At 31.1% G+C, this 72,089-nt stretch overlaps 5 protein-coding genes and 1 pseudogene across 7 annotated transcripts in view; 4 read left to right on the top strand and 2 right to left on the bottom strand.

Moving 5' to 3' along the window:
• LOC117929392 (EEF1A lysine methyltransferase 4) overlaps positions 1 to 419 on the top strand; it is a 6,787-nt gene extending 6,368 nt beyond the window's left edge. Inside the window, exon 9 of one of the 2 annotated variants that reach the window (XM_034849703.1) lies at positions 198 to 419. In XM_034849703.1, coding sequence (XP_034705594.1) covers positions 198 to 310 — 113 coding nt within the window. In that variant the 3' untranslated portion in view covers positions 311 to 419. The other variant, XM_034849702.1, reaches the window with a different exon arrangement.
• A 23,397-nt stretch (positions 420 to 23,816) lies between these two features.
• On the bottom strand, positions 23,817 to 25,015 carry LOC117927905 (annotated as a pseudogene).
• A 10,437-nt stretch (positions 25,016 to 35,452) lies between these two features.
• On the top strand, positions 35,453 to 44,638 carry LOC117929290 (agamous-like MADS-box protein AGL15). Of its 2 annotated transcripts, XM_034849565.1 has the most exons (9): positions 35,453 to 35,978; positions 38,423 to 38,495; positions 39,899 to 39,957; positions 40,060 to 40,159; positions 40,245 to 40,286; positions 42,524 to 42,565; positions 42,670 to 42,685; positions 42,803 to 42,839; positions 44,198 to 44,638. In XM_034849565.1, exons 1-9 carry the CDS (start codon positions 35,797 to 35,799, stop codon positions 44,271 to 44,273), a joined length of 627 nt encoding a protein of 208 aa, XP_034705456.1. In that variant the 5' UTR covers positions 35,453 to 35,796; the 3' UTR covers positions 44,274 to 44,638. The 2 variants fall into 2 exon arrangements, with proteins under 2 accessions (XP_034705456.1, XP_034705454.1); XM_034849563.1 differs by having other exon boundaries at positions 35,457 to 35,978; positions 42,670 to 42,839.
• A 327-nt stretch (positions 44,639 to 44,965) lies between these two features.
• LOC117927904 (protein BPS1, chloroplastic-like) lies at positions 44,966 to 45,901 on the bottom strand. Its single transcript, XM_034847629.1, has one exon. It carries the CDS (start codon positions 45,899 to 45,901, stop codon positions 44,966 to 44,968), a length of 936 nt encoding a protein of 311 aa, XP_034703520.1.
• Positions 45,902 to 58,342: 12,441 nt separating this feature from the next.
• Positions 58,343 to 62,514, top strand: LOC117929273 (serine carboxypeptidase-like 40). The gene is made up of 7 exons (XM_034849544.1): positions 58,343 to 58,808; positions 60,070 to 60,177; positions 60,272 to 60,546; positions 61,034 to 61,294; positions 61,397 to 61,605; positions 61,710 to 61,815; positions 62,202 to 62,514. Exons 1-7 carry the CDS (start codon positions 58,412 to 58,414, stop codon positions 62,358 to 62,360), a joined length of 1,515 nt encoding a protein of 504 aa, XP_034705435.1. The 5' UTR covers positions 58,343 to 58,411; the 3' UTR covers positions 62,361 to 62,514.
• A 1,392-nt stretch (positions 62,515 to 63,906) lies between these two features.
• Positions 63,907 to 70,213, top strand: LOC117929274 (serine carboxypeptidase-like 40). The gene is made up of 7 exons (XM_034849545.1): positions 63,907 to 64,400; positions 67,353 to 67,460; positions 67,559 to 67,833; positions 68,465 to 68,725; positions 68,829 to 69,037; positions 69,131 to 69,236; positions 69,804 to 70,213. The coding sequence occupies exons 1-7, from the start codon at positions 64,010 to 64,012 to the stop codon at positions 69,960 to 69,962; spliced, it is 1,509 nt and encodes a 502-aa protein (XP_034705436.1). The 5' UTR covers positions 63,907 to 64,009; the 3' UTR covers positions 69,963 to 70,213.
• Positions 70,214 to 72,089: the final 1,876 nt, after the last annotated feature.

Here is a 72,089-nt window from a genome sequence, read left to right as displayed (position 1 = left end):
AGGATCCAGATTCTCACTATATATACATCTGTGAAAAGATGGATGAAACAGCAGAGCTAGGCAACATACCCGCCTATCCATTGACTTCTGATGTTTTGTAGGAATTAATTCTATGGAAGAGCCAAGGGAGTTGGTTCCTGCTCTGTTTCCATGCCTTGGCATTCACTGACCCTTTATATGTTTGTTGTTGTATGTAGAACCCCCGTCTAGTCGACAGACATTCTCGGAGTTATCAGTGTCTATTGACCATGATTCCATTGTTATGCTCTGCAGGCCAAATTATCATTTGACTGTGAAAACAGATGGATGAATAAACGAAGCCCATCAGGCCAAAATATTCACCAGCTTCCATCTCTGTCAGTTGTGCAATAACTGTTCTCCAAAGCTTAGTTTTAAATAAAGACATTGTTTTTCTTGCATTGCTTTTGTTTTTATCATTTGCTATGTTTTACTCTAGACATCAAACCTATTATTTCCTGATCTATTGCTACCATTTGCTGATTTGAGTGAGCATATATCCTCTCTCAATTATCAATAATTTTGGAATAGGAGATTAATAATACAAATCCCAATACAACGTATAATAAACAAAAATTAATGCTACCAAGTTAACATCAGTTTTTAGCTAATTAGATTTTATGTATATATTGAAAGATAAATGATGAAAATCTATCAAAACTCGTAAAAAATTTGGAAAACCTTAAAAAAAATAAGATAAAAAAGGAAGCAATATTCCTCGTATTGAAGTTATTTTATTACATATTGTGGACCCCGTATTTCGGCTCATGCGTTTTCCACTCGATGGTGAAACTCGTTTTTTGTTTGAAAATGATTTTACTTATTAAAAAAATGACTTGGAGTTGTCACTCATTTTTGTTTTATTTTTAAAAAGGGTAAACAAAATAATAAAGAAAATCCTAAGTGTGACTCCTTATTTTGGAAAAGGTGGTCTGTGAAAAAATCGGATCGGGCTTGGGGGTCAGGTTACTTATTGGGAAGGTACGGTAAAGACTGTAGCACCCCTCTAAGTCCCTAAAGTCGGGTCTCTACTAATAAAATGAAGTTGATGTGACGATCAATAGGAAAATCAACGGATACTCAAATTGACTATGCACATATGAGAAACGAAACATGCATAAAGGATGACCAGAATGGGAGTAGATGCATACCTAGGCCGCGAATGAGCAATGCACTATCATAAAAATGAGGTCAGTGTATAATAAAGAATACAAAACATATCACATGCATCACCAAACAGAAATTAAAACTGTTCGAGGGAAAACTGGATTCTTGAAATTTATTTGAAAATTTGAGTCTTAGAGATTATTTGAAAATTGGGTTTTTAGAAATTAAATGTAAGAATGAGAATTTTAGAAATTAAATTTGAAAGAAATTGGAATTTTGAAAATTATTTGAGAGTTGAAAATTATTTGAGAAGTATAAACTATGAAAATTGAATTATAAAAATTGGAAATCTTGGAAATCATTCGAAGGCAGAATTTTTAGAAATAAATGAATAAAATGATAATAATAATAATAATAATAATAATAAATAAGTAACGAAATAAATGCGAGAATTGGAATATTGGAAACCGAAAATTAAGTTCGAAAATTGGAAAATTTGAATTTCAGATAACTAAATTTGAAAATCGAAATTTTGAAGAATTATTTAAACACGAAATTTTAAATAAATGAATGAAATAATAGTGATGACGAAATAATAATGACTGGATAAATAATTGTGGAAGTTAGGATTTCAGAAATTGGAAATTTTACTTAGGGATTGGAAATTTAAAGAAACATTTAGGGATAGAATTTTAAATAAATGAACAAGTGAATAAATAAATGAATAGAATAATGAAAATAATAATGATTGGATAAATAATTACGAAGATGAGAATTTTGGAAATTGGAAATTGAATTTAGAGATTGGAAGTTTGAAGAATTATTTAGAGATTGAATTTTAAATAAATGAATAAGTGAATAAATAAATGAATGGAATAATAATAATGACAAAATAACAAAGATTAAGTAAATAATTGCAAAAAATAAAATTTTAGAGATTGGAGATTGAATTTAGAGATTGAAAATTTGAGAAATTATTTAGAGATGAGATTTTTAATATATGAATAAGTGAATAAATAAATGAATAAGGTAATAATAATAACGAAAATAATCATTAAACAATTGAATGTGAATAGTGGAATTTTTTAGATTGAAAATTAAATTTAGAAGTCAGATTTTTGAAGAATTGAACTTTAATGATTGGAATTTTTTAAAATAAATAAATATGAAATAATAATAATAATAATAAAAAAAATGATATTTAAACGAATAAAAGTGAATGGTGGAATTTTTGAGATTGAAAATTAAATTTAAAGTCGGATTTTTGAAGAATTGAACTTTAATGATTGAAATTTATAAATAAATAAATAAATATGGAATAATAATACTAATTAAAAATAATATTTAAACGAATGAAAGTGAATAGTGAAATTTTTGAGATTGAAAATTAAATTTGGACGTTAGATTTTTGAAGAATTGGACTTTAATGATTGAAAATTTTAAAATAAATAAATAAATAAATAAATATGGAATAATAATAATAATTAACAAAAACAATATTTAAACGAATAAAAGTGAATAGTGGAATTTTTGAGATTGAAATTAAATTTGGACGTCGGATTTTTGAAGAATTGAACTTTAATGATTGAAAATTTTTAAAAGAAATAAATAAATAAGTATGGAATAATAATAATAATGAACAAAAACAATATTTAAACGATTAAAATTGAATAGTGGAATTTTTGAGATTGAAAATTAAATTTTGGACATCGGATTTTTGAAGAATTAGACTTTAATGATTGAAATTTTTTAAAAGAAATAAATAAATAAGTATGGAATAATAATAATAATTAACAAAAATAATATTTAAACGAATGAAAGTGAATAGTGGAATTTTTGAGATTGAAAATTAAATTTGGAACTTGGAAAACTAGACCTAAAATTGGAACCTTAGAAAATTATTTCACGAATGGAAACTTGGAATATCGAATTTAAAAAAAATGAACTTTAGGTAAATTGAATTTTCGAGAATCCAAATTTTATAAACCGAATTTAAAATTAAATTTTAGAAAATTATTTCAAAAATGGTATTTGGTATAATTAAATTTAAAGTCTTCATAAAAATCATATTTGTATCATTAAAAAAAGGATTTAAGAGGGCCAAATACTTGGCCCATTAGGCCTACACTAATCTGGCCTAAACTTAAAGGATGGGGCTTAAGGCCCACATGAACCAACCTAGGCCCACAACTTAATGCTTTGGAAGCCCACCAACAAAGCCCATTGCTCAAAATATCTCCCATGAAGATCAAGAAATGCCGTCACCCCATTTTTAAAATGTTAGGTTGGAGGTCAATGGGTGGTAGGCTAGCAATGGTGAACAAAACAAAAGACTGCACACATTAATGGGGATGGGGCATGATGGGTGATTGGGGTGGCCATGTATGCATGGTACGATAAATGAGTATTAAAATGTAGAGGCATGGCGGTGAGAATGTGTACATAGGGTAATGGGCATGCTGGAACGTGGTGCGAAGGTTAGAGAAGGTGGTGGGGTGAAGGTGCTGCAACAGGTATGATCATTGAAGGAAACGGGCATGATGAGTGGAATGGGCAACCAGTAGTGGGTATCGTGAGCATGAAAGAGGGTAAGATAAGTATGAAGGTTGAAAATGGAGTTGGGTGGAGGTGGCCTTGTGCATGGGGCTTCATGCATGCAGGTATGAAATGGATGTGGTGGTTAGAGAGAGAAAATGTTGAAGGTGGTGGCCAAATGGGGAAGGAAAGACATGAAGGATAGAGCGCAAGTGGGAAAAGACAGTAGCATGGAGATGGATATTATGGATGACAGTGGGTATGAAGGGTGTTGGTCTTGTTTGTGGGTACGGAGGAGTGATTTTGTCAAAATGTAGGCTCAGATGATGCTTTAATATGCCCTCCTAATGGAAGATGTTGAAGAGTATATAGATTGGATCTTGATAGATCCCACTTAACCAATACTAACCATCCCGTGGGTTGAGCCTTGTACCCTCACTGAGTTGATACTCACAATTCATCATTTTCTGGCAGGCGAGAAGAGAAGCCTAAAAGATAGGCGCAATCAGTGTTGCACTTCGATAACTTGTCCTCCATTTTCATGGGTCAATAGTGCATGGGAAGAGAGAATTCTGGAGAGAGGGATCAAGAGGGTCCATAAGTGGCACATGCTTGCCTTCCATGTTTCCATGTGAAAATAAACTGTAAGGAGAAGAACCAATGTCAGAGCACTCTGATCGATCCTTGCAGATGCAATGAAAACAGCGGGCTTATGCACTCCGTTGACTTGGTCTAAAACGTGCAATTAGATTTGTCATTTGCATTCACTAAAGTAGCTTTCAGGTAAGGCATTTCTGCATCACAATGCTTCCGAAAATGCTCCCATGATGAATCGACAACTGATGTTGAAACTGACAAATCCTCCTCTGCATTGTGCCGTACATGATCATCTTTGATATGCAGCAACACCTTCATCAATGTAAAAAATAACCTCGGTGTAAACTATGGCAGTTTCCTCATCATTTCTAGGCGGATGTGAGAAATCCAGTGCACATCATGGATGAATACCCATAACAGGGGAAAACAACAAAAACAGAGCATAATGGGAAGAGACAAAATGAACCCATGCTAGCCACGTTTCATGTTTAAACCAATGGGCTTAAGTGAAAGTGAGTGAAATCCAACGAGTATTAAATGAAAATCGGGACATCATTACATATATCTCAAGAAGAAACTAATCAGGACTAAATCAAAATAAAACTCAAGATCCAACATAAAAGAGAAAAGAAGCATATTAGTTGAAACTCATGTGAAATCTGTAATAAATCATACCTGAAGATGTTCCTTTCCTACAAAGTCGGCAAGAAATCAACAAACCATCTCTCCTCTTCAGCACACCTCTGGTTTTTCTCTCAAAAAGTCCCCAAAAAAAAAAAAAAAAAAAAACGTCTGCTCTCTTCCTCCATAGCCAAAGGAATTTTTTTTTCTAAATATCTCTCCCCTATTCTTGTCTTCTCCCGCAAGCCATTACCCACTCCCACTGTGCATCACTCAGCAAGTGTGTCATCTTCACTCACCATCATGAGCGAGCCATGCTCTTTGACACATGCCCATGCAGCTGGTTCTCGGCATAAGGAAGGGGTCCTCCACTCGTCTAAGGTGCTGCCAGCTCCTCCAGGTGGTGAGAAAGCATCCTTCTAATGCTATAAAATCCCTTAAAAAAACTAATAGCCTTTGGTTTTTAAAAGGGGGTCTACACATATATATTTATATTAGTATTCATTTATTTTAAATATTAAAAACTATTTTTATTATAATATGTTTTATTACATTTTGTATATAAAAATGAAATTATTTTGAAATTTCATTTTGGAAGTCAATAAAAAATTAAATATTGCGTTCAATAATTTTTAAATAAGATTTTGCATAAAATATTTTATTTGAAAGTGGATTTTTATGGTTTCATTATAAAAAAAAAATCTCTCCGTTAGTTTGTCACCATCTTATTTCTCTCTACTCTTTCCAAATGCTTTTATTTGACATTTTTCCCATTTCTTTAATTGTGGTTGTTTGGAGAGATATAGGAGGGGTTTTAATTTTCTCGAATATTTTTCCTATTTTTCCTGTTTCCAAACTAGGGTCATTTTGTGTCCTACCAACAGGAGGAGTTTTAATTTCCTCGAATATCTTAGTAATATTAATGATTAAGTTTTAGTACTAGAATTACAATGTACCAGTACAAGAAAGAAATGAAAACATAAAGATATGTAACATTATAGTATCATAAGCACCTCTAACTTGTAATTCAAGGATCCATAATTTGTAGTTGATGTTCACAATAATAGCATTAATTTATGGTTGAAGTTCACAATAATAGCACCATGGTAGGTTGGATAGGAATTGTTAGTTGATATAATACAACAAATAGTGTGTATAATTGTTTGAATAAGCTTATTGTAAATTGGAAAATCCTACGGTGCATAACCCTTGTAAATTTAAAAAGTTTTTCATAGTTAAATTTGGTCAAAGAACTTAATATTTGAATATATATATATACATATATATATTTACTAAACTTTTGGAGTTTTGGGTCAAAATGACCCATTTTTAAAAAAAATTGTAACATCCAACCACGTTTTGAAACTTATATTCAAATTGGCCTCTTTGGTGCCACGTAGGCGCCATGTCATTAAAAAATATTTTTTTTCGTCATTTTAGTTAAAGCCGCACTTGACAACTGTGGCTTCATATTTGAATTAAAGCCGCAGTTGGCAACTACGACTTTTTTTTTTTTTTATAACTAAAGTCTTAATTGGCAACTGTGACTTTTTTTTTGAACTAAAGCCGTAGTTGCCAATTGAGGCTTTAGTTAATTTTTTTTTTTAAATTTAAAATTTAATTAAAAATTATTAAATTACAATTTATGATTAAAATTTAAAAATATACTTAAATAATAAATTATTTATATTTAAATTTTAAAATCTAGTATTACTTCAACAAACATAAATTGATAAATGAAGATATTATAAATAAATATTTTATTTATTAATAAATTAATAATCTTAAAATAATAAACTTATATAGCATATAAATAATATATAAAATTTTATAATTTATTAATTTAAGATATTTAATTTGTTGTTTTTTAAGATATTAATTTATTTGTATTATGATAAATTTATCTTTATCGAAATAATAGTATACTTTTAAGCCCCAGTTGATAACTGAGATTTCAATTATAATTTTTTTTTTACTTTCAAATTTAATTAAAAACTATTAAATTAATGATTACTACTCAAAAACCACACATTTTAGATACTAATTTTCATGAGTTTCATACCTTTTGAGTAGTAATTATGCCTAATATGCCCAAGTAATGCATTGCTACCCTTGCAAGAGATACTAATGGTTCTTTGTTGAGTTTTGGAGATATTTTAAGGTGATTTTTGAAACATGGAGTAACAAATGGAAAATGGAATGGAAGAGGATACATAATGTGGATGAAGAGGAAGAGGAAATGCACTTGGACCAAGCTTTGGAGCTTAGTTGAAGGTGGTGGAAATGGATTAAAAATGAAGAAATGAGATAAATTGCAAAGAGGAGTCGGAAAAGCATGTTTTTCGATTTCGCATAACCATGCGAAATGAAACAGAATCTGTGTTGATTGCATCACATAAGGGAAATGTGAAAAGTGATTTCGCATGACCATGCGAAATTTTCGCACAGTCATGCAAAATGCTCCAGCAAGACAAAAATGCAGCTGATGGATTTTCCACTTTGCACCATCATGCGAGATTGCTAGGGGCTCGTGCGAAAATGCATTTTCTCCAGATTCCTTGATGAAGAAGCATCCGGAAGACCTTTAAAATGTTGCCAAGTGTCCTTTTAACCTTGGCCTATAAATAGAAACGTGATTGACTCATTTAAGAACTTTTTGATACATTTTCTAATTGTAGAACTTTTCATACTTTTTCTCTTTATATAATTCTCTACTTTCCTTCAGTTTCTCTTATTTTCTCGGTAGCTAAACATGTCTTGTGAGATCAAATCTCCAAGCATGAGTGGCTAAATCTCGTTTCTCTCGGAGGAGGGAGGATCTAGAGGCAAGATCTATGGTGAATTAGAGAATTGAGCTTGAATTGCAAAGGTAATTTTATCCAATTGATTGATTAATTGAAATTTGGGGATTTTTCTCTTCAAATTGTCTTGGATGATTACTACAATGCAATCTAGGTAGATTCATCAAATTCTTAATGCTAGATTTGATGAGATTGAATAGTTGCATTGTGTGAACCATTGGAAGATAATTTAAGATGAATTGAATATGTGATTTGAATTGATTTCTTGGATTAGATTATCTAATTTGAAGAAAAATTAGATCTAGACCTAAAGCTAAATAAAAAATCGGTTTAGATGAAAATTTAGGTTTTCAATCTAACTTGATGAAAATTAGATCTCAACAAACTATTCACCATGGAAATTGCTCTCTAGAAAATCCTAACTCCGAGAATCTCACATCTTATTAATTTTCTTCTCTTTTACACTTTATTTTCAATTCAATTTGAATACATTGCTATCTTGAGATTTTATCATGCAATTTCAAGTAAATTTCACTTGATCACCATCATTTCTTATCATCTTGTTCAAGCCTTAATTATCGAGAATAATCCATCCTTGTGGACGATACCTAAATACCACTATACTACAGTAGTTTGTACTAAAACCACTTTTTGATCGGGTACAAATTGCTATAGAATAGTGAATTAAGTTATAAATTTTGTTTTGATCCATTAAACGACAAAATCCGAGCGATCAAAAATGGCGCCGTTGCCGAGGATGGTGCCAAGGTGATTGAGGCATTTTCTTTGGTGAGGATTAACCTTTGTGATCCACATCACATGATTGGTGACGTTCTCTTTACGGATTCTCCACTTTCATCTTATTTTTCTTCCAGATTTCATTTTTCTTTTTCTTTTTTTCTTTTGTTTTTTTGTTGTGTTTTGGTTTTCCTTTGTTTGCTATGTAGGTGAACCCTTGTATGCTCCATTGGGAACGAAATTCTAAGGGAATGTTGGAAAGAACTAATTCATCTACTCAAGTGCTGAATATTGGAACTGCTACAAATACAATGGAACCTCAAGGTGAAGATCAACTAAGTCAACATGGTCCAAATGAAGAAAATTTCCATTTGTATCTATCTATGAGGGACCATATGCATCCACCGAGAATGAGTGCACCATCATGCATTGTTCCTCCTAGTGAGCAAATGATCATCCGTCCTTATTTAGTGCCACTTATTCCTCAATTCCATGGAATGGAGAATGAGAATCCTTATACTCACATAAAGGATTTTGAAGAAGTATGTCATACTTTTCAAGAAGGGGCCGCATCAATTGATCTTATGAGACTTAAATTGTTACCTTTCACTCTCAAGGACAAGGCAAAAGTGTGGTTGAATTTTTTGAGACCACGAAGTATTCGCTCATGGCCTGAACTACAAGCTGAATTTTTGAAGAAGTTTTTTCCAACTCATCGTACTAGTGGATTGAAGAGACAAATTTCCAATTTTGTGGCCATGGAGAATGAAAAATTTTATGCTTGTTGGGAGAGATATATGGAGGCTGTCAATGCTTGTCCTCATCATGGTTTTGACACTTGGATGTTGGTAAGCTACTTTTATGAAGGTATGTCACTAGCTATGAAACAATTGCTAGAAACCATGTGTGGAGGAGACTTTATGAGCAAAAGTCTTGATGAAGCTTTGGATTTTCTAAACTATGTGGCTGAAATATCTAAATCATGGGATGAACCTCATGGAAAAGACTCCAGCAAAGTCAAGCCCCAAAACAATTCTAAAGAAGGAATGTACACTTTGAATGAGGATGTAGATGTGCAAGTAAAAATGACAATTCTATCAAGGAGATTGGAAGAACTTGAAGCAAGATGAGCTAATGAAATCAAAGTGGTTAATGATGTTCCAATGCAAATTGCTCAATGCTCCATATGTCAGTCCGGTGAACATCTAGTGAGCGAATGCCCCACCATACTAGTTGTTAGAGAAATGTTTATGGAGCAAGCTAATGTTGTTGGATTTGTTAAACACTCCAACAGTTCTCCATTTTCAAACACGTTCAATCCGGGGTGGAGGAATCATCCAAATCTATCTTGGAAGAGTGGACAAGGACAATTTTCTTCTAACATGCAAACTTCTCAACCTCAAGTTTCACCGGTAGAACAAGCTATAATGAATTTGAGTAAAGTGATGGGTGACTTCATTGGAGATCAAAAGAGTATCAATACTCAATTAAATCAAAGGATGGATCATGTGGAGACATCTTTCAATCAGAAATTTGATAGCTTGCAAACCAATCTCACACAAAAATTTTATAATATGCAGTTTGCTATTTCCAAACTCATAAGTATGCATACGGTGCAAGAAAAAGGAAAATTCTCTTCACAATCCCAACAAAATCCAAGGGGAGTGCATGAAATCGGAGAAAATAATGAAAATTCGGCTAAGGTAGATGAAGTGAAGGCAATCATTACCTTAAGAGGTGGTAAACAAGTTGATTAACCTATGCCAAAACCAAAAGAGAATAAAGGAGGGGAACAAGAAGAAAATGTGAAAGAACAAGAAAAAGAGAAAGAGGTGAATGAAGATGATAGACCAAAGCAAGATGAGATTGTCAATGAAGAGGTTAAGAAGAAAGATAAGCTCTTATCTCCACCTTTTCCAAAAGCTCTTCAATCAAGGAAGGTGCTAAATAATGCAACTGAGATTTTTGAAGTTCTCAAGCAAGTCAAAGTTAACATACCACTCTTAGACATGATCAAGCAAGTTCCTCCCTATGCCAAGTTCCTTAAAGATTTATGTACAATGAAGAGGAGGCTGAACATCAACAAAAAAGCTTTCTTAACTGAACAAGTTAGTGCAATCATCCAATGTAAGACTCCAATCAAATATAAAGATCCAGGGTGTCCTACCATTTCGGTGAATATTGGAGATACATATGTAGAGAAAGCTCTTCTTGACTTGGGTGCAAGTGTAAATCTTCTTCCCTATTCTGTGTACAAGCAATTGGGGTTAGGGGAGCTCAAGCCTACTTCTATCACATTATCTTTGGCTGATAGGTCAATTAAAATTCCAAGAGGAATGATTGAAGATGTATTGGTTCAAGTGGATAAGTTTTACTACCCGGTTGATTTTATTGTCCTTGATACGGAGCCAATAGCAAGAGAACCTAATCATGTTCCAATCATTCTTGGAAGACCTTTCTTAGCCACAGCAAATGCTTTAATAAATTGTCGGAATGGGGTGATACAACTCGCTTTTGGGAATATGACTCTTGAGCTAAATATTTTTCATCTATGCAAGAAACATCCAAATCAAGATGAGGATGAACAAGAAGAGGCTTGCTTGATTGATACTCTTATAGAAGAACATGTGACAGGAATAATGGAGGAAGAGATGGAGAAGGCTTATGAAGAATTTGAGGAATTGAACAAAAAGAAAAAGTTGAAGACAATTTTTCAAAATTTGGTGAAGCAATTTCCAATGAACGGATTGAAGTTTGGAGCATCAATGAAGAAATTCAACCTTTGAAGTTAATGAAATGGTCTTTCGGCTTGAAGAAAGTGAAAACCATGAAGCATGGTATGCACAATAATTCAAAGACCATGAAAAAGAAGCTCAAGGAATGGCATGACCAACTTATTCAAAAAAACAAGCTCAAAAAAAGCTATTTCAAGCCACATCTTTTTTCGGGAAAGCTTAAGTACCAAGGAGTTGGTCCATTCATTGTTTGCAAGCGATATCCAAATTGAGTATTGATGCAAAGAATAATGGGCTTAGTCATGTCAATGGCTAGCTAGCCCAATGGTTTCTCATTTCTCTACTTTTCTTTGAATTTTGATTTTTTTCTTTTAGTTTCCATTAAATAAATCCATCTCAATTCTTTGATTTGTGTTTTGAAGGATTTTCTGGATGGATGGAATGCATAAAGCAAAGGAAAAAGGAGTTTTAATGGCCCATCACCAATTTGAGTATTCATGCCAAAACAAGGGAGTCTTCATGCTAAAACAGGGGAGTTTTCATAGCTTTGGAAATGTGCAAAACGAGTCTCTATCCCAGTTCGCATGATAATGTGAAATTCTTGCATGACTGTGAGAAACTGGTAAGGGTAGTGCAAAAATTTTTAACCCTCTGGACCATTTCGCATGACTATGTAAAATCTAGCTTAAGCACTGCAGCAAAATGAACCCTCTAGACCACTTCGTACACTTATGCGAAAATTTCGCATGTCTGTGCCAAAATTTTCATAAAAAAAAAGAAGATAAAATTGTCCCCAATATAAGCCTTGTTTTATTTCGCAACGTTAACTGAAAGTGAGCCTCATGCGAAAACTCTTCGTCTTCGTTAGTCATGCAAAACTGAGGAGGAACACCTTCGGTCTTTTTTCCATTTCACCCACACTCTCTCTCACATTTCTTCCTTACCCTAAACCACGATCAAACATTGGAAATCTAATTACTTTGAGTTCTTGATTTTCGGAGATTTACTTGAGCATTCCCGATATTTCAAGCATTTTAGGTATTTGAATCTCACTCAATCTCTCTCTAAAATTGCAAGACGAATCTGAGTTGAATAATTTGAATTATCTTGGGAGATTGCCGCAATTTTTTGCGAAACTCGGACAAATTGATATCCATTATTCCATTTCCCAGTTAATTCATCAAATTATTCGTTGTAATTTTTTGTTCTTCTTTGTTACAGATGGGAAATAAAAAACGAAAATCATCAGACATTGAAAAAGAACTCGTGGCGATGAATGACGGAAATGGCGAAGACACTGATCCTGAATCACTTCCAGGATTCTCCCTCTTTGAATCTCCCATTTCTAGACATCCAAGCCAGAGGAATGTTGCAAGATCTTCAATGGATAAAGGAAAATCAAAGATGGTTGCTCCTGGAAAATTATCGGTGAAGAGAACACGAAGCGTTAGAGCTCGAATTCCTTCAATTTTTCCGGCATCCCCTGCTACTCCTTCATAGCAACATGCTGTAGTTCAATCCACTGTTGCTAAAGCCTCTGCTCCTACTCCGGTAACAAAATCTGCACCTCCACCGAGCCGACCACTTCAATTCCAATTCACGAAAGCGTTGAAGAAAAAATTAGCCACCGGTGCAAGGGAGGACTGCTCAGGTAGAAAATTTCATGAAGAATGTTACTATGATTTCAAGGCTTTTACTGCATCCCCTCTTACTAAATTCTCCACGGAGCTTTGTTGTCGATATTTTTTGGAGCCATTCATGGTGCCTAGACCATTCTTCTATCCTCGCATAATTCTAGAATTTTACCGCACCATGACCAGCAGAGGAGTCTACCCACCTTCAGTGATTTATTTCGAAATTGATGGGAGACAAGGTATGCTAAATTCTAAAATGGTAGCAAGAGCTTTGGATATTCCTTTCATACCTCCAAATCCAACTGAGTTTCAACCTATTACTCGAATTGAGGCTGCTGAGATGGTTCGGATTGTCTCTCAAAATCAATCCATCAATATACATGCAGTGCTGAGGAGAGAAATAGACTCCAAATTTTGGTTCTTGGATCATGTCCTACGCTCCAATGTCTATCTTTGCCAACATGCAATGCAAAGGCGAGAACAAATCCTAGAGGCATTATTCAGAATTATTAGTGGACAATGGTGGACACTTGCTGATTATTCATGACTGCCATGTTCTACTTTGAAGATAAGGTACATCTAAAGCAATTGCAAAGAGCCAAGAAATATCCATTATTCTTCCCGCGCATATTGGGCACCATATTGGAGTATTATGGCTTCCCTACTGAACATGATAAAGAAAAGAAGCATCATTGTAGGGAAGTTTATACTGTTTCCAGATGGCAAGGTAGTGTGACCAAAACTGAGTCCACTCTCACAAGTACCTCATTGACTACTGATAATGAACATCATTATGTGCTTTCTCCGAATTTGATCATTGAAGATTTTGGTGATGGAGAAGATACAACCCCAAGACCACCAGTTGCCACCACACCAGGAGCTACTTCTACTTCCCCAAATCCGGATACAGCTACACATATTTTGGCTAGTCTTTTCTTTACCCCAAACATAGGCCCATCAGCTTCTGATGGCTATGTCCATATATCAGCTGAAGCATTCAATCAACTCTTAGCTCGCTTGGATAAGATTCAAGAAAATCAAGCAAACATCCAGCTCACTCAGTGGCAACTTGTCCAAAGAGTTGATGAACTTACCATGGCTGTCCAGCAATGGAATTATTCTTCTGAGAAGCCAGCTAATGTTCATGATGCTCCTCCTTTGTCCATCCCACCTACACAAGAGACAAATTCTATAACAAGGGAGTCCACAATGCCCACCACCATTTTGACACCTTCAGAGATCATCCCCTCCCATCCATGTCGTGCTTGAGGATAGGGAGTGCCCTCACTTTTCTCCTTAACTTCATTTGTTTTTTTTATATAGTGTTCATTTTTTGTTTTTCCTCATTTCCTAGCACACTTATACTTCTATATTGTTTTGTCACAGTTATAGAAGCCGGAAAACAATGCTTTGCAGGTACTTTTCCCTTCCTTGCTTTACATTTTTTTGGTTAACATTGAGGACAATGTTTAGTTTGGTTGAGGGGAGGATAGGAAAGGAAGGACTTTTGGTTTCTTGTTGATTTAGAATTGGTTGTTAGATTTTTTTTTTCTTTTCTTTTGCTTGTGTATTAGCTAGATTTTTTTTAATTGGTAATTTTGTTTTTGAAAAGGATAAAGCACTTATGATTGATAAATAAGCATACCTAGCTTGAAAGAAGTTGATTTGGAATATCAACTCATTTGCTTGATCTTAGAAAACTTGTTATGTTGATTGAGTTTGATTTGACTTTGAAGTTTTCATCTTCCCAAGTTTTTTTTTTTCTAATTGAGTCTTGACACACACTGTGCACTCTAGACCCCTGATATAAGATAAAAGACTAATCTAACCCTAAGACTTGGACCCAATTGCTTAGCAAGTTGAATCACTTTTAAATTGAGTTGAGACACCTTAAGAAGAGGCCAATGTGCCCAATTCAAAAAAAAAAAAGAAAAAAAAAGGTTAATTGAATAAAAAGGTTGAGTTATGCTTTCCTTGAAACCTGAGCAAGGTCCGAGGGGTATATAGCCCAAAGGTCTTTAAAGCCTGGTACCCTAAGCCATTATGGTTGGGAGCCACTGACCTCAATGCTCGCTACATGGGTGAATAGGTAAAGTATGAGCTCGATTGTAGGTGCTAAGGTATTGGATCCTAAATTGTGGAGTGCGGGGTGAAGTTTGAGGAGTTAGTGTCTGAATTGGTCCTATAAACTTGGTGCCCTATGCCTTATGGTTGGGAGTCATCGATGAATCCCTGTTACATGGACCGTATACTTGGAGATACCTTTAGCATTGCATTCCTACAATTAGACCTTTGAAAAAAAAATGTATATATATATAAAATAAAATAAAATAAAGATAGGTGCGTTCTTGACCTATGAGAGAGTGGTTTTTTTGTTGCTTAAGATAAATTAGGCATGGTTAGGGGAGGAATAGTTTTGAATAATATATTAGGGGGCTAGTGTAATTTCACTCAAGACTTGTTTGGAAATGTCATTTTGGGGAGTTGAAAATGGATATATCTTTAACACTTTGATTTGCATGATGTCTTTTCTATTACAGATAGTAAATGAGCTTGACATTTTAATGACACCTATAGATGGTGAGGTGTGTTTCATTTTTGACCATTTGTGCTATGGGATTTTCAAACACATTTTCCAAATGAATTTAAGATTTTCTTTTTGAGTAATTTTCTCTTTCTTTTTGTTATACCATTGCTAAGGGACTAGCAATGTGTTGGTTGGGGGGAATGATTACTACTAAAAAACCACACATTTTAGATACTAATTTTCATGAGTTTCACACCTTTTGAGTAGTAATTATGCCTAATATGCCCAAATAATACATTGCTACCCTTGCAAGAGATACTAATGGTTCTTTGTTGAGTTTTAGAGATATTTTAAGGTGATTTTTGAAGCATGGAGTAACAAATGGAAAATGGAATGGAGGAGGGTACATAATGTGGATGAAGAGGAAGAGGAAATGCACTTGGACCAATCTTTGGAGCTTAATTGAAGGTTGTGGAGATGGATTAAAAATGAAGAAATGAGATAAATTGCAAAGAAGAGTCGGAAAAGCATGTTTTTCGATTTCGCATAACCATGCGAAATGAAACAGAATCGGTGTTGGCTGCAGCACATAAGGGAAATGTGAAAAATGCTTTCGTATAACCATGCGAAATTTTCGTACAGTCATGCGAAACGCTCTAGCAAGAGAAAAATGCAGCTGATGGATTTTCCACTTCGCACCATCATGCGAGATTGCTAGGGGCTCGTGCGAAAATGCATTTTCTCCAGATTCCTTGATGAAGAAGCATCCGGAAGACCTCTAAAATGTTGCCAAGTGTCCTTTTAACCTTGACCTATAAATAGAAACGTGATTGACTCATTTAAGAACTTTTTGATACATCTTCTAATTGTAGAACTTTTCATGCTTCTTCTTTTTATATAATTCTCTACTTTCCTTCAGTTTCTCTTATTTTCTCGATAGCCAAACATGTCTTGTGAGATCAAATCTCCAAGCATGAGTGGCTAAATCTCGTTTCTCTCGGAGGAGGGAGGATCTAGAGGCAAGATCTATGGTGAATTAGAGAATTGAGCTTGAATTGCAAAGGTAATTTTATCCAATTGATTGATTAATTGAAATTTGGGGATTTTTCTCTTCAAATTGTCTTGGATGATTACTACAATGCAATCTAGGTAGATTCATCAAATTCTTAATGCTAGATTTGATGAGATTGAATAGTTGCATTGTGTGAACCATTGGAAGATAATTTAAGATGAATTGAATATATGATTTGAATTAATTTCTTGGATTAGAATATCTAATTTGAAGAGAAATTAGATCTAGACCTAAAGCTAAATCAAAAATCGATTTAGATGAAAATTTAGGTTTTCAATCTAACTTGATGAAAATTAGATCTCAACACCTATTCACCATGGAAATTGCTCTCTAGAAAATCCTAACTCCGAGAATCTCACATCTTATTAATTTTCTTCTCTTTTACACTTCATTTTCAATTCAATTTGATTACATTGTTATCTTGAGATTTTATCATGCAATTTCAAGTAAATTTCACTTGATCACCATCATTTCTTATCGTCTCGTTCAAGCCTTAATTACCGAGAATAATCCATCCTTGTGGACGATACCTAAATACCACTATACTACAGTAGTTTGTACTAAAACCACTTTTTGATCGGGTACAAATTGCTATAGAATAGTGAATTAAGTTATAAATTTTGTTTTGATCCATTAAACGACAAAATCCGAGCGATCAATTACGATTGAAATTTTAAAAATATACTGAAATAATAAATTATTTATATTTAAACTTAAAATCTAGTATTACTTCAACAAACATATAAAATTGTATAATTTATTAATTTAAGATATTTAATTTGTTGTTTTTTAATATATTAATTTATTTGTATTATGATAAATTTATCTTTATCAAAATAATAGTATACTTTTAAGCCGCAGTTGATAACTGAGATTTTAATTATAATTTTTTTTTACTTTCAAATTTAATTAAAAACTATTAAATTATGATTTATGATTGAAATTTAAAAAATATACTTAAATAATAAATTATTTATATTTAAACTTAAAAATCTAGTATTACTTCAACAAATATAAATTGATAAATAGAAGATATTATAAATGAATATTTTATTTATTAATAAATTAATAATCTTAAAATAATAAATTTATATAACATATAAATGATATATAAAATTGTATAATTTATTAATTTAAGATATTTAATTTATTGTTTTTTAAGTAGTTGTCAACCCATCATATTGTCAGCATCATTACAACCCCTACCTTTTTATCCTCACAATTAGTACAGTCACTCATCTCTTCAGACGTACCATTAGTGTAACACCCTACTTATTCAGACCTACCATCAGTGCAAATAAATTAATATCTTAAAAAGTATACTATTATTTCGATAAAATAAATTTATCATAATACAAATAAATTAATATCTTAAAAAACAACAAATTAAATATCTTAAATTAATAAATTATACAATTTTATATATTATTTATATGTTATATAAGTTTATTATTTTAAGATTATTAATTTATTAATAAATAAAATATTCATTTATAATATCTTCTATTTATTAATTTATGTTTGTTGAAGTAATACTAGATTTTTAAATTTAAATATAAATAATTTATTATTTAAGTATATTTTTTAAATTTCAATCATAAATTGTAATTTAATAATTTTTTATTAAAATTTAATTTTTTAAAAAAATTAATTAAAGCCTCAGTTGGCAACTGCGGCTTTAACTTAAATGACGAAATTCTTTTTTTTTTTAATAACATGGCACTTACGTGGCACCAAAGAGGCCAATTTGAATATAAGTTTTAAAAAGTGATTAGATGTTACAATTTTTTTTTTTTTTAAAAAAATGGGCCATTTTGATCCAAAACTCAAACTTTTGAGACTATTTGTTGGTGTGATTTAAAAACAGTATTTTGCATTTTAAAACTATTTTAAAAATTTTATAACACCGTTGGGTTTTGTTCTTTGTCTCTATTTTTTAAGAATAAAGTGAAATAGAGTATAGTTTCTAACTGGATAGAAGTTTTTATCGATTTTTAAGATTTAAAGGAAAATATAGATAAATAAAAAAAATATATAAAAACCAAATCAAATTTAACAAGATATCTTTCTTCTTTCCCACGACCTGAAAATGATATTTTTTTCCTTAAACTTTTATAAATATTTTCATTAAGTAAATAGATTCTACATTAACTATACTTGATACATAAAATTTATTAATTTATAAGAATAATTTGAAATTTTAAAAATGATTTAACTGGTATTAGAAAGTCGTGAAACTCAATAATATTATAAAACTATAAATCAAAATTCAATGATTGACTTGGCTAGTTTGTTATTTTTACATATAATCATATTTTTGTAAAATTTTTTAATAGACAAATAAATTCTGAATCAAGTAAAACTTAATGCATCAGATACATTAACAAGGCTAATAATTTTTAAAAATAATTTAAAACTCAAATAGTGATCCAATTAATAATATAATTTTTTTTTAAAAAAATGGTCTAGAATTACTCTATTGTTTTTCTTCTACATAGAATGGTATTTTTCTTTTTTCTTTTTCACTAAACAAATAAACTTTTAATTAAATTAGACTTAATTGGTTGGATTGAATTTTTAAAATAATATGTGATCCAATTAATAAAAAAAATTATGGATAAAAATTATTTCATAATGACTTTATTATTTATTTTAATTACATAAATATATTTTTATAAATTTTCTTACTTCAAAAATGAACTTCAAATCATGTTATACTTTGTATTGAATTATAGATTATATCAAAGCATTCTACAACACTTTGTCCATAATGAATACCATGGAGCGATTTTTATCCATAATTTTCTATATTAATGGGATAATAGAGTGTTTTAAAAATTTAATCCAACACATTAAGTCTAACTTAATTAGGAGTTTATTTGTCTAGTAAAAAAACTAAAGAAAAATATGAACTTATATAGAAGAAAAATAATACAGTAATTCTAAGCCTTTTTTTTTTTCAAAATTTTATAGTATTAGTTGAATCATTATTTGAGTTTTAAATTATTTTTAAAAATTATTAGACTCTTTAATAATCTAATGCATTGTTAAGTTTTGCTTGATTTGGAGTTTATTTGCCTATTAAAAAAAATAAATAAAAAATAATTCTATATAAAAAAGAAACTAGCTAAGTCATGAAGAGAATTTAAACAACATAGGATCACATGTAAACATTTAAGCATGCATTGAACGTAAACAATCAATCGGTTACCTTGGTTTATGCCATGAAAAACCATTTCTTCTTCTTCCACTGGTATCCAAGAAGCTGCTCCAGGTTCGTGATGACACGAGAATTATGGTTTAATGAGCTCTTCCCTTTCCTCCCAAAAAATTCAGTCCAAATGTGTGTGTGCGTGCAGTGTGTGCTCTTCAAGAAGAAGAAATGAGACACATTCCAAATGCACATCTCTCTCTCTCTCTCTCTATATATATATATATATATATATATATATATATTACACATTACACACATTATTTGAACCACTTAACTTAATGGATCAGTCAAGTGAATTATGGTGAGCCCATAAAAAATCAAGCAATAATGTGTCTAGCCCCATTATGGACCACAATGCAAAAATTAAATTAACACTGATTTATGAAATTATCAAATTGATTATGTAAGTCTACACATAAAAATTCCAACAAGTCATTCAATGAATCTTGGTTTATAATTTTTTAATATAATTGAGTTTCATGGCTTTATAATACCAATTAAATCATTTTTAAATTTTAATTTTTTTATAAATTAATAAATTTTATGTATCAAGTAAAATTTAATTTAGAATTTATTTACTTAATGAAAATTTTCAATGAAGTTAAAGGAAATTTTAAAAAGCTTGTGTAATTTAAAAGAATATCATCGTATTTGAAAATTTCGAGAATCCATATTGGGTCATAGAGAAAGAAGAAGAAAGATATTTATTATATATATATATATATATTTAATTTCTCTATATTTTTATTTTATTCTTGAAAATTGGTGAAAATTTCTACTTGTCCCTTAAAAACTATTCTTTATTTCACTTTGTTCTTAAAAAGAAGATACAAAAAACATCTCTCAAATAATGTTATAAAATTTTTAAAATAATTTTTTATTTTTAAATACAAAAAACAATTTTTAAATCACATTACCAAACACGCTCAAAATTTTTGTAAATTGTTTTATTCATTTTATCAAATATTAAGTTCTTTAGATAGATTTAACTATGAAAAAGTTTTTTTAGTTTACTTGATTCAAACAATTATACCCACTATTTGTTGTATATGAACTAACAATTCCTATCCAACTTACCATGGTGTTATTATTGTGAACTTCTAATCGTAAATTAATGCTATTATTGTGAACATTAACTACAAATTATGGATCCCTGAATTACAAGGTAGAGGTGTTTATGATCATATAGTGTTACACATCTTTATATTTTTATTTGTTTCTTATGCTGGTGCACTATAATTCTAATACCAAAACTTAATCGTTATTACTAAGGTATTTAAGGAAATTAAAACTCCCTCTATATCTCTCAAAACAATTGCGATTAAGAAATAGGAAAGATATTCAAGGAAATCAAAACAACTGTACTTAAAAACCATGAAAAATGTTAGGCAAAAGCATTTAGGAGTAGAAAGAAATAAGAGGACAAAAAATTTATGGTGAAATCATTTTTTTACGATGAAATTAAAAGGAGTATGTAATTTTTTTATTGAATTCCAAAATGAAATTTCAAAATAATTTCATTTTTTATATTCAAAATGTAATGAAACATGTTGTAATAAAAGTAGTTTTTAATATTTAAAATAGATGAATAGAGAATTTTAAAAAATGGATAAATATGGATTGATATTGAAAAATGAGAAAAAAAACTAATAGTTTTTTTATTTAATATTATATATAATGGCCACAACAATATGGATTGTGATAGGCTTTAAAATTTTTAAAAAGAACTAAAATCACAAGTTCCTACTTGAATCCTTCTAGTTTTAAAAAATTTCTCAAACTCATTTATATTTATTCTAAATCCATCCGATTTGGATTGGTGTAATGCCCTAAATTAAGTTTCTGACTAAAACCATAAATTAGATATAAAAATAAATAAAATAAATTAAAGGGTTGTAGGCTGTAAAAATTGTCCCAAATCAATTTCTAATCTTTATTTTAAACCCATTTTCTTTTTCATATTTTCTAAGACTAGTTTTGGAGGATTTTGTGGGCTTAGGTAAGAGGTCTTCTTAATTTGGGTTTAGTTTTAAAGTGAATTTGAGCCTATGATGGAAACAATGACATGTGTTAGAATCCCTACCCTTCCTCGCCTTTAAAAAACGTCTTGAGGTTCATTTTTTGAAAGAGTATATCTGGCATTTTTAAGAAGAAACTCTCTCAAAATTGAGAGAAAATGAGGAGAAGAAGAGAAAAATTGAAGCTTGAGGCAAGTTTGGCTTTGGAATGAGGATTCTAGCTTAGTAAAAGCCAAATGTCTCAAGTGGTTATTGGGTAAGATCAACCGCATTTCATTTTCTTGATTTTATTCTTAGTTTATTTCCATTTTCTTTTGCTTCTTAAGATTATATGTATGTTGGGTGTGAATATTGAAAGGCCATACTTGCCTATTGGGTTTTTTTCTTTCATTTATGAATTCTCATTTTTTTTTTCTTTTTGAATGTTTGATAAAATGCTTGATTTGATCGCAAATCTCTATGATAAATAAAACACTAAAACCTATTGTGGACCTCATATTTCACATGATGCGTTCCTACTCAATGACAAAACTCGTTTTTTAATTTATTTGGTGAAAATTTAATTTTTTTTGAAAGACACCTGGAGTCGCCATTTATTTTTGTTTTATTTTTTTTAAGGGAAAACAAAATAAGAAAGAAAACCCTAAATGTAACTCCTTATTTGGAAAGGACAGTCTGTGAAAAACCAAAGTCAGGTTACTTATTGGGAAGGTAAGGTAAAAAAACTCTAACACCCTTCTAAGTCCCTAAAAACGGATCTTTACTAAATAAGGTGAAGTAAGTGTGATAATTGATAAGGAAATCAACGAACACCAATGAAATGATCAAATAATAAAACAAATCACGCATAAGAATAAGCAAAGTGAGAGTGAGATTGTACCTTAGCAGCAAATAATAGTGCTCTATCATGGAAACAAGGTTAGCTCAAATATAAAATTATCACATGCATATTAAAGAGCAAAACAAAAATCAAGCAATATTCATTAAGCATAATAGTTGGTAATCAGAAAAGAATACTCATATGTAGGGCCCCCACCAAAACCCAATTGATTTTTCATGAATTAATCTCATGAATTCCATTATTTTGGAATTATGAAAATTGTCTTCATGCTTATTAAAAATCAAAGAAAGCAGAAAAATATTTTAAAATCAAAGAAAATTTGTGAAAGTGCTTACCTAAAAGGAAATGTAGCAAGTTTATTTAAAAACGAAATTTTTAGTAACTTAAAATCCTAATGAATGATGAAAAGTGGTAGAATTAAAAAAAAAAAAAATTTAAAAACTGGAGTGGAATTAAAATTATTTGAAAGAAAACTAGAGTTTTGAAAATTGAAATCTTAAAAATTAAATTTAAAAATTGGAATTAAAAAAAAAATTGAAAATGGGAGTTTTGAAAATTGGGAATTTGGAAAAGTATTTGAAAATGGAAGTTTTGAAAATTAAATTTGAAAAATGAGAATTTTGGAAAATTATTTGAAAATGAAAGTTTTGAAAATTGGAAATTTGAAAAATTATTTGAAAATGGAATTTTTAAAAATTAAATTTGAAAATTGGAATTTTGGAAAATTATTTGAAAATAGAAGTTTTGACAATTAAATTTGAAGAAATTTTGGAAAATTATTTGAAAATTGAAATTTTGGAAAATTATTTGAAAATGGAAATTTTGAAAACTGGAATTTTGGAGAATTATTTGAAAATAGGAGTTTTGAAAATTGGAGTTTTGAAAATTGTTTGAAAATTGGAGTTTTGAAAATTAAATTTGAAAATTATTTGAAAATTAGAGTTTTGAAAATCGAGTTTCGAAAATTATTTGAGAATTGGAGTTTCGAAAATTGGAATTTTGAAAATTATTTGAGAATTGGGATTTCTTAAAAATTACACTTTTCAATTAAAAAATATACAAACCCTATCCATATACAATTCCAAATGTTCTGCAAGTAACCACAATGAGAGATGACATGTCACTTGAGAGAAATGACATGTCACTTGAGGGAGATGAACAGAATGGTTAACTAGAATGCATGGTTTTTCCAATGACAGTTGAATGTAAGATACTGAGTGGTATGAGAAAACTTTACTGCATCTGAAGATGGCTTCAAACTATTTGATTGCTCTTTCGGAAATTGAAATATCCGAAAAATGGAGCAGCCCATTTGGTGATTAGAGGCATTTGGAGAGTACATTATGCCCAAATGGACGCTACCTATCATTTGGTGGCAATGTTGGGCTTTTAGAGCACATTGTCACAGACTTAGTATTTTCCTAAACTCGTGCGACACTTAGACAAGTCAAGACACTTGATCTTGTTAAGTCAGCCTTACTCTCAATGCTTATCTTACTAGGCTAAGATGCTTACGACTTGGAAGCTTTGGAAGGCGTAGTAGGCAACTCTTAAAGAATAAAAGCTTTTATTGCTCAAAGGAAACTTTTAAAAGTGATTTGGAACTCACTTGCTTGATTGGTTAGGTTATTGGGTGGTTTTGGGGAGGTTTTTTGGGAGGTGCCTTGGCCAAATGAGGCCTTAACCTATTTATAGGCACCAATGGAACTCTTTGGAACCTTGAAGGGTTCCTTACAACTCAAGAATATTCTAGAACACCCTACACCATTCTATGTTCAAGCCTAGGTACAAGAATATACAAAAAATCTTTAGAATTCTCTAGAAAGCCTTGGACTCCTCTCATGTCTTCCACCATAATGTAGAGATGTGTGGACATCTCTAGGCATCTGTAGAACCTTCCACAATCTTCCCATTAATGGCTAAGTGTAGGAGTCTCCAGAAGCTTCCTAGGCTCTACATAAGCCCATGGGAAGGGTCATTTGAAGCATCCTGTGACAACATGCTCATCTTGTGAAACTCATTCAGCCTGTTGGTTAGGTTACATAAACCCAAACATTTTGGGATGTCCCAAACAGCAATAGACGTTGGTGTGCATTAAGGATCACATATTGCTCGGTTATCTTCATGATGGATGTTCATGGCAAGTATCCATGATCCAATAGTGACATCTTCATTGTTAAGCATTCTCAAACTGTTATTTCTAGTAGCATTTCATTTTAGGGTTAGTGATGATTGGCTCTTTCTTCATGCACCCAATATAAGTTGGCGAATGGCTTCGCTTATTATCTAGAAGGGTGGATAGTTGATCTAGATGTAAATAAATGTCGTCATCAGGTTTGACATAATAATCCACATCAAAGGGTTCAAATGCTGCTTTGAAAAATGCCAAAGTTTTGTGTGGGAGGTTTAGGTATTCTTCCCAAACGTCTATAAGCATGGAATCTTTGTACTTCTCCACCTCTTTCTGCAACTCTGCCATCTTCTTCACATCTTTGAACCTTCCAATCACAAACCCAAAGGCTAAACCAGTAGCTTGTTCCAATCTGATAGGTCTCATCTCAAGCCTTACTTCCAGTTCTCTTTCTCAAGCTCTCCTAAAAAAATCTCCACCTACTCAAAATCCAGCTAGCTGCAGCTACTCCCCTTCGGCTCTCTATTTTTCTCCCCCAAAAAACCTTCCATGTTTTTTGCCCCTCCTAGGATATCTTTAGGCTCACCACCCTTCTCCCACCTTTCCAATTCTCCTCTGTTTTCTTTGCTTCCCTTCTTTCTCACATTCTCTTTAAACCTCCACTTGTTGAAAGCCTCATTTTCAATCCCAGAAAAAAAACTCCCCTTCCCCTGTTTTTCTTTCATTCTCAACCCAGCTCTCTCTTCCTCTTGCTCTATTTCTTCATTCTCATATAAGCTTTTACTAGCTCCATTGTTTTCCGGTTCAGCAAAGATGTCACCACCCTCAACTACCACCATGGCAAGGTGGCCACATTCTTTGCCACACATCTCAGTAGCTTGGCTCCTTTGGAAAGTGTCCCCCCACTCCAACAAATAAAATGCCTAGCTCTCTAGGTGTGAGAAAAATCCTTTAGCCACAAGAGGGGTCTACACCTATATTTGTAGCTAAAAAAAAAACTAGAGATAAAGTTATCATGATTTTATAGTATTCTGATGTCTTATAGAATCAATTATAATATGTTTATTTATTTTTTAAATTAAAAGGATTAATTATTTGTTAATTTTTTTTTAAAAAAAAACTAATGTAATTAAATCTAAATAAACTTTTCCTAAAATAAATTTATTTAAATTATAAAATAATTATTAAATTTTAATTCAATTAATCAAGATTGTGGATCCACAATCTAACTTCAGGTATGGACATTTAGGTGAAACAAGGGTATCTAATTTAATAATCTTATGGTCTAACAAGATCAACTTGAGTTCCACACCTCAGAGTTGATATATATCCTAATTTTTAATATTTTATTCTATCGAATTACCTAATAGATGAATCTATATGAAATCTAGGTTTAATTTTAAGTTTTTTTAGACTTTTACCACTCTATGTAGATTTGCCTTAGGATGGATAACAATGACAAAACTTTTGATAACTAGGGATTAATGATTATAAGAGTCATTAGTATCAAGGAATGTGTGATTGTGCTATCTCCTAAATCAAACTAACTTTAAAAGATATTTTGATCTCAACACTAGCGCTTTAACATCAATCATTCTATTATTAATCTAATTCACCCGTTGTTGTTTAACCCTAAGAATTGAGTTTTTATAGTCTTAAAAAAAAAAGAAAAAAAAAAGAAAAAAAGAACTTCACACATGGCATGTTCCTATTGGTCACTTATTTTACAAATAATTACCTAATAATGACTAATAATAATAATAAAATCATGACTTTTAGTCATATGGGGCTCACTTAGGGCAAACGGAGTGCCCAAAATGCAATTATCAAGGTGGAGGAGATGAAACATCAAAGTGGCAATGGGTGATTTTGAAATGGTCCTTCATCTTTGCACAATTGTCTTCAAATGACCATAACTTCTTCATTTCAACTCCGATTTGTGCATTGTTTAAAGCCCTAGGTGGTGTTTGTTTTTTGGCTAAATAGAAAAAGCCAAAATATTTAGTTTTTTCTATTCAGCTAAAAGTAATTTGTTGACATCATTCAACATAACTAAACTGAATCTATTGATAATAAATTCACTTTAGTTATGTTAGATGATGTCAATAGGTTACTTTTAGCTTAATAGAAAAAGTCAAATATTTTAGTTTTTTCTATTCAGCCAAAAAACAAACACCACCTTAGATTTTTAACTTCTTGAGTTTTAAAAATATATGCAGATTGCCCCAAAAAGATCATGGAAGAAAGTACTTCAAAAATCACATCAAAGTCAAGGAATGTGTTGCTACCAAGTTTGCGTTCCAACCTCCTTCATCATGGTTTCTCATCATTTATCTCACTTCATAACATTCATTACTAGTATTTCATGACCATGACTCACTCATTACACAACCTTTCTTAGACTCTTCATGGTTCACAACTCTCGAGTTTTTCAGTTATGCATGTTTAACTCCTTGTACTTAGTTGATAATAAATTTTCTACTTATCACTTTTATCATTCCTTAAACCTGGTATTAGGCTCAAAATAGAAGTTAAATCCCTTAAACCTAGATGATTTAAGCTTTTTTATATTACATAAATTACATCATATCTATGTCATTGGATTGCATATTTTGGCTCCAATCATTGATTTCTTATTTATTTCATTATTTAGTAGTTTTTCATGCTTTGACTGATTTAGTCTTACTCATTTTATTAAGTTATTTTCCTTTCTTGGAAGCCCATTGACATTATCATGATATGAAGCTTATTTGGATTTGGAATCATTGATTTCTTTTGATTTTGGTTTTAAGGATTTTATTTTTTTTTTCCTTGGTTTTGAGTCTTTAAAAATTGCTTTATGAATGATTTTGAAACAAAACATGAGAGCCACATATTTGACATTTTGTCAAAATAGTTTTTCTCTAAGAAAATGCTCGTTGGAGTCTTCTTTTGTTTTTGTTTTTTTTTTTTTTTTGCCTTTTCTTTAAAACTAATTGTAAAAGCTCAATTTCATTCCCTTTTTGGCTGAAAGTTAAGCTTCTTTTAATGGCCAATATAATGGCCAAAGGTCAAGTCCAACACCATAGACTTCGGTCTTACCTTCATGTTTGAAAAATGGATAGTTACTCTCATTGTTTTTATTATTATGAAAGGTTTTCTAAAACAAATTTTGGAGGACCATTTTCAATCCTTATGAATCTCTTTCTATGATCATTTGGTGTTTGAGATTGGTCATTTTATGGCCATTAACGGTTTTCGTTTTTGTTGGCACATAATGCATGATTTCACATGAAAACATCCTTATTTATAGGTATTTCTTTATACATTTCAACCATTTTTTTTTTTCAAATATGAGTATTAATTTGGTCTTCTATGTTTCTTATGAGCTCAAATTCATACTCATTTGAGGGTTGTAAATGAGTGAATGCCTTGTAGTTAATATATTGCTCACTTCCTTGGCTACATCACTTATTTTTTTGAACTTATGATTTTCTAATTTTCTTGATTTTGGAAAAATGGATTAATCTTACAAATCTAAATTTAATGGGAATATTTCCAATCCATATGAACCTTTTTCCATATTCATTAAAGGGTTGGGATGTGGATTCATTTATGGAAAAGAATTTAGGCTCATAGCAAAGTTTACATTATTTGATTTCCAAAATTTGCTTGCTTGTTGTCTGGTTTTTGACCATTAAAATGTTTTCATAAATCTAGACTTTTTGGTTTACCCTAAAATATTTTTGAGAAATCCCTCCCTAAGTTTGTTAAATAAATAAGTTTTTCTAAGCACGTAAATTAGGTCCCATTTTTTTACCTTAGAAATATTTTTGGAAATGACTCCTAGATCATGAGTTTTTAATTTTTTTTTTTATATTTTCTCTATATTTTAAACTTCTTAAATAATCTTTTAAGCTTTGGTCTCGCTCGAAAATCATTTATTAAGCTTGTGACTTAATTCCATTTTTGCATGTTAACTATGTTGACCTGATTTGGAGTGGTAAATTGTTTATTTTGGATTATTTGACAATGTTTTCAGAATCGGATCGATCATCGAACTGGAAAAGTTACCTGTTCACGGTTTACTGGTCAGACCGGCAGTTGAACCGCGGTTGAACTAGTGATGTCATTAATATATATTTTTATATATTATTAAAATTTTTAAAAAATTAATAAATAAAAATAATAAATTCTATCTAAATTTTGACCGTATATATCTATCACGTTTGTTCATTTTTTTCAAAATTTTTTTTATTTATAGTTGTCAATCATCCCAATATTTTCAATAATTTCAATAAATTAAAATGTCAATATGTAATAAATAAAACAAAAAAAAATTAAATATAAAATTTTAAAAAACTAAAATGGAAGGTTCCAGTTGTGGGGGATGGGGGGAGGGGAGAGAGAGAGAAAATTAAATTTTAAAAAACTAAAATGGAAGGCAACTTTTCTAGTTGTGGGAGAGAGAGAAAGAGAGGGGAGCTTTCCAGGGGTGGGGGGAATTTCAAGTGAGAGGGCTCTTTGTCGTCGTGGGGGAGGAGGAGTTTTACAATCCGCCGTCGGGGGTGGGATGACGGGATTTGCGCTGGGTGCTACCGAAGTTGGAGGGCTTTTCAGCACACAGCGGAAGAGGTGGGGTAGGGTTCCCAACACTGGGGGTGCTACTGGCGGATGATGCTCCAGGCGACAGTGGAGGTATCGTTACCGGTCGAACGACGCTCCAGGTGACAGTGAGGGTACTAATCGCATGGGGAATGGGGAAGGTAAATGAATTGTTGGGTCCGGAGGGGATTGGCCAGTTCGTCCTATTTGTCGGTCGAATCGCTTGTTCAAACGATTCAATTCTGGTTTGATGGCTTCCCAGTCCAATTGGTCGGACCTAGAATCGTGATTTGTCGGACCGGCTGGTCCGATCCGGTTTTTAAAACCATGCTATTTGGTGCATGTTTGAGCCACTTGGACTTTTGGATTGTGTTCTAAACGCTTTGAATATGATGTACAATTTTTGTTTTGATTTTATCTCATCTTTAACCATTTTATGTAGATTTATTTTGTAAATGCTTGTTTTATGTCCTGTTTTTGTATCATTTGAATAACTTGTTAATTTAATCTCTTTTGACATGCTTTTGACCTTTTATAACTCTTGATTTTTAATCTAGGCATTTTTTGCATATTAGATAAACCTTCCGCTATAGCGTAATCACCTTTTAACTATTTTATTTAAATTTATTTTATAACTACTTGTTTGTTGTCCAATTCTGACATCTCTACATGATTAGTGTACATTAGTCTATTTGATGCTAGTTTAGCCATCTTTTTATTTGAATTGTATATATGTTATATATATATTGAGTGGTTCTTGTTTTGATTTTATATCTTTTATTTTGTTTGTAAATTAACCTTTTCTTTGTATGAAAGTGCATTGCCTTGTTTTAGGGCATTTTCCAAGGTACATTTTTTTCTTACCTTGATTTTTTTTGTTTTTTTTTATATGCATATTATTTTGAGTATTCTTTATCTCTTACTCTTTATTACCATTGTCTTGTTGTATATTCTTGCTATCATCTCTTGGTATTCATAATTTACTAGTGAATTGTCATAGTTTCTATCACTTGTTTAGTAAAGACTTGTCTTGGGCCTAAACGGATGCTATCTCGTAATACCTTATTGATAAGTAACCTAATTTTCAGATCTAAACTTGGTTTTTTTGGATTTTGTTTTTCCTTCGAAAATGAGTTACCAAATGTTTTATTTCTTATTTTGTTTTTTCTTTTAAAAAAATAAAAATAAGTGACGATTTCTTTTTTCAAAAATTATTTTTTCCACAAATAAAAGTAGTTTGAACGGTGATGAATGTATAAAATGTGGATCTATAAAAGGTTAAAAAGGTCTTTTTATAATAAATATTTGAATAATAAGTTTTCTTCACTTTTCTATATAGAACACAAAGAGGCAATGTACACTTTGAAGATCAATTTTTTAAAAAACCTTTCTTCACTTTTCTCTGTATGCGACATTACTTTTCTCCGTATAGTACACAGAGGGACAAAATAGGGTTTAAAAATCAATTATTCAGGTAAGATTCTAACCCTTTTATTAGCTTTAACTTTATGAACAATTTAAATATCATTTTGAAAAAAAAAAAAATCTAAATCTAGACTTTGTTTTGAATTATTTAATTTTAAATAAAAAATTAGAAATTTATGAATATAAGGGATTGTTAATAAGATAGAGAAATTTTGATTATCGGATGATTAGAGATAAAGGTATATGTAGTCTATCCAAAAAGAAAGGAAAAATATTTATTCCCTTTAAAATATATAATATCTCTATAAACTATATTGATATTTCTAATTTAAACCAAATATATAATATCTCTATAAAACTATATTAATATTTCTAATTTAAACTAGATAAGAAATAAAATGTGATATGTGTAACATCTAATTTATTTTCATTTTTATTTCATACACTTTTTTTGAAAAAAAAAATTATTATTTAATTTTTTCTGACTTATTTTTGTACAAAAAAGCAAGATCAAGATCTCTGGAATGTTTTCTTGAACTTAAACTAAAACTACAACTTGTTTAAATCTTAAAGATGAATTTCAGTTACAAAATGCTAGCATTCGTTCATTATTATATCTCAAGATACTAGCATTCATTCATTACTTTTTTAAAAAAAAATATTCATAGTTTCCTCACATATCTTAGTTGGGGTCATGTTGATAGATATATTTGGGTTATCTTCGCCCAAAAAAAAAAAAAAAACAAAAAAATCTTCAATGAAAGATAAACTTTTGTAACTTGTAATTCAATCATTGATCCATAATTTATACTCACAACAATGGCATTGGTTGATATTCACAATAATACTACATGATTGGTTGGATAGAGTTGTCACAAAATAAGTTTATTGTAAACTACAAAATGTTTTCCAAGCTTTTTATGTACGCGTTGAATAGTTCTAATAGGCTAAAATTTTATTTACCTTCTTTAATGTTTGGACTAAATACCTTTACCTACCATTAATTTAAAATTTCATCAATTTTTTTTCTATTTTAAATCAAAGGGGAGCAAAGTTTCAAATTAATGATGATTAGATGAATTTAAGACAAATCAAGAACTAACTGAAATTAACACTTAGGAGACTAAACACTTATTAGTTGAAATGATTAATATATGAAAATAAAAAGATTGTTTTTTATAAAAAGTTTAATTTGACCTATTAAAAATGTTATTTATATTATATTTGAAATGAAGAGATTTAGACAAAAGGTCATTAATTTTAAATATACATTTTTTTAAGATAGAAAAATTTAACAAAAGTAGATCCAAAAAGTATAGACTTATTTTATGTTTTTAAAAATTATTTTGAAAAAATCTTAAAATTTGAAGTAATAAATATTTTTTGATATATATATATATATATATATATATATATATATATATATATGTATGTATTTCAAAGTATTTGATGAAAAAAAAAAATTAAATTTTAACTTTTTGTAAACATGAAATGTCATAATATTTAGATTTCATTACCCGTATTTTTTTATATTATTTTTTTTTTTATCATATGTTTTCTTTTCTCTTTTTTTTTTCCCCACAATTTCCTCTTTTCTATTCTATCTCTATCCTCTACCTTTTTGTTTTTTGTTTTTCCTATATCTTCTCAAAAAATTATTTCAAATGGATTTTTTTTTCTTTTTTCAATATAATAAATTATTGTATGAGATGAAAAAGAAACAAAAAAAAAAAAACAATAACAATTAATATATTATTTTAATGTTTTTATTAGCATAAAAATATTATTTTTGAATTAATTATATCTCTATTTTATAATTATTTGTTGACTTATAGGAATTCTAACAAAAAAATATAGTTTAAATAATTAATATTATTTTATATTTTTTTTAATCACAATGCAATTTTTGGTAAATTAAAAAAATAAAGTTAATTCTAGGTGTGATTTATTAATTTAGTGTTGCACATATACTTCAAATAGTTAATAATGGTTGTTTATTTAAATTCTTAAATAAATAAGCTTATTTAAAAAAAATTTAGTAAATTAATTTGAAATAATCAAAGGGTGGGGCCTACCTCATTAAAAAATACTTTTTGATTTTGAATTTCTCAATAATTATCAAACTTATTTAATGATATTTATAATAATAAAAATTATTTTTATATCAACAAGAATGTGAATCTCTCATTTTCTTTTCTCTAATTTTATTTGTTAGAATATTTTTAAGTCTAAGGATTTTTTTTATTTTGGAAGGATTAAAAGTGTTACCTAAATATGGTATATGCACTTCCTTAATAATTTAAAAAATTTATGGACAATGAAAAAGTTGGATTCAAATACGAAAATAAGAAATAATATAAAATAAAATATTTTTTATCTTTTGTTTTGGAAATAATTTATTTTTGAGGTGGGAATCATGTAAGAAATAAAGAGCACAAGGGGTATATTTTTATTTTTATTATTTATTATTTCATTATTTTTATTAATAGGTCTTAACCTATAGAGGTAACGTTTCCATTTTTTTTAATAAAAGAATTTTAATAAACTAGTGGTTTTGAATGATGATAAAAAATAATATAAATGAACCAAATTGGAAAATTACATTACAACATAAAAATCCATTTGTGATATAAGTAAAATTAAATACCCAATCCATAAATGTAAGAATGTATCATGTAAATAATATATAAGCTCAAAGGTTCTTATAGTTTTAAGATGAGTATTAAAAAAAATGAGATATTAAAAAAAAAAAAAAGAGATAAAAGACATAATAGTAAACAATTTATTTTTATATTATATTTTTAAAAAAATAAAAGTTATGAAATGACATTTTCCTTATTTTCTTTTTCTTCCTTTCCTTTTCCTTCTTAATCATTTGCTTTAAATTATGATCGTAGTGGATTTAGCAATAGAAAAGAAAGCCCCTTTCCTTTTTAATCTTCCACTTCAAATTATCATTGCAATGGGTTTAGCAATTGGAGAGAAAGTGAGAACCATAGTGGATTTAGCAATCGAAAAGAAAGCCCCTTTCCTTCTCAATCTTCCACTTCAAATTATCATTGTAATGGGTTTAGCAATTGGAGAGAAAGTGAGAACGGAGTAGAAGAGTCGTTGAATGTTAGAGGGGAGGATAATATTATCCTTTCATATATTATTTTCTTTTTAAAAGAAATGAAAAGAATATATATTTATTCCAAAAGATTTCATTGAAGATTTTAACTTTGTGATATAAGCCAAACCAAATACCCGATTCATATAAACCTAATAAAAAAACTATAAATAAAGTATTTGGAATGCTTATTAAATTATAGTATTAAATCTAAATTTACTCCTACTAGAATGGATAAAAATAATATTGACAAAACAAATTCTTTTAAAAAGAGATATGATAAAAAAGTTCAAAAAGGAAATAAGTGAAAAATTATTTTTTATATTTTAAATAGGTTTTAGTTTCCTCTAATATCTCGGGCATATTAATGACGCAATTGTACTATTTTAACCCAATGTTACTATGTAAAGGAACAATATGATATTCACTTCTTTAAATTGAGTTGGTAGTTTATTATTCATTTTCACAATAATATTATGTTGATCTCAAACTAATAACATGAAAAAAAAAATACAAATATCATGAGTTTTCATTTAAATAGTAATAATATGAATCTCTCAAATTTTTTTCTCTAATTTAAAATAAATATGGCATGTACTTCCTTAGCAATTTAATAAATTCTTGAGTAAAATAAGTCATTCTAATAAGCAAATAAGAAATAATAAAAAAAAAGAAGAAAAAAAATGAGTTTTCACTCATTAATATAAATATATATATATATATATAAAGAAACTCAAAAATTTTAAATCAGTATTATATTTATTTATTTAAAAATAATTTAAAATATTAATTTTTTAGCGAGTTATTTAATTATTTTCTAAAATATCATTTTTATTTATTACTGTCATTAATATCAATTGACAACTAGATTTTTCATAAATGTTTTATGTTTTTATTCATTTTAGATTTTATTATTATTATTATTATTATTATTTGAGATTTTTTTTTCTTGGGGAAATAAGAACCTCTTAAAAAAAGACTTTTTTTTTTTTTCATAAAGAGTGTGGATATTAAAGGTAGTAAAAAAAATTCAAAATAAAATAATAATAATAATAATAATAATATTTAATTCTAATATTACATATTAAATTATAAATTATAGTATTACATATAAATTTATTCCTATTAATTCTAGATAATGGAAAGTATAAATGGAAAGAATAAAATAGTATTATCTAAATAAATTATTTTAAGAAACAAGTTATTTTTTTATATATTTAAAAAGTAAGAAACATGAAATGACATTTTTGTCCTTTTCTTCTTGCGAAACTCTCCTAAAATCGTAGCCCTAATTGGTATATCTTCCTTCTCCCTTATCTTTCCTTTTAAAACCCTAATCTTCCATTCCAAAAGGGTTTAGTGTTTGAATAAGAAAGAGATGGGGAATTGAAGAGTAGGTGGATGTTAAAGAGGAGGGCAATATCATAATTTCATATATTGTTTTCTTTCCAAAAATTAAAAAGAAATAAAAGGCATGTAGATTTATTCCAAAAAGGTAAGATCTTTCCTTTGAAAAAGTCCCTCAAATTAGATAATGGACAAAAATGCCTTAAGTTCCTCGTTAAAATAGATAAAATAAAATATTAAAAAAAAAAGGAAAGAAAGAAATTGAAGGTATAGAAAAGTGAAAAATCCACCAAAAAAAAAAAAAAAAACACCACCCACCCACCCAGAAAGGGTCATCCAAAAGAGGGAGAGGAGACCTTTGCCAAAAGTAGGAAAAGGCAAAAATTGAAAACAGAGGAGAGGTGGGGGCCACCCTACGAAACGGAGAAACCTAAAAAGGGCAAAAAAAGGAGTCCAAATGTAGCAAAAGTATCATGCAATTCAACTAGGAATAGCCATGCAAAGTTGCCGTTTCTGGGGCTCTCTCGGCATTGGGGGTATCCAAATAACTCTCTCTCACGTCTCTCTATCTTCTCCTTCTCTATATTTAGCAATCCCCTTTACTCTTTTTCCAAGATTAGCACCCTAAAAGTAGTGAAATTTTGAGTTTTTTTTGGTGGGGATTTGTGGTGAGAGCCAAGGGGGTGGTGGGTTTTCTGGGTTTTGATCAATTGGGTTTTTTTTGGGTTTGGGGTTTGGAGAAATGGGACGTGGTAAGATTGAGATAAAGAAGATCGAGAATGCTAATAGCAGGCAAGTGACATTCTCCAAACGCCGTGTTGGGCTGCTCAAGAAGGCTTCCGAACTGGCGATTTTGTGCGATGCTCAAGTTGGTGTTATTATTTTCTCAAATACCGGCAAACTTTTTGAGTTTTCCAGTACTAGGTGTGCCGGCAAATTTTCAATCTTTGTGAAAATTTTTGAATTTTTTTTCTTGGTTGCATGGGTTTGTTCATCAGTCCTCTGCTTTCTCTGAGGAATTTTGAGTTCTGTGCTTGATTCCATGTGTTTGTTGATCCCATCTGTTGATGGGAAACTTTGAATGGTTTTTTTAGTCAGATTCTGTTGAGTTTTACTGGAACCGTGTCTATATATTTGTTTTGTTTTGTTTTTATTTTTCATGTTTATTCTGTTTTCTAATACATATTATTTAAAATTTAAATTACTTTTTTTTTGTTTAATGTTACCAACATTTAAAACAAAAATTATTTAGAGAATTTGTGGTCGGTTTCCATTTGGTTGAGTTGTTTTTTTTTTTTTTCTTTTAATTATTTTGAAAATTTTGTGGTTGGTTTCTATTCTGTTGAGGCTTACTAGAGGTTTGATTTTTATTTTCCTTCTCGTATTATATGTATTAATACAGAATTGTATATTTCTACCAAGTTATAAATGGTTGAAGACTTGGTTTTCTGTCGATTTATTTGGAGTGATAGAAGCTGACTAGTTATGTTATAACAACATAGGAATGCTTAATTGCAACAAGAATTTTTTGAATTATTTCCTTCTTCTTTGAAGCATAGTTTGTTTTCTCAATTGGATTTGATTATATTAGATGTTTTGATTATAATTTGCTCAATAAGACATTGTTTCTCAGTGTTTATGTGGAGATTTAAAGGTTAGTTTGAATTAGGCCTCTTCCAATTTCCTTGCAAAGCAACATCTCCACCATGTCAAATTGCAAATTGAAGGTATATCCCCTCATCAACATGCCAAACTGTCAATCAATCTCTGGCTATTGTGCAAGCATGCCTTTGGCAATTTTTAATGGTTTTGCCTCATTCGGATTTACTCGCCGAAGGCTTCCCGCATGCCAAATTGCCTGTATGAGTGTCAACAGCTCTTATTTGTCATCTTACAAAGGTCTTTCCTGTTTTATATAACTGGTGGTGTCGTATGTCAACTTCCCAAGCTCTGGTACTGGATTTTCCCTGATGAACAGGGCTCCGATACTATACTTCTCCCTTGCCCTTATCTAACATCTTCAATAGCTAGACTGGATTTCCCCCAATGACCTGGACCCTGATACTACTATACTTCTCCCTTGCCCTTATGTAACATTGTGGATGATGCTAATAATGTTTGTTGCAAGGCAGCTGTGTCTTTCCTGTACTTTTTGACTGTTTGGTTACCTGCATTATGCACTGATTGAAGTGATATTGATAAGTCGAATAAAATAGAGGGCCAAGTTGAACTACTGGATTATAATTAAGGACTTATGGTTCCTCTTCTAACATTTCATCATTTCTATGTTATAACGCCCCAGGATTTATGAGTCAAGAGATGTAAATATTTTGAAGAAGGCTCTTATAAACTCTATGTTTTCACTCTATTCTCTTCTCGTTTATGCACGAATCAAGTTTGGATGGTCTTCTCTGAACATGAAAACTTTCTCCTTTTTCTTGTAACCTCTTTTCAAAATCCTTTACATCTATGTTATTACTCTGTCATGTCCCTCTGTTCTTCCTAGAATTCTTTGCACTTGACATCAGTTTTGATGTTTTATTCTTCGCTGGGCTCCTTCACTTTATGTTTATTTGCAGCTGACGTGTCATGGCACAGGCTGTGGAGGCTAGGATGGTATTTGATCGTCTTCGAGCCCCCCAACTTTCATTTTTTATTAATGAAAACATCCTTCGAAAATGCTTTCGCAGTTGTTATACATACATACATACATATATATATATATACATATATGTATGTATGTAGATAGATAGATAGATAGATAGATAGATAGATAGATAGATATTTCCCTTTTGTTCCTATATATGATCATGTGAAATTAAGTGACAATTGTGTGTAGTTTTATGTGGTACATGATATTACAATTAATCATATATTTCACCAATTGATACACATGGTTATACATCTTTTAACTAGTAGTCTAGTGATTGGGTTATTATGTCGTTGTTACCCATTATTGTCAGAATTTATATTTTAACTGAGTTGATTGACCTTTAACAATCAATGGATGAACTGATGGTATTTACTAGGCTTTGAGGTAACACTGCTAAGCTACTGGATTGTGTCTATTTTATGCTATCATTGTACTTGTTGATATTCAGATTTACATTGGTTGTTTTGTTTTTTTTCCAACTTCCAGTCCAAACTCTAGGATTTGTTATGGCAAAGACGCCATGCCAAAGAAGCTATCAGGGAATGTATTTTCAATGAATATGATGATGAATTGGTTGATTGAACTTGATTAAAGTTTGTGTATGAAAAGGTTTTTTTGCATGAAAGTGAAGGAAAAATGTACTCGGCCTTATAAAATTTGTGTATGGCATGGCACACCCATTAATATGTATGTATCTTTTTTCTCATTTTTGCAGCATGAAGCGAATAATTTCAAGATACAACAAGTTAGATTCATCAGAGGGTGCTCTAGTAGAATACAAGGCAGAGGTACTCTGCAATATCTGTTTGTGGTTTTCTGTTGTTGTATGACTGTTGTTGGATGGACAAAACCATTGATATATATGTTTTTTTTTTTGTTAACTTTCTGTCTCTTGTAAGAAACTGTCTCCTTTTTTGGTCTTCCTGTGCTCTACCTTGGCATATGATAATAGTTTTTTTATTTTCTGTGTATTTTGTTGAAGGCTTTGATCATTTGAAGAAAGACACAAAAGGTGTGAAAATTTGAGGGAAAAATGCAATATATCATATAAAAAGAAAAATTTATTTATCACATAAAAAGTTATGCAATTTATTTAGGCAATGTTTGGTTCCCAAAAAAATTGAGAGAAAATGCAAGGGAAAGAAAATAGAAAAGAAAAAGTGAAGGAAAATTTAAAAAAAAATTTTAGGTTATCTTTGGTTCTTGGAAAATTTGAAGGAAAATGCAAGGGAAAAAAAATATAAAGGAAAAGTAGAAGGAAAATAAAAAATAGATTAAAAGGAGATAAATAATTTGTATTTGTTACTTCAAACTCATTTTACTTATTTTAACTCATCGATATAAAGATTAAATAATTTAAAAATGCATAAGTTTCTAACTAGTTTTAATTATATTTGTTTTTTTTATATATATATTTTTCATAGACAACCAACATGAGAAAATAATTTTCCTTTATATTTTTTTTCTTTTCTTGGTATTATATGGGAACCAAACATAACCTTAAAGTCAATAAATTATTTTTAAATACTATTTGAAAATGCATAAGTTTTTAACTAATTTTAATTATATATATTTTTTTTTGTGGGTATTTTTCACGGAATAACCAAACATGAGAAAATCATTTTCTATAGCATTTCTTTCTTTCTTTATTACTTTCCGGGAACCAAATTTATAGTTTTAACCTCTAGTCATTGTATGTTTTAGGCATTTAGGTGATATCTATGATTTTTTTTTACATAGGTTTTCCTTTGCTATGGGCGTCTCATACACTTGAGGCATTAAAGTAAGTTCTTTTGGTTTATTAAAATAAGTAAATAAAGAAATAGAAGCAGAGAACTGTTTATGTTCATTTTTAATGCATGCATAATTGCATTTTACGGAATTATGGTGAGGTAGTAGCATTAAAAGCAGCTGTCAACCTTCAATTGGCATACGATAATGTATTCAAAGAGTACATACTTTTGCTCTCTTGAAATCATTGGAGTCTATTAATCACAATACAAAAAATTTTCCGAGAACTTATTGAGTGTACCTGTACTGTTATTTACTGTATTTCAAACATAAATGTTGATCAAGTGTAGCTCATTGAAAAATCAATTCGGGCTTATGGCTCTTTGTATAGTTGTTTTTCTCATATAATCATGGGGTAGGGAATTCTAACTGAGTTTTCTCTTAATCTCAATGGAAGCAGGAGCCTAAAGAGGTGGACATTCTGAAAGATGAAATTCGAAAGCTACAAACGAGACAGTTGTCAGTTTTCTTAGAATATCTGGATACATTTCATTGTCAGACTTTTAGAATATTGAAAAACCTTTTTTTTTCTTAATTGCATTTATCAATCTGGTTCTTCAGACAGCTGTTGGGTAAGGACCTATCCGGCTTGAGCTTAAAAGAGTTACAAAATCTAGAACAGCAATTAAATGAAAGTTTATTATCAGTCAAAGAGAGGAAGGTGCTTCAGTTTCTTTTTCACGTTCTTCTATTTTTTTGAAGCTCGAGGCTAAAAAGGCGTTAACAGAAAATTCTACCATTTTCAGGAGCAAGTACTGATGGAGCAGCTTGAGCAATCGAGAGTACAGGTATGTTCTGGAGTATGGATTTTATTGGCCTTTGGTTGATTTGGAACCTCTTATCCTTAGCAATCAAGATAGTCATAGTTCCAAGTCATAAATTTATAGAAAAAGAGTTAGGATTACGTTCATGCACCATAATGGAAATGAAATTATTAGGCCTTCTTTGGTGATTGTTTTTTAAAGCAATTTTCCATTCTTTGGAACAAAATAACATGAAAACATGTTTGACAATTAGAAAATAGAAAACAATTCTCTATTCTTAAAAACAGAAAATTAGGTGTTTTCAAAGATCATCTTTTAGTTGTTTTCACTTGTTTTCTAAGGATTGTTTTAAAAATAATTATACAAATATGGAGAATGATTAAAAATAAATCACTAAATATGAAAGTTATTTTTAAAACATATTTAAAAACATGGAAAATAGGTTAAAAAACATTTTAGGTCTTCAAACATACTTTTGTTTTATGAATATCATAAAACAATTTTCAAAAACTGTTTTTTAGAATTGTTTTCGAAAATACTTCTCAAGAAGAGCCTCATAATGCGTTTGAGAGTGTTTATACTTGAAGTGTTTTTAGAGTGTGTTTGACAATATTTTTACTCGAAGTGTTTTTAGTGGAAGTGTTTTCTCTAAAAGTGTTTTTAGGAGAATCATCTATCAAGTGTTTCTCTAAAAAAATACCATTAAGTGATTTTTCAGATTTTTAAAAGTGTTTCCTAAAGTTTGTTAAACGTCTAATTTTTTTTTTTTAAAAAAAACATTTTTTAAACTAAAAACGTTTCTTAAAATCACTGCTAAAGGGATTTATGGGGAAGGGGAGGGGGTGGAGGTGGATGTTGGGAGGTTTCTTTTAGAAAACCCTTCCAAGATTAGGTGCTAGAGTAGGTGTTTGGGTTTTTGGAACACATCTCTTCTTCAAAAGTGCAAGAAGGGGGAGGACACTTTAATTTGGAAAAATGATGGGAAGGGAAAGTATAGTGTCAAGCCTTATTATAATTATCTAAGGGTTGAGAACAATCTTTTATTTCTAGCTAAAGAGGTTTGGGGATCAAGTGCTCCTCTCAAAACTCATTTTTTTGCTTGGGAAGGAATGTGGGGGAAGCTATTGACTATAGATACGTTGATTAAGAGGGGATGACCCTTGGTTAATAGATGTATTCTTTGTAAAGATAGTGAAGAGTTAGTTGATCATATTTTGATTCATAGTGAAAAGACAAGACAACTTTGGACATTGCTGTTAACAACTTTTGGTTTGGTTTGGGTGTTTTCGGCTTCAATGAGAAATCTTCTTCTAGAATAGAAATTCAAGGGAACTAGGTAAGAAGAAAAGAGCAGTTTCACGGTTGGCTTCAATTTGCTTATTTTGATGTTTTGGGGTGAGTGCAACCGAAGGATCTGCGAAGACGTAGAATTGTCATACCAAAGGCTGAGGGTTCTCTTTTTTCAGATCCCTTGTGGAGTGGTCCAAATAGTTGCTAGATTTGGAGATCCCCTCTCACCTGAATTTTTTGGGGACTCTTTATTGTGGCTAGTCTTTCTTTTTTCTAGGTTTCTTCTTTCTTTTCTGGTGCTTGGGTTGTTTTTTTGTGTATGCTGCTTGTATACATTGGGTACATCCCCTTTTTTTTAGCGCTTCTTAATACATGCTTTTGTCTATAAAAAAAGAAAAAAGAAAAAATCATTGCGAAATGAGCTCTTAGTGGAAGTATTTTCTCAAGAAGTGTTTTTATGAGAATCATTTATCAAGTGTTTCTCTAGAAAACACTACAAATGATTTTTTGACTCTACAAGTGATTTTGAATTTTTTTAAAAGTGTTTTCTAAATTTTGCCAAACACTTGATGTTTTTTCAAATAAGCTTTTTAGGCTAAAAGTACTTCCTAAAATCACTACCAAACAAATTCTTAGTTTCTGACTGATTTTGCAAACTTAATAAAAGTAAATTATAGAATACATTAATGTTGTATTATCCTTTTATTGCTTAGTTAAGTCATCATAGAACTAAAAATTAAATCTGCACCATGCAGGATATAGAATTGGCAGTTGTTCCTAAGTTAATACTGTAAATGAGTGAAAAAATGGATTCAATAAAAAAAATGAAAAGTAGTTTATAGGTTGGCATTTTGGTTTCATGCAAAATGGAAAAATGCTATGCATGTTTCTTGGTATGGACTTTTGTTAATAATTTGGATTTCTTTTGGTTGTGAATTGGTTTTAATAATTATATTGCTTATTGCATCCAGGAACAGCGAGCTATACTGGAGAATGAGACTTTGCGAAGACAGGCAATCTATATTCTTATTGATCCAATAATAAATATGTTACTGTTATTTATCTGTGTGGTATCTTACATTTAATATAATTTTTTTTTCACCTCTGTGCATTGTAGGTTGAGGAGCTTCGAGGTTTGGTTCCATCATCTGACCGCTTGGTGCCACCTTTTCTTGAGTACCATCCCTTAGAAAGAAAAGACTCCATCACAAAATCTGTTGTAATAAGTCCAGACGTCTGTGATTTTGCAGTTGAGAGGGAAGAATCAGATACTACCTTGCAGTTAGGGTACAGTTTCTTTTTCCTTTCATCACAAGTAATGTTTGACTTACTGCAAATTTGTTTGTCTATTATTTATTTTGGTATGTTGAAGTGATTCTGAATCAAGTGAGCTGTTCATTGATATGGCCTAAATGCCATGTGTCTTGGGACTTGGTTCCATATGATTTAGACTGTTCTCCGTTGAGATGACTATTGACCATGTGCACCAGAGAATCATGCCCTTGCAGGAAAGGGGTGAATTTCCACAATAGTTGTGGTATGATGATCTTCTATATCCTTTCAAAGGCATCATATTTGCCACAATTACTAGATGCCGATATGACTACCCGAGCCGGGAGTTAAGGTTGTAGGGTTTGATATAGACTTGGTGCACATTGGTGGTGGAATTAGTTCCTGATCATGAAGCACTATGGGAATTTGTTTAAGGGTCTTGGTCTGGTGGCTTAAGTTGGTGGCTTGCCAAGGGGTGGCTGACATGCATCTAGCTCATTTTGGTTCAAATAAGAGGGAGGGGGACCAGCATGCCTTCATGGAACATGTCATCACTAGAAACTACCATGTCACTGTGGAAGAGACATAATACTCCGAATTCTCCTTGAGTCCGAGACATCCTTTCTCACAAGGGACTATTGATACTTTCTTCAATCCCCTATCATCTCTCAGTTGGTTTCACTCTCCTCTCTATTGGATGAGAACTCCCATGTAGGCAAGAGCAATTGCTCAACAAAGTTGCCACTAGCCTTACCTGTTCTACTAGTGGCACCCACATCATCCACTCATCCACCACTTCCATTCCCTGTGTGAGAGCAATTGCCTCTGATACTTTTTCCGGCAGGCTCAGATTTTGCTACAATGCTTGTTTGAAACATGCCTAGTCTTGCCTCTTGCTACAGTAGGTAGGTCAGCCTCAAGGCACTTTTGGAAGTTGGAGCCATCCAATTAGGATATTGTTACCAACTATAGGAAGGATTAAGGCTCAATTAAAGATCCAATTAAGGTTCTTAAGAGGAATTCTAGGCTCAATTAACTCTTAAACTTGTAGCAAAGGTATTGTTACATTGAACAGTCCATAGCATTCAAGCACATTGGTAAATGTCTAACACAATCCACTACACTATTTCACTTAAACAAAGAAAAGGTCTTAGTGCATAATCACTTTGATGTCCCACACAGAGTCCACATGTACCCCTCTATAAGAGCAACTCTTGCAAGTGTGGCATGATCCCTAGGTGTCTAACAATTCGTTCTTTTCATGTTTAAACTCAATGGGGACTAATCCCAACCAGATCTGGTAGATTCATTGATATTCCTTCTACCATTGGACCCTGCCAGCAGCCACTGACATACTACTTTATGTTCCCCAGGCTTCCCACTGAGATTAGTCGCAAGAGGAAGGCACCTGCCAAGATGGAAACCCGCTCCAACAACTCTGGCAGTTAAATACATCTACTGTAATGCTCCTCTTCATGGTTTCTACTTAGAAACTGAAACAACTTAAAAAAATTGTAACTAATGGTCAAGGTTTAGCAGTTTTTTGTAAATGGGAATCATTTTCACCCAACAAGTGTCTGATCTGCGGGTTAGACACTTGAGAAATCATTATAATGAAGAATGTAGATGTTGCTTTTTCTTTTAGTTAGAGAATTGGCTATTCCTGCTGTGTGTAAGTAGTTGTGAAAGTTCTTAGTTCATGTTGCCTGCTTTTTGAAGCATTCGGCCTAGGGCATTGTAACATGTACGCACTGCTTGTTTCTCAATGGACCGGGCACTTGGGCTTGTATCACAATTACCCTTTTGGTCATTAATCTGTCTGCACTTATATTCCATTTGGCAGCCAAGAACCATGATTGGGATGGTAGGTTCAGGGTTTACACTACTTAAAATCTTCCCTGTTCTTGGGAATTCATGGATTCAAAGACTTGTAGGTCATGTAATCTTTAACAGGTATGTGGACTGTTTTGTTAAAGACATTTTGTACCCAGAAATTTTTGTTCTTTTACATTTGGCAAATACAATGTTATCCTAAGCAAAAAACGTACAAATAGTCGTCTGATAGTATGAGAATGTAACAACCTATGTACAAAGAATCTTAAGACTTATTATTATTCTTTACAAGGAGAATTCTATTAATGCTAATGCTTCCTTCTCCTGAGTATATCAAGTAATTCGTTTCTTCCAGCCAAAACCTCTGAAAACAGGTCTTCTACCTCCTTCTGTACGCTGTCGAGCGTCTTCTCCAACACCTCCAATCTTCTTTTCAATTCCTCTGCTGCATTGTTGCCTTTTCCGATGACCATGGCATTGAGAAGGCAAGGCACTGCATCATTCACTTCTTTCACCTCCTTCGGTATGCTGCTTCTCTCCATTATCACCTCATGAACACCCGCATCGAGACCCTTTAATGACGAATTAGCAGAGGAGTCAGCCAATTTTCTCATCTCCAAGTATGGCTGAGCATCTCCACTCAGTCCAGATAACACAATCCCACACACCCAGAATCCAATACTCTTCATCTCCATCAGTGCTTGATGAGAAACCTCTTCTTTGCCAGAGAAAGGCCTTTCTCTAACGCTTCTCTTGTTTTCTTCTTTGCGAGCCTTGCCTTCACCCAGCGGCTGAATTGCTTTCAGATGCTCCATTGCTGAAGAAGACGAATGCTCAACAAGGCTCAAAGCATGAGATAGCGAAAACCGAGCATGACCCAGATGGGAAATAGAGGCATTAATAGAGTTGAGAAGCTCCAGCAAGCTCAAGCTGTAGTTGAGATACTCTTCCATGAAATCAACCTCCCATTTACTCATGGGGTAGTCTATCCTGACCACCAGCTTTGCAAAAGCCTTGTTGATAGCAGGGAAGAGTTCAAAAAATCGCTGGAACCAGAATAAGGACAAGATTTCTGATCCTGGGTTGGGATTCAACAATAGCTGGTTCAAGCAATTGGAAACATCAGAGTGGAAAGCTTGTAGAGAACCCAACAAGGCCTCTGATCCATGGTGGTGGTGGTGGTGATTATCCAGTTTGGAGTGGAGTCTGAGGGACTTTCCAAGCCTTTCTACCAAGAGAACCATGACAGAAACGGAAGACAAAGGAGAACTTAGATCAGCTTTTGGCTTTGATCATCCTTGTCCGGGCTTTATATAAGTGCCGTCTTTGCTTCAACCAAATAAAATAAGATAGTATACAGATTACAGTGGGCCAAATCAGCAGCTTACTAAGCACAACTTCTCCCACTGGAAACTCAAACCCGGGGCTTGAGTCAAATGCTCTTATCCCTTTGAATGTCGCTTTTAGTTGGCACACACGCTTTGGCAACGGGGTCCACTTACACCTTGTTGCCTAAGATTTATAGGAAGGGCAAGAGGAAAGAACCTCAAGTCCCGGGTTTCTTAAGAGTTAAGGTTTGGGCCCAGAACGGGCAGGACGTTGATAGCCATTATTGGCTTAGGCTCATCCCTGTGGATATTAAAAGAAGGTTGCTTTTAAATAAAAATTGTTTATGAAAAGACAACTTCAATACAAATTAATAAATTCATCTTTTATAAAATAATTAAATTCTATTTTAAAAAGATAAATTTAATTTAAAAATATTAAACTTATCTTTTGGAAAGATAAATTCAATAACGGCATGACTTTCTCTGTTTTATATATATTATAATAGTTTTTAAAGAATAAGTTTTTAAAAGTTGTATTTTTAATTTTTAATTTTTAATTTGTGGTAAGCCATCCATCATTAAAATTTTAATATATTAATATAAAAAACTAAGTAAAATTTTATTTAAAACTAATTTTAAGTAAAATTTAAAACTAAGTAGTTTTTAATGGTATTAAGTATTAAGTCGTTTGTTTTTTAAATATTTTATTTTTATTAAGTATTTAAAAAATAAAGAAAAATCAACCAATTACTTTTAGCATTCAAAAAAAGCTAAATATTTTGATGGTATTTGTTTTTTTTTTTTTTTTGGCTGATTTTCTATTTAGTTAAAAGTAAATAGTTGATATCAACTAATATAACTAAAACGAATTTATTATTAATAAGTTTAGTTTAGTTTTAGTTTAGTTATATTAATTGATATCAACATGTTACTTTTAATTGAATAGAAAAAACTAAATATTTTGTTTTTTTTTATTCAGTTAAAAAATAATTGAATTTATCTTAAATATTTTAAGAAATAAGTAATACATTTAATAAAAAAATAAACGATGTGAAAACTAAAAGTAAATTGTTTGCAGTAAAAAGTTAAAAAAACAAACAACACCTAAGCGCTTATTTAATAGTAATTCTAAAAATAGTTTCTATCCTTTATAATACTCGAAAATAACTTTTTTGATAAAAAAATTTTAGGTTCTACAAAGGTTTACCAATGCTCCTTAGAATCACTGCTAAACGAATTATGCTTAAGTGATAAAAATATTACAAGTGTTGTAAAAGTATAAAATGAAAGGAGAAGAAAACAAGAAAGAGAAATTAGAATGTAGGAAGATAATATAATATATTTTATTAGAGGTATCTCCCTTTTATAGGGAGTCACAAAGAGATATACATCAATATAGATGATCATCCACAAGTTCTCATAATCTAATAAATTCTCATATTTTCTAACACTCCCCCTTGGATGATCATAACAATATGGTAACTGCCTCATTAAAAACCTTGCCAATAAAACCTAATGGGACAAAACCTGGACAAAAGAAAAAAGAGTGCAATATATCTATATTAGCATTCTCCCCCTCATGTAAACATGATTATGATTTCTTAAACATTTCAAATGGTAGATCTCTCAATCTTCGCATTCCAATGTCATACCTTAACTTTTTCAATGTGATCGAAGGTAACGCCTTTGTGAATAGACCTGCTAGATTATTGTATGACCGAATTTGTTGAACATCAATCTCACATTTCTTTTGGAGCTCATGAGTATAGAATAATTTAGGGGAGATATGCTTAGTTCTGTCACCTTTTATGAATCCTATTTTAATTTGTGCAATACAAGCAACATTATCTTCATGTAATACGGTTGCATTGTCTCTGATGGAAGGTAGTCCACATGTTTCTTATATATGTTGGATCATTGATCTTAGCCATACACATTCACGACTTGCTTCATGAATTGCTGCTAAACGAATTATGCTTAAGTGATAAAAATATTACAAGTGTTGTAAAAGTATAAAATGAAAGGAGAAGAAAACAAGAAAGAGAAATTAGAATGTAGGAAGATAATATAATATATTTTATTAGAGGTATCTCCCTTTTATAGGGAGTCACAAAGAGATATACATCAATATAGATGATCATCCACAAGTTCTCATAATCTAATAAATTCTCATATTTTCTAACACTCCCCCTTGGATGATCATAACAATATGGTAACTGCCTCATTAAAAACCTTGCCAATAAAACCCAATGGGACAAAACCTGGACAAAAGAAAAAAGAGTGCAATATATCTATATTAGCATTCTCCCCCTCATGTAAACATGATTATGATTTCTTAAACATTTCAAATGGTAGATCTCTCAATCTTCGCATTCCAATGTCATACCTTAACTTTTTCAATGTGATCGAAGGTAACGCCTTTGTGAATAGACCTGCTAGATTATTGTATGACCGAATTTGTTGAACATCAATCTCACATTTCTTTTGGAGCTCATGAGTATAGAATAATTTAGGGGAGATATGCTTAGTTCTGTCACCTTTTATGAATCCTATTTTAATTTGTGCAATACAAGCAACATTATCTTCATGTAATACGGTTGCATTGTCTCTGATGGAAGGTAGTCCACATGTTTCTTATATATGTTGGATCATTGATCTTAGCCATACACATTCACGACTTGCTTCATGAATTGCAAGAATTTCTTAATGATTTGAAGATGTGACTACCATTGTTTGCTTGACCGATCTCCAAGATATTGTTGTTCCACCATAAGTAAAGACATATCCCATTTGAGATCGAGTTTTACGAGGATCTGAAAGATACCCTGCATTTGTATACCCAATCAATTGTGATTTTGATTATTTTGAATAATATAAACCCATGTCACTTGTTCCACGAGGGTATCGCAATATATGTTTAATCCCATTCCAATGCCTTTTAGTTGGGGCAAAACTGTATCTTGCTAGTAAGTTGACAGAGAATGTTATGTCTGGTCTAGTATAATTTTCAAGATACATTAGTGCACCGATTGCATTGAGATATGATACTTCTGGACTAAACAATTCTTCATTTTCTTCTTTAGGATGAAATGGGTCTTTGTTCACTTCAAGTGAACGAACAACCATAGGGGAATTGACTGAATGTGATTTATCCATATAAAATTGTTTTAACACTTTCTCTATATATGTCGATTGATGGACTAATATGCAATTTGAATAATGCTCGATTTGCAGGCCGAGACAATATCTTGTTTTCCCAAAGTCTTTCATTTCAAATTCCTTCTTTAAATAATTGGTTGCTTTTGTGAGCTCTTTAGGAGTTCCTATAAGGTTTAAATCATCCACATACACTGCAATTATTGTAAGCCCAAATTTTGATTTCTTGATTAAAACACATGGGCAAATTGAATTATTCACATATTCTTCTTTTAACAAATACTCACTCAAACGATTATACCACATACGTCCGGATTGCTTTAATTCGTACAAAGATCTTTGTAGTTTGATTGAGTACATGTTTCGAGGTTTTGGATTAGTTGCTTCAGGCAATTTGAATCTTCTAAGGATTTTCATATATATGTCAATATCTATACACCCATATAAATAGGTTGTAACAACATCCATAAGACGCATATCTAATCATTCAGAGATTGTTAAACTTACCAAGTATTGAAGTGTGATTACATCCATTACAGGGGAATAAGTTTCCTCATAGTCTATACCAGGTCTTTGAGAGAAACCTTGAGCAAAAAGTCATGCTTTATATCTTATGATTTCATCATTCTCATTTTGTTTTTTCACAAAGACCCATTTATATCCAACAGGCTTTATGTTTTCAGGTGTTTGAACTACAGGTCCAAATACTTCTCATTTTGTTAACGAGTTTAGCTCTGTTTGGATTGCTTCTTTCCATTTTGGCCAATCATTCATTTTTCGACATTCATTCATAGTTTGTGGTTCTTGATATTCATCATTTCTCATGATGTCCATAGCCACTTGGAATGCAAATATATTATCTATGATAATGTTGCTACGACCCTTTGTTTATCTCGTGTGACTCATTGAGATCTCTTTAGTTCTAGATATCGGTATTTGATCAATTTGTGCCTCTTTAGGAGCTAACTATTTGTCAAGTTGGGTTTCATCATTTGACCATTTCATATTTGTGAACTCTTTAGGAATACTAAGTTTCTCATATGTTGTTCATTTTTTTTTTCTAGGAATTAAATCCTTTGAGTCAATAGGTCTACCACACTTTAGGCGTGTCTTAGATTCATTTTCCATGGCATTCTCCAATTTTCCTTCAGGGACATCAATATGTGTCGAGGCGTTCACAACTAGCACATGTGACTTTGTTACTTTCTTTATATCTGTGAAAGCATCAAGTAATTGATTTGCAAGTCCTTGCAAATGAACAATCCTTTGAACTTCTAACTCACATTGTCTTGTGCAAGGATCAAAATGAGATAAGAAGGGTACATACCATGTAATGTCTCTCCATTCTTTTGACTTGTCTCCCCTTAATGGCGGGAAAACATTTTCATCAAAATGATAATCTGCAAAGCGGGCAGTAAAAACATCACCTGTGACTGGTTCAAGATAACAGATAATGGAGGGAAAGTTAAAACCAACATATATACCAAGTCGACGTTGAGGTCCTAACTTGGAACGTTGAGGTGGAGCTATGGAACATAGACAACACAACCAAAAATATGAAAATATGAAACATTTGTTTGGGAGCTTGAAGCAAGTTGTAAAGGTGAGCAATCATGATTAGTTGTAGGGCAAATTCAAATTAAAGTGGCAACATGAAGAATAACATGCCCCCAAGCAGACAAGGGCAATTTTGTTCTCAAGAGTAATGGTCTTGCAATCAATTGCAAACGCTTAATTAGAGATTCAGCTAATCCATTTTGAGTATGGATATGAGCAATAGGATATTCAACATCAATACCAATTGACATACAATAATAAAAAAATGTTTGAGAGGAAAATTCACCAGCATTATCAAGACAAATTGTCTTAATAGGATGATCAGGGAATTGTGCCTTGAGGCGAATTATTTGAGTAAGTAACTTGGCGAAGGCAATATTTCTAGTTGAAAGAAGACAAACATAAGACCAACGAGTTGATACATCAATTAAAACCATATAATAATGAAAAGGTCCACTAGGTGGATGAATAGGTCCACAAATATCACCTTGAATACATTCTAGAAAGGTTAGTGATTCATATTCAACCTTGGTAAATGATGGTTTAATAATTAATTTGCCTTGTGAGCAAGCAACACAATTATAATCATTGGGCATCAAAATCTTCCGGTTCTTCAAGGGATGCCCTAAAGAATTGTTGATGATACGACACATCATGGATAATCTTAGATGACCAAGACGTTCATATCATATCATAAAAGTTTTTAAGTCACAGAACTTCTGGTTCATGACAACATATGACTCAATGGGTTTATTGATTGTTTGATATAACCCACAAGAATAAGAAAGAAGCTTTTCCAAGATATGTTTTTCCCCATACATAATTGAAGTAATGAGAAGGTATTCATTACTATCATCATTCATGGTTTCAATGTGATATCCATTTTGGCGAATATCCTTGAAACTAAGAAGACTTCGCTTGGATTTAGCAGAATAAAGGGCACCATTAATGTGGATTTTAGTTCCTCTAGGTAAAATAATGGTTGCTCTTTCGGAGCCTTGAATCAAGTCTACAAGACCTGATATTGTATTAACATTAGACTTAACCAAACGATATGTTAGAAAAATATTTTTTATCACGAAGGATTGTGTGTGTTGTGGCACAATTTGTAAGACATGCATCTACATTGGATGTCGTATGATGTACTAAGGTATGAGAAAGATCCATGTATCTTCAAGTATAAATAAAGAGAAGAATTTAAATAAAAAATAATAAAATGTGAAATAAACTATAAAAGATGAATAATAAACAATGTGTTTAAAGATGATAACAAAATAAACCTATTTGCAAAGAACTAAATAAGAACATAACATTTAATCATAACAAACATTTCCATCACCAATTAGATGGTCAATTTTCCCGTTAGGATTCTCAAAGAAATCTGAAAAATCTAAATGGATTAGATCTACTAGGCCATCACTATCAATGAAATTCATTTCAACTTCCTTTCCTTTTACTTTTATTGAGGCTTGATAAATGTCAACAAAATGTTTTGGAGTACGACAAGTACGTGACCAATGTCCTTTCATGCCACATCTATGACACTTATTTTCACGAGCATGTTTACTTTGTGGTTCTATCCCCTTTTCAGGTTGTGCCTCTGAATTATTCCACTTATGGTGGTTTGAGTTGTTATTTTTTACTTTGAGAACCACTATGATGAGAAGAATTGTGTTTACCACGACCTCGACTACGACCACGTCCTCGACCTCATCCATATCCACATTCTTGTCCATGTCCAATGGTTTGAACAGATGTGGCATTGGCTTCAAGCAATGACATAGACCCAATAGGACGAGATTGATGGTTTTTCAATAATAGCTCATTATTTTGTTTAGCCACAAGAAGACACGAGATCAATTTTGAATATTTAGTGAAAAAACACTCTCAATATTGCTGTTGTAGGAGCACATTCGAGGCATGAAAAGTCGTGAATGTTTTTTCAAGCATATCTTCTTCAGTGACCTTTTCTCCACAATTTTAATTGTGAGCTAATTTTGAATAGGGTCGAGTTGTAGTCAATAACAGACTTGAAATCTTGTAATCTCAAGTGCATCCAATCATAGCGTGCCTTTGGAAGGATTACGGTCTTTTGGTGGTCATATCGTTCCCTTATATTATTCTAAAGGATGAAAGGATCTTTAATCGTAAGGTATTCACCTTTCAATCCTTCATCAATGTGATGGCAAAGGAATATCAAAGCTTTGGCACGATCTTGCAAGGATGTGTCATTTCCTTCTTTAATGGTATTTTCAAGATTCACCGCATCTAGATGAATTTCAGCATTCAGAACCCAAGATAAGTAGTTCTTGCTCGAAATATCGAGGGCAACAAATCCAAGTTTTGCGATGTTTAACATTATTTGAAAGTTATATATAATATTAAATAGAGAAATATTTCAATTATTATAATAAAATATTAATAAAATACTTTAACAATATTTCAAGTAAACAATGTCTAAAAATATAATGACCTAAAATTTATCAATTATAAATATGGTAAAAATGTATAAATATGAAATAAGAATTAAAATTTATCATAACAAAAATGTGCAAAGTAATATATAGCTTCAAGTTATGAATTATTTTATGTAAATTTGTGCATAACTTCGGGCTGTGAACTTTCATTATGTAAATTTGTACATAGCTTCAGGCTATAAACAATTATTTATTTATTTTATAGTTTCTGGCTATATAATATTGTTTGGTATAACATCCAGTTATATCGTATAATTAAAAATAAATAATTAAAGGTCATATACATAACTTTTGGTCATATATCTGTAATTCTGTAATTTTTCCCCATAACTTCTGGTTATAGGAATTAAACATATTTTTCATAACTTCTGGTTATGAATTTACCCCATAATTTATAATTTACTTCATAACTTCTTGTTACAGGGATTATATATATTCATATGTTCAAATAAAATAAATGAAAATAGAGATCAAATGGTAATAAAATAGAAAATCGTGATACAAGTTTATTATATACCTTTTTGTGAGAAAGAAGAGAGAAGAGTTTTTCTATTTCTTTGAAAAGAAAAATGTCTTTCTATTTCTCTGAATCTTTCTATTTCTTTTGTAGATATTAGTCGTGCTAATAACGTGTTATAAAATTATAAAGTGAAAGAAGAAGAAAACAAGAAAGAGAAATTAAAATGTAGGAAGAAAATAAAATAGATTTTATTAGAGGTATCTCCCTTTTATAGGGAATCACAAATAGATATATATTAATATGAATGATCATCTACAAGTTCCCATAATCTAATAAATTCTCATATTTTCTAACAAGAAGTATTTTCTAGAATCGTTGTCAAACAAAGAATCCGTTTGATAGTAATTTTAAAAAGCGCTTTCAACATTTTTAAAACTTGAAATTTTTTTATTTCAAATATTAAAAATATTAAAAATACTTTCTAAAATAACTCAAACTATCACAATTGTATTTTAGAATCATTCTCAAACAACTTTTAAGTTTCATAGTGAGAAAGTTGAACCACTTGACACCGTGTTGTGATGGAATAAAAAACAAAAATCTTTCTCGTCTCAACGTTTATCATATTTTTCATCATCTTATTGAGTGGAAGACGATGGTTGAATGTGAAAGCCAGAAGGAGTGTTCATCAAGTTCATCTGGAGCCCAATAAAAAAAACCAATAGATTTGTCCGCGTTATGGGCCGCGTCTTGGTCTGAGAGGGTGTTTGGAATCCGGGAAAATCAATTTGGTTCAAAAGATTTACCGTTGAACTAGGAGTCAAACACGTGATTCTCAGTCAAATAAGTGGGAAGACAGCAAGTAGAGACAACCAAATGTTATGAGGATTGGTGGATCATGCTGGGTGTCATCCATTTGTTTGGTATTTTCCCTTTGACCAAACAGCAAAAAGAAATAATGAGAAGATCGGTAGGAAGGAAGTTGCTTTGAAGGCAGTCCAAGAGCTCAATCACATGGGTATATGCCACAATCTTTAAAAATCACATGCATATTTGATGTTAAAGCATTGTTTATTTTGATTTGGTCAGAGTCAAATTCCAGTTAAAGTGCTTTCTACGTTTGAAAAATTAATTATTTTATTTTATGCATGAAAAAGATATATTGTTTGATTTTGTACAGATTTTTGGTGGGTTTCCAAGGCAAATGTTGGGCCTATCGGATGGGCTGGACTGGGCCTGAAAATAGACCAGGATGATCTAAGGTTTGTAAATCTTGAACCCAATTGTGTTGCTGAATGGGCTGGGCTTTGAAGCGGATCAGAATATGGGTTGTGGTCAATCTATTGGAACCAATCCAATTAGCATTAGGTTGGGTTGGGGCCAGGGTTGTAGCCCTAATCACTTGAAATAATCTCAATTAAATTTTTAGTGTAAGGACAAAAAAATGATAAGACTGTTTGGTCTTAGGAACTGATAATTAGCCCATGATTATTGAATAGCCCATATTTGAACTCAAAACCAAATGATAGAGTGGAAATTGAAGTGAAAGATATTACTTTTTGAAACTCCCCAAAATACCCTTAGCTATTAAATTAAAAAAACTAACCGATCATCTTTATCTCTCTCATCCTCTCTTTCACTCTTTTTCTCTTAATGGGTATTTTCGTCTTTCCATATTTTATATTCTTCTTATCAATTATACAAGTTATAATGACTTTTAGCCCATTATCAATAAATAGACTCTCTAAAGTATAATTCTTTTTATTTAAAATAACATTTTTATTATCACGTAGGAGTAATATTATTAATTTTTTTGAGACTTTAATTAAAAAATGAATTCGTAATTACTAACTGCAGTTTCATTTTTTAATTGAATCTCGATTGTTGATGGAGATTCATTTTTATAAAAGAATGATGTGACACCGTGATGAAAAGATATCACATTGACTATAAGTTTTAAAAATGGCTTAAAACTAAAACAAGCAATTTTAACCCAAGATTTGGTATTGAAAATAGGAAATGAAATACTTACTAAGATTTTTATTTTAATTTCTGCTTAGGGGCAAAATTGACATTCAGACTAATTCTTATTTTTCTTCTATCCTCTGTCACCTTGACAATGAGTGTTGTCATTCCTTCCCATCAAATATATTTTCCCACTCATACTTTTAAATTTTTTAAAAATAAAAATAAAAAACAACCCTCATCCAACAAACAAGGAAGAGATTTGAGATTTAGAATAAAATAGATTATTTAATTTAATATTTAAAATTATTTTTAATTTAAGTTATGATATCAATTTATTTTATTAAATATTTTAAAGCTAATTAATGACTTAAATTAAAATTTTAAACTTCTATAATATATGAAATTTTAAATATTTCAATAAATAAAATATATAAATGTACATAAACATAGGAAATAATGAAATTTTTATAAGGGGAGGGAATTATAATAATTTAACAAAAAAATGCAACAGTGGAATAAAATAATTTAATAATGAAATAAAAATTATTACAATTATGCAATAATTTAATAAAAATGTATGCAATTATCCTTGCTCTTAAAGTCAACAAAAAGTGATTTTTATGGATAACATTGCCTTAGCATGAATAAACCCTAATAAAAATTTGAAAATTCATTAAAAAATAATAATAATTTCAATCATGTCCAATCAAAATGGTAGTCTCAACCTATTTACATAAATGCCCAAATATAATTTTGAAAATTCATTAAAAAATTTAATAGTCTCAACTTATCTATGTCAATGTTTTAATATGATTTTGAAAATTCATAAAAAAAAAAATAATAATTTCAATCATGTTCAATCAATAGGTGATTAGTCCCAATCCTATGACGACTTTCATCCCCGTTGCATCGGTGTTGCAGTCAAGCCTCCATCCTTTTGTCTTTGCATTCAAGGACCAATTTTCGTCTTATCTAAGCTTTTGATACTTTTTGGCTTTTTATGTAAATACCCAAATATAATTTAAAAAATTCGGTGTTATAAATCAACCAAGGTGAATACCCCAATTTCATATATACTGGAATATTTCTTGTTATAACTCAACCAAGGGTGAATACCCCAATTTCATATATACTGGAATATTTCTTGTTATAACTCAACTAAGATGAATACCCTAATTTCATCTATACTGGAATCTCCTGATTAAAAAAATGAGTAGAAAAATAATAGCGGAAACATACCTGAATCCATTGAAAGAGAAACCTTATAGGAAGAAAACCCTTTGAGATGGTCTTCCAATTCTGGCCACTAGATTCTGTTTCAATTTCTCTCTGAGAGGATTTTCGGAAATTGGAATGCGTAGTGATAGAATGGGGACCATAACCCTATTTATAAACTGCTAGGGCAGTTTTAATTTTATCACAATTATATTTCTGCCCCTCATAGAAATAATAATTATCTAATGGTATCTACACAATAATCTCATGACAATTATACCCTTAAGCCAATTAATCAATTATTAAATAGATCACTATATTTAGGCTTAATTAAATGATAGCACGCACATTTTAATTATTTACATGTGTGGCCCAAATTATAGATTAATTACAAAAAATTAATCTAACATTCGGAACTCAAAAAGGATTGGGACTCTGATAATAAGGGGGTCGTGGAAAGATCCAAACCCTATTATTCCTTCCTATAAAATATCCCATCTTTGCTTAAATTGGTTAAACACATCCAAAATTTTAGTCTCATTATTTTAAAACAAACTAAGAGAAGCTTCCTGAAAACAAATATTTTACAAGCCAACTAACCCTTGGAATCTAACCCACCTTTGTATTTTAATCCATTTCCCTAACTATTTCCTTTTGAAAGGCATCAATCTCTCAAAATAAGTCCAAATTTCCAAGAAAAATGTCTCAATCCAAAAGACTTAGTCCAATCATTCTCAACTTCCCTTTCAAATACCCATAAAGATTTTTATTTTTATTTTTTATTTTTATATTTGGTTAATATTGGTATAAAATATTCATTAATTTTTTAGAAAATAAAATGCTAATTATGGCATATCTAGTGACCATAACTAGGTTGTACTTTACTAGTACTAATATAACAAAAATAGTAATTAATATTAAAAGGGAGAATTTTTTTGGTCTCTACTTTCTCTTCAAATAGTTGAATTCTTAGTATGTAAAAGGAAAATCGGTCAAAAAATAGACAGGTGGAATTAATTTTTTTTTTTAATTTTTGAAGATCTTTAAAATTTTTATTTCTTTTTATTTTCATTTTTACATATTTAAAATTTATTTATTTTTATTCCCTTTTAATTTGAATTTCAAAAAAGGTAAAATAGGGGGAAAAACAAGCCCAAAATAGCTCAAGATGAACCTAATTATAGAGATGGTTTTGGATTGAAATAACAATTATTTTATACCAAAAAATAGATAATTACTGAAAAAGGATTTTCTGTTTTTTATTCGAATCCAATCACGAGGTGACATGTGCACCATGTGCATTACAGTTCATGCACGTTCCCTATTGGCCTGAATGGTACTAGAGAGAGAGAGAAAACCAATCACCACATTACACGTGTCCAACTACTAACTGATGTAGCGGATTATGATTGGTTAGCTAGAAAAACTGCAACAAACAAGGTTGGATTCGGGTTCATGTGATCACCTCGCCTGGTTGTGTTTTGTTATACCAAATTGTAACTATATAAATCCCCCCTCTTGGATCCAAAATCTCAAACCAGTTTTCCTCCCTTCATTGTCTTCCACTTTCCGTTTGGAGAGCAAGAAAAAAGAATGATGGGAAACAAGGCCTCCTGTTGGGTTGTCTTCTTGTTGTTCATTTTCTCAAGCTTTCTGGCCGAGAGCCATGGAAAAACAATGAAGCAGATAGAGGCACTGGATATTCTCCAGAAGGCCAAGCTGCATGGAAATTCAGGCATAGACACCAACCTTTTTGAAGTGAATGAAGTTGAAAATGGAGCTGAAACTGAAAGCCATAAGATTCATCCACAGGAGGGACTGAAGGAGAAAGACAGGATTGATATGTTGCCTGGACAACCACATGTTGGGTTCAACCAGTATGGTGGGTATGTCACCATTGACGAATCCAAGGGCAAAGCTTTGTACTACTACTTTGCTGAAGCACCATTCAGCAAGAAGTCTTTGCCTCTTCTTCTCTGGCTTAATGGAGGTACATATGCAGTGAACTCAATTCTCAATCTCTGATCATTCTCAATTAGGCTTTGTTCTTGTTGTTGTTTTCTCGAGAAAATATGAAAATAGGTACATTTTCTGAGTCTATTTTCTTCGGTTGGTTTGACTTTTGAGTCAGAAAATATGAAACTTCCCATTAAGAATATTTTGAATGCCAACTGGGGTTTAATTATTATGAGAAAAAAAATATGAAAATAAAAATAAAATCTGGGAATTGAAACACCCAATAAGATATGAAGAGTATGTGATATTTCCAAAGCTGAGGCTATAATTTCTCTCTAGGATTCAGGGACAAGTTATTTTCAATAGTGGCAACTAATTATTATAAGAATAAAAATCTTTCCACGCTGGATAATAATAATAATATTTTTTTTTTTGGTTTTAAAATATTTGTCTCTTGATGCCATCTTGCCTTCGGAATCCCATGCTTCACTCCTTCACCAGGATTTTCCGGCGGGTATGAAGTATGATGTCACCTTATAATCTTCCCACATGAAAGTCATAAAAAAACAAAAAGATATTTGAAATATTTGAAATATTTGGAATATTCTGGGGTTTATTAGATGAAACAGGGCATGGACCACTCCAATATGATTGTGCTTTCCTTTCTTTTCCACGCGTCTTTGATCTTTGGCCTAACTTGCTGGTGTGTTCACTTAGCCTAATTTTTAATGATTTTTGTTTTTCTTCATGCTTTTTCTCAACCAATATTTTTCCTAGAAGTAACCATGATGGTTAATTATTGACTAATTGAATTGGGTCTCCCATTTTTTTTCTAAAGCCTTTTATTTAAAAATATATATGGCATTGAATAATTTGACACCCACCATATGGTCATTTGCATGAATACAAAAATTTAGGGTTAAAATGCATATAATAATAATATTTTTAGAAAATTTTAAGGATATAAATATACAAAATAAATATCTAAATAAAATTTCATAATATAACTCCTATTTTTCTTAATCCACTAATTCTCGAAATTATCATATACTTGAAACCTCTTCATCTTTTTAAGATATTAAGGTTTTAATACCAGAAAGTAAAAACAAAATACGTTTTATAAATTAATGAATTATTCATTTTACAATAATGAATCAATAATTTAGCTAAGGTAATATTTTCTCTCGATCCTAAAAGTATTATTTTATAGGGATTTACTGTCTTATTTACTTGACCTTGTTTGTATATATGCATATATAACATACGCTCCTTTAATTAATATATCGATTTCTCAGGTCCTGGTTGTTCTTCTCTTGCTTACGGAGCAATGCAAGAGCTCGGCCCATTTAGGGTCCATAGCGAAGGCAAAACACTTTATAGAAACCAATATGCATGGAACAAGGGTACAAAATTTTTCCCTTTACCATTAATTTATTTTGCATCCAAAATTTTTATTCCTTTTGACATTTTTGGTCCCTTTTTTTTTTTTGGTTTCAGTTGCAAATGTATTGTTCCTGGAGTCACCTGCCGGAGTAGGGTTCTCATACTCTAACACAACATCTGATTACCGGAACGGTGGAGACCGGAAAACGGCGAAAGACAACTATGCCTTTCTGGTGAACTGGCTGGAGAGGTTTCCTGAGTACAAGAAGAGGGATTTCTACATTTCTGGTGAAAGCTATGCTGGGCATTATGTACCTCAACTTGCACATACCATTCTTCATCACAACAAGAAGGCAGATGGGCCCATCATCAACCTCAAAGGGATCATTGTAAGCCTATTAACAAGTCTCTTTCCCTTATCTCATATGAATACAAAACACACACTCAACAATAATTTGGAAGATGACTCCCAAGCAAATAATTGAAGTGTGGACTCAACATGCCATTCTTTCTTTTTCCAAAATGGAGAAATAATTGAGCCTTAGACTTAAACTTAATGTGGCTTTGGCTTTGCTTCTTATCAAAATGATGGAATGTCCAATCTAACACTTGGTCCACCAAGTCTGTCTAGCCCCAAGACATTGATGAGTTAATATTATTCATGTGTGATATGGCAATATAATTATTGGGTAATTCTTTTCTAATATATGACATGACATGCTTTGATTGGTTATGGATTCGACCCGACCCCTTTGGGTTTTGGGCCAGACAAGAACAACTAGCTAGGCCCCGCCCATTTACCCACCAAAACTGTAGCTCCATTTTTTTTTTTTCCATTTTTGAATTTAATTTACGAAATTCTTGTGCAAAATGCAGATTGGAAATGCAGTGATCAATGATGAAACCGATGAGCTTGGAATGTACCAGTACTTTGGGAGTCATGCTCTTGTTTCAGAGAAAACCATACGCCAAATGGAGAAACACTGTAATTTCTCCCCCGGAGCCGCCAGCCAGAGCAAGGAATGTACAAAAGCTTCTGATGAAGTTGATGATAACATTGACGCTCTCGATATCTACAACATTTACGCCCCATTATGTTTCAACACCAATCTCACATTCAAGCCCAAGAAAGTCACAGTAAGTCACACACACTTACAAATGTTTAATATTGATGAAAAACAATGGAATTATTCAATTGAACTTGGCCTGATCTTACTTGTGAAATCCCATGTGCTACAGCCTGAATTCGATCCATGCAGCGATTACTACGTGTATGCTTATCTGAATAGGGCTGATGTTCAAAAGGCCCTCCATGCCAATGTGACCAAGCTCAAGTATGACTGGGAACCTTGCAGTGACGTTATCCAAAATTGGACAGATAGCCCCTCCACCATCATTCCCCTTCTGCACGAGTTCATGGAAAATGGTCTTCGTGTATGGGTATTTAGGTAAATAAACCGTCCTAAAAAACATGATAATTTGAGCTCACATGTTCTTTTTGGTCTATGGAATTTGTGGACTGGGACTTATATATGATCTTTGTGAAATGTAGTGGGGATACGGATGGAAGGGTGCCAGTAACATCAACCATGGCTTCTATTGATACGATGAAGCTCTCTGTAAAGACTCCATGGCACCCTTGGTTCGTTGCTGGGGAGGTAAATTTTTTTTCCTCATCCACCTCTTGTGTGATTACGTTTCTCTCTTTCTTGTCTTTGTCTTTTGAATTAATGATAGCGTGGAGTCCATAATAGTTCATATCATCCACCAAAGACCCAAAATAAGGGAACAAAAAGCATCAACCAATGGATTGGGTTGACCACTGGCCTTTGAAGGTCCTACTATTATGAGTAGATTTAGGACTTTGGGCACTATAGAGATCCCTTTCTTCAGTAGTGGATGACTTTCATTGTGGAGGCTCGAATGGTGGACTCTGATATAGCATTGTCTGAAAAGAACCAATGGTTGTTCCTTCTGGTTCAACCACTGATTTCCACAATACAATCCCAAAAACTTAGCATAATTTTCTAATTTCGTGTGACAGGTTGGTGGATATACAGAAGTGTACAAGGGAGATCTAACATTTGCTACAGTAAGAGGAGCAGGGCACCAAGTGCCAAGTTTCCGGCCCAAGAGAGCTCTTTCACTCATTTCTCACTTCCTTTCTGGCACTCCTCTTCCCAGGCGTTCATCAAAACACTGATGGGCCGCTTCAATATTTTTCGTGCCTTTTAGTCATAATGGTTAATTCGCTGCTGATCTGTTGCTCATTCATCCTTCTATTTGATTCTTATGAATTGTTCAAAATTATACATATTTAGTATATAAATTTATTGGCTTGGTCGAATTCCAATTACTATAATGGTCTTTTTATTTATTTATTTATTTTTATTTTTGTTTAATTCTCGGGCCTAGGACAAAGCCTAGGCTGGGAATGAAATTCCCAATCCATATCGAGCCCAGCTCAAGGCCTGCCTGGGTCAGGGAAAGGCGGCCCCAGCCCTGGATCGTCTTGCCCAAGCTCAGTTGCATGATTCATTTTGTGGTAGTGTGACGAAGAGCGGTTTTCTCTCCATTTTCAAATGAGACAAAAAAATTTGAGAATAAGAATAAACTAATTATTTTTATTTAATATTTAAAGTTATTTTTAATTTTAAATTATAATATTAAATAATTTTATTAAACATATTTAATTTATTTAATAACTTAAACTAAGTTATTAAAATACTTTAAATCATTAAGTTAATTTATTAAACAACGATAGTGTTAAAAAAACTTAATTATTGAATAATTTTATAAGCTCTAATATGGTAATCATAATTTTTTTTATCTTAAATAATAAATTAACTTTAAATTAAACTCTTTTATATAGAATAACAAATTATATACGAAATAAAAAGAATATTTTTATTAAACTAGTATTTAGAGTAATAAAAATTAAATATATCTATAATAACTAATAACTTCTTAAAATTATTATTTAATCAGACATAATAATAACCATAAATGGTTCTAATAAGATGCATAATTTCATTATTAACTCCCATTATTGTGCAAAATTCAAATATGAAAGGAAACTTGTGAACTAGAATTACTGAAATAGAAAATGCCTAGTGCTCGGAGTTGTGATTTATTTCATTTCTTTAAAAAATTTGTTTTTAGAGAAAAATAGAGTGAAAGAAAAATTAAATGAAAATAAAAAATAGATTTAAAATTAACAAGTTATTTTTAGATGTTACTTTAAATGCATTGCACTTATTTTTACTTTTTCATATAAAGATTAAATAATTTAAAAATATATAAATTCTAATTAATGTTAATTATATTTGATTTTCTTTGATATTTTTCATAATTCAATCAGACATTAAAAAAAAATTATTTTTCTTATTTTTTTTTTTTGAGCACTTTTCAAGAACAAAACATCACCTTAACCTTTTTAGTTTTTATAGATAAGGAGAAAATGATTGTAACCAATATATACATCTAAATTAGGAATAAGATAAAAATAATTTTTCTTTAAAATTTTATTTTATTTTTTCTCTTTTTTTTATTTCTAAGCTTTTAATTTTTTTTTTCCTCCTGTTCGGGTATCTTTGAATTTCAAAAAGATAAAATATAAAAAAAAAACTAAAAATGGCATATAGACAACCAATAACCAGAGTCCACGTGTCCCAAAGAACACAGATTACTAAATAAGCCCGTTCATCTTTTGTTTGTTTTTATTACAATTGGGACATTCAAAGGAAGCATTTTGTTAATGCCAATTTTGTATATATATCCAAACCTTCAATCCACTTTTCCTCTTGTCTCTCACTTTCTGATTGGAAAGCAAGAAGAAAGCAAGAGAAAACAATGATGGGCAACAAGTCTTGTTGTTGGTTAGTGTTCTTCTTGTTCATTTTTTCAAGCTTTGTAGCACAAAGCCATGGCAGGGTCAGGAAGCAGACAGAGCTACTGAACCTTCTCCAAAAGGCCAAGATGCAAGGAAATTCAGGCATAGACACCAGCCTTTTTGAAGTGAATGAAATTGAATCTGAAGCTGAGAGTTATAAGATTCTTCCACAGAAGGGAATGAAGGAGAAAGATAGGATTGAGAGGTTGCCTGGACAACCACATGTTGGGTTCAGCCAGTATGGTGGGTATGTCACCATTGATGAATCCAAAGGTGAAGCTCTTTACTATTACTTTGTTGAAGCACCGACTTCTAGGGAGTCTTTGCCTCTTCTTCTCTGGTTTAATGGTGGTATGTATCTATAGTAGTTCTTTTTCTTCTTTAACTTTTGCTTTGATATGAATTTTTGTTCTTGTTGTTTGTTAGATTGATGGTGTGTTTTTCTTTCTATTGTGAGAGTTAGACATGAAGATTTCCCATATATTCTAACAAAATTATGCAAATGTTTCCAAAATTACCTTTTGAGTCTAAGCTTTAATAATTTTTAATTTTATTAGGATATATGTTTTATAAACAACTTTTCTAATATTATATTTACTTTGAGATTTTCTTATAGCAATTTTTTAATAATTACATAATTAATTAATTTCATATATGAAATATTATTATGTAATTATAGAGAGAAATTTTGATCCAAAGAGTAAGTCCTTTGGGAGTTAATTAGGGTTTGGAAAGAGGAGACTCATTTAGGGTGTAATTAGGGTCTTGGATTTTGAGGGTTCCGGAGAAAAATAATGAATTTTTTTTTCATTATTTTCATGCGTGATGTAGGGTTTAGATCAAATCATGTAAATCATTTTTTTTTTTGCTTTGTATGTTTACTAGTTTTATATATAACCAAATTATGGTTGAAGTTAGAAAATTTGTATATGAACAAATTCCTTATGAATTATTTATTAAAAAACTGATTATCCATAGTTCAAATGAAGGAACCAGTTTTGCCAGCAAAAGCTTTAATGTAAACGTATCAGTTTGAAAATTTAAAGATAAAACAATTCACATGCAACATGAGGTTTTAATAGGATTCGACTAACCATTTTTATATCCATGGATAAGAGAGTCATTCTACTATACAACAAAAAATATAATAGAAAATAAAAACTAAATACAACAATTAAGTTTGTGAAATATTTCATATGTCCCCATTCTCGGTAGAACCACAAGTTCCTTTGCTTCACTAAGTGTTGTCTATTTTTCCTCATGTCTCTATCCACATATAGACTTTACCAATCCATCTTCATCTCATAACTTTTTCCTTCCATTACCTAAAATATTTATAAAAATATTCATAATAACTTTCTTTATTATTTAATAAATCTAATATTATAGTGACATCTGAATATAATTTTTTTTTTTTTTGTATAATATGCTTTAAAAAAATGGAATCTATACCAATTAGGGTTTAAAACATTTTCCAATAGAACCTACATCCATTAACTAACACCTTTTCTTTATCAAATTCTTATGAGCACTTTATACATATGATATATGTAATAATTTCTCAATGAAGGATATTAAGACAACCCTTAATTCAAAAGAGTTGAAGAAAATTAAGAAAATGGTGTTTGTGAGTAGAGAAAAGGATTCATTTGAATGTTTATTCGCTAGAGGAAAAGTAAAAAAGAAAAATCACTATAGGAGTTCAAGTGAAACAATAAATATTTCAATTGCAACAAGGAAAATAACTAGTATAGGAGGAGTTATTCGTACAAGATTGTAGGAAATTGATCTTTTTCAGATATTTTTTTATTTATGATCCAATTTTTAAAATGTATTTTTATATTATAATTTTGATATGAATTTTTTTAGTTTTGGCGGACAACATATTAATGGAATTGTAGCACCTAGATTATTTAATTTAGATTTTAAGAAATGAGAAAGCAATTGTGAAAGATTTATCTTATTAGTTAGAGATTTGTAGAGAATCTTTTCACACATGTTTTGCAACATAATAGTGAATTTTCTTTTCATTGCTTTGTCCATTTTTTTTTTTAAATGTTGACTAATTTAATAGGTCAAAGAGTATTACTTCTATAACCATGTGATCCAACTTAGAGTTGTTGAGCATTGACAATTAATCTTAATAATCTTTCCACATGAAAGTCATAAAAAAAATGTTTAATAATTTTGTAGAGAAAAAAAAACTAAAAGCTTGTTTGATTGTGTGATTTAAAAATAGTTTTTCATTTTTAAAAATAAAAAATAGTTTTTAAAAATTTCTAACACTATTTAACTATTGTTCTCTAGAAATGATTTTTAAAAACAAAATGAAATAGAAAATAATTTTTAAAAAATAAGTAAGAGTTGTTTTCACCGATTTTTAAAAACACAAGGAAAATACGAATCTATTTGACAATGTTTTTTGAAACTTGTTTTTAAAAACTGTTTTTTATCGTTTAACTTAAAAACGGTTTTTAAAAATAAGTTTCAGAAAATATGGTGAAACAGACCTAAATTTTATTTTATTTAATTTTATTATATGTCAAAATAGATACTTATATATTTGAAATATTCAAAAATTTTGAAATAGTTGAAATATTTTCTAGTTAATCTAATTTGTTTTATATTAAATTGGCTATGGACCACACCCCCATTTGAATGCTTGTTATGATTGTGCTTTCTTTCTTTCCATGGACCACTCCCATTTGAATTCTTTTTATAGTGCCTTGCTCTTGTTTTCACATGCCTAATTTTTAATGAATTTTCTTTTCTTCATACAAACCATTGCTTTATGCTTTTTCTCGACCTAACTTGCTTTTGTTTCCACGTGCCTAATTTTAATGAATTATCTTTTCTTCATACAAACCATTGTTTTATGTTTTTTCTGAACCAATATCTTTTCTAGAAGAAACAATGATGATTAATTATTGACTAGTTCAATTGGGTCTCCCATTTTTTCTAATGCCCTTTATTAAAAAATATATATGCCATTGAATAATGTGATATGTTGCCTTATTTATTTATATCCACCATATGCTCATTTTCTTTTTATTTTATTGAGAAGAGCATGCTACTTACTATTTACATAAATATATATATATATGAATCTTGGATACATTTTCTTAAATAAAAAAAAATTAGGGTTAAAATACATAAAATAATAATATTTTTAGAAATCTTGAAGGATATAAATATGTAAAATAAAAATTCATAATATAGCAAATAAAACTTCATAATATAACTTCTATTTTTCTTAATTTACTTAATTTACGTGTCTCTTTAATTAATATATCGATTCCTTAGGTCCTGGTTGTTCTTCTTTGGCTTATGGAGCAATGCAAGAGCTCGGCCCATTCAGGGTTCATAGCGATGGCAAAACTCTTTACAGAAACCAATATGCATGGAACAAGGGTACAAGATTTTTTGTTCACGCTCAATCTCTTTTGCATCCAAAATTTTTATTCCTTAGACATTTTTGGTCCAATTTTTATTTTTATTTTTTGTGTCAGTTGCAAATGTATTGTTCTTGGAGTCACCTGCTGGAGTAGGGTTCTCATATTCAAACACAACATCCGACAATCAGAGTGGAGGAGACCGGAAAACAGCCAACGAAAACTATGCCTTTCTGGTGAACTGGCTGGAGAGGTTTCCTGAGTACAAAAAGAGGGATTTCTACATTTCTGGTGAAAGCTATGCTGGGCATTATGTGCCTCAACTTGCACATACCATTCTTCATCATAACAAGAAGGCAAATGGGCCCATCATCAACCTCAAAGGGATCATTGTAAGCATATTACTATGTCCCTTTTCTTTCTTTTATATGAATACAAAACACGCACTCCACAATAATTGGAAGATGACTCTCAAGCAAATGATTGAAGTGTGGACTCAACATGCCATGCTTTCCTTTTGTAAAATAGAGAAATAATTGAGCCTTGGACTCAAACTTAATGTGGGTTAGGCTTTTCTTCCTAACAAAATGATGAAATGGTCAATCCAATATTTGGGTCCATCAAGTCTGTCTACCCCTAAACCTTGGGCTTAAAAATTTATACCATCACATCTTGACATTGATGAGTCGATATGATTCATGTGTGTGATCTAGCAATATAATTTTTGGGTAATTTTTTTGTAATATATGATGTGGCATGCTATGATTGGTTATAGATTTGACCCGACCCCTTGGGGTTTTGGGTTAGACAAGACTAACTAGCTAAGTCCCGCTCATTTACCCATCAAAAGTATACTTCCATTTATTAACATACGATACTTTTAAAATTATTTCCTAACGTATTTCTAAAACTACAACACTTTTTATAATGTCAATTAAAATTGTCTCTTGGAAAGATAGTTTTCAATTAACCATTTTATTTTGAAATTGAATTTAATTTATGAAATTCTTGTGCAAAACGCAGATCGGAAACGCAGTGATCGATGATGAAACGGATGACATTGGAAGGTACCAGTACCTTGGGAGTCATGCTCTTGTTTCAGAGAAAACTATACACCAAATGGAGAAACACTGTAATTTCTCCCCCGGAGCCACCAGCCAGAGCAAGGAGTGTACAGAAGCTGTTGATGAAGTTCATAGTAATATTGACGTTATCGATATCTACAACATCTACTCCCCATTATGTTTCAACACCATTCTCACAGCCAAGCCCAAGAAAGTAACAGTGAGTTCATACACACTTAAAAATGTTTAAAATTGATGAAAAACAATGGAATTATTCAATTGAGCTTGGCCTAATCTTACTTGTGAAATCCTATGTGCTACAGCCTGAATTCGATCCATGCAGCGATTACTACGTGTCTGCTTATCTGAATAGGGCTGATGTTCAAAAGGCCCTCCATGCCAATGTGACCAAGCTCAAGTATGAGTGGCGACCTTGCAGTGACATTGGCAAGAATTGGACAGATAGCCCCTTGACCATCATTCCCCTTCTGCGCGAGTTCATGGCAAATGGGCTTCGTGTATGGGTATTTAGGTAAATAAACACTCCTTGAAAATATGACATAGAACTTAAGACTATTTGGGAATTTGTGGACTGGGACTTATATTTGATCTTTGTGAAATGCAGTGGGGATACTGATGGAGATGTGCCAGTAACATCAACCATGGCTTCTATTGGTAAGATGAGGCTCTCTGTAAAGACTCCATGGCACCCTTGGTTCGTTGCTGGGGAGGTAATTTTTTTTTTTTCTCGTCATCCACCTCTTCTGTGATTACTTTTCTCGCTTTCTTGTCTTTGTCTTTTGACTTAATGATGTTGTGGACTCCACAATCGTTCACATCATCCACCGAAAACCCAAAATAAGGGAACAAGAAGCACCAACCAATGGATTGGATTGACTACTGGGTTTTGAAGGTCCTACTATTATGAGTAGGTTTTGGACTTTGGGCACTATGGAGACCCATTTCTTCAGTGGTGGATGACTCTTATTGTGGAGGCTCAAATAGTGGACCCTGATATAGCATTGTCTGAGAAAAGAATCAGTGGTTGTTCCTTCTGGTTCAACCAGTGATTTCAACAATACAATTGGTTGATTTGCATTTATAGTTTCAAACTCACGTTAAATTATATAAGGGTCTATTTAACAACCGTTTTCGAGATCATTTTTTATTCTTTAGAACAAAACAATAAAAAAATATGTTTGATAACTAAAATCTATTTTCTATTTTCTATTATTAAGAATATAAAATATGGTATTTTCATAAAAACCTTAACATTATTTTCTTATTTTGTATGATAGGTTGGTGGGTATACTGAAGTATACAAGGGAGATCTAACATTTGCTACAGTAAGAGGAGCAGGGCACCAAGTGCCAAGCTTTCGGCCCAAGAGAGCTCTTTCACTCGTTGTTCATTTCCTTTCTGGCACTCCTCTTCCCAAGCCTTCATCAAAACATTGACGGGCGTCTTCAATATTTCTGGTGGTTTTTAGTAGGGCTTTTAGTCACGATGGTTAATTCACTGCTTATCTATTGCTCATTCATCCTTCTTTTTTATGACATGTTAAAATTTGTGCCTTGTTTAAAACATTGAAATTAAGGTAGGAAGGCTCTCCCGATGACAATGTCTAATGAAAGTGTTTTTGTATTTTTGATTAGACGATAAAATACTTTGCAAAGTTGCAGAAAATGATATTATAACCAAATTATGGTTGAAGTTAGAAAATTTGTATATGACCAAATTCCTTATGAATTATTTATATTTTAAAAATTGATTATCCACTCTTCAAATGAAGGAATTTGTTTTACTAACAAAACACTACAAGAAAAAAGAGATATGGTGACATTTATAATGAGTCACTATAAACATAGGGTGTCGCTACAACATAGCGTCACCTTATCCACTGACACCATAGAGGGTACCAATTAGTGACGTATTTGGAAGCGACACCAAAGCAGATAAATGGTGACACATTCAGAAGCGACACCATATATTTTTAGTTATACTTAATTTGATATAGAGTTGCATGAGATATATAAGGTGTCATATTAAATGCATCACCTTTTAATTATGGTGTCACATTAAATGCATCACCTTTGAGTTATGGTGTCACATCATTGTAAATTATTATGGAAGATACGGTTGTTTTTTATTAATTAGCCTGTTGATTTTTGTAATGCTTATTAACAAATAAGATCAACTTGTATATATTTTGTCCATAAATATAATAATCATATCATATTTAACTTATATTTTTGTAATGCTTATGGATTAACCTGTAATACATTACATCATGCAGTGATATTTGGATATCAAATGTTTACAAAATGATAGTACATCAAACCCACCAAAACTAAAAAAGAAAAGTGAATACATATTAAAATATGATTTAGAAATGTTAAGCATTCCAACATTCATGTATACCTGCATTTCATATGCATAAAACCGGCTAATCCTAAAATGATACAAGAGTTGCATCCAAAAACCCAAAATTCTCAATACCAAATAAAGTAACATTGATGTCCTATAATGTATGACATAAGAGTCACATCTAAAAACCCAAAATGTTGTTGTTTTTTTCTCCTTTCTTTTTATTCTTCATGTCTTCCCAAGAGTGTATACCTGCATTTCATAGTTTAATGAGATTTAGAGTTTTATTGAAAATAAAAATTAATTGATGTTATAAAAAATAAACAAATCTAAGTACTAATGTTTTCTTTTTTCATTTTCCCATTTTGATATAAAAATAGTTTGTAAAGAATAATTAATGTTATACAATACCAATGGAAAATTCATATAACAACTAAGGGACTCACCATGCATGATCATGATTTATCAATATGATTCATGATTAGTTATAACACAAAAGAAGTTGATTCTCCTCTAATTTCATCAAATTCTACCTGAGAATATGGTTTTTTTTTTTTTTTTTTATCATAAAACTGAAATCAAATGAGAATAACATTAATATTATAATAATTGGAAGTATGAAACTAAGTATAATTCATTAAATGAGTAAAACCTTTAATACAATAATTGTAGAATCAACAATTATCTCTTTAACGAATCTCATAACAAAATAGTCACATTTGAACTCAAATAAAAACAATTCAAGAAAATAAAAAATAAAGAAAAACTAGAAAATCAAAAAATAAATCTAAAATTTTAGAAAATAGTAATCTTCCACTTAAAATATGCACTTTTTAAATTTATTTTTTTATAATTCATTGTGCTTTTAAAAATCATTTTTAACATTTAATTCTTTTTATATATTTTTTTATTTCTTGGAAGGATTTTTTTAATGTTCATTTTGTGAAATAACAATGTCCATTAAATTTCATCTCAATTATATAAAATAAAATTTTAGTAACAAAATATAAAAATGTTTTCAACTACTAATATGAGAGGACATGATATTATAACAAGCTTGAAGATTGTGTATATAAGACAAAAAACCTAATTCATCATTAAAAAATATTAAGAGAAAAATTAGTATGAGAAAGAATTAAAGAACCTTTCATAAAAATTATTAATTTTTCAGTCATAACTCCAATTAATATTTATTTTTTCTAATTAAAATAATTAAT

This window comes from Vitis riparia, chromosome 13 (genome assembly GCF_004353265.1).
Source record: "Vitis riparia cultivar Riparia Gloire de Montpellier isolate 1030 chromosome 13, EGFV_Vit.rip_1.0, whole genome shotgun sequence".
Taxonomy (NCBI): Eukaryota; Viridiplantae; Streptophyta; class Magnoliopsida; order Vitales; family Vitaceae; genus Vitis; species Vitis riparia.
Note: the sequence above shows the minus strand (reverse complement) of the source record. Positions and strands in the feature narration are given on the sequence as shown.

Excerpts from the sequence above, each read along its gene's own strand:
- LOC117927904 (XM_034847629.1), bottom strand. The coding sequence starts at position 45,901 with ATGGTTCTCTTGGTAGAAAGGCTTGGAAAGTCCCTCAGACTCCACTCC.
- LOC117929273 (XM_034849544.1), top strand. The coding sequence starts at position 58,412 with ATGATGGGAAACAAGGCCTCCTGTTGGGTTGTCTTCTTGTTGTTCATT. Across the intron at positions 60,178-60,271 it reads CCAATATGCATGGAACAAGG|TTGCAAATGTATTGTTCCTG; the intron begins GTACAAAATTTT and ends TTTTGGTTTCAG. Across the intron at positions 61,295-61,396 it reads TCAAGCCCAAGAAAGTCACA|CCTGAATTCGATCCATGCAG; the intron begins GTAAGTCACACA and ends CATGTGCTACAG.
- LOC117929290 (XM_034849563.1), top strand. The coding sequence starts at position 35,797 with ATGGGACGTGGTAAGATTGAGATAAAGAAGATCGAGAATGCTAATAGC. Across the intron at positions 39,958-40,059 it reads AAGCTACAAACGAGACAGTT|ACAGCTGTTGGGTAAGGACC; the intron begins GTCAGTTTTCTT and ends CTGGTTCTTCAG. Across the intron at positions 42,566-42,669 it reads ATGAGACTTTGCGAAGACAG|GTTGAGGAGCTTCGAGGTTT; the intron begins GCAATCTATATT and ends TGTGCATTGTAG.
- LOC117929274 (XM_034849545.1), top strand. The coding sequence starts at position 64,010 with ATGATGGGCAACAAGTCTTGTTGTTGGTTAGTGTTCTTCTTGTTCATT. Across the intron at positions 67,461-67,558 it reads CCAATATGCATGGAACAAGG|TTGCAAATGTATTGTTCTTG; the intron begins GTACAAGATTTT and ends TTTTTGTGTCAG. Across the intron at positions 68,726-68,828 it reads CCAAGCCCAAGAAAGTAACA|CCTGAATTCGATCCATGCAG; the intron begins GTGAGTTCATAC and ends TATGTGCTACAG.